Here is a 72,089-nt window from a genome sequence, read left to right as displayed (position 1 = left end):
TTCCTAACCTTTGAAATGTCTGAGAGCTACATTTTTCTCAGATTGGAGAAAGGGCTAAAGAGTAACTCCGTGCTATACAAAATGAAAGAAGAAAGATGTGCTGCCTTTTCACCTGTGTTATCTCTTTATGCTGATTCTAGTTCCACTCAAATATAAGCTGGGATGAAATACCAAGTTATAAAAAGTATTACTGTCACTGGAAACAGAAAAGTAGACAATGCAGAATTTTTGAGGACATTCCCTTGGAGATTCTGACCTATATGGAGTCAAACTTTAGCTTTTCTTTTTGAGGAGTTGGTGCAGCAACTTTTGGTGTATTTCTATTACCTGATGATTATCCTCCCAAAATGTCTGGTACTTATTTATCAAAAATCTGCCTGGCTTAGGTGAAGGGTGAGCAGTACTTGTAGGATTTCAAAGTACTGAATCTACATCAGGCTTCTGAAAAGATTTTGACACGGACCATGTGCCACTGTACCTAAAACCTTATAGATTGGCTAACATCTCAAAATTTAATGATGTACTGGAATGAACTGACATGGGATCGAAGGATTCACAGATATATCAAGCACTGAGAGTAGGAAATACTGTAACTTAAGTAGAGTGGTGGGAGAAAAATGCTTTTTTGCCAAACATTAGCTTTATCCAGAGCATTTCAGTCAAAAGTTGAACTCTCACTGGCCTCTCCCAAAACTCTTTCTCTAGCCCACAAGTTAGGAATAAAACTTAAGAATACTAGGACAAAAGAGCGCCATAAGGAATCTTCTGACCGACTGGTTCTTCAAGTATAGTCTATTGTTGATCTCAAAGAGAGAAACATGTGTCCATGGGCACGAGCTGGTCTAAAATACAAGTCACTCATGTTTATTTAAAATTTTATCTCAGCTTCAATTTGAACATACATTCAAGAGCTCCAAAATAAACATAGACAATACAGACACAATTACCGATGTAGGAGATAATATTTTGAAGGTTTTTTTTTTAATGTGTGATAAAAGAAATATTAACAGGTAGAATAATTGGTCACTGGAGTCTGATTTGAAAATGACTAGATTATCTCTAAGAAGTACTATAATTAAATTGTCTGATTAAAAGCTGATCTAATTCCCTTGTCCTGAGAGCAGCGACCAAAATCTCTAACATAATGTACAACACCTTGCAAGGTCTCAGACCTGTCCATATCTCCAGTCTCCATTTATATCACTATCTTTCTCTCTCTGCACGTGTACCCTCTAGCCTTCTTTTAGTCCTTATAATGGTCTATTCACTCTCCTATTCATTATCACAGCCAGTTTCACATTGTTTCAGCCGCAGTAAAAATTAACCATATTTCACTATCCCCCTACAATACTGTCCCGATGTTTTGCTTCTTCCCTTTCCTGTCACCTTCCATCCTACCATTTATATTAAAATATAAGAGCAAGACAAACACTGTATTAAGAAGTATAATTCATAATATTCTAGATTAAGTGAAATCAGCATTATGTGGAAATCGCAGTCTTCAGTGCAGCCCATAAAAAGATGTTAATACTGTATTCCATGACTACTGTAGCCACTTTATGAGGGATCTATCCAAGAAATACAAAGACTGAACCCAGAAAATGTAGCAATGTCTTTTCTCTATATGTTAGAGTACAGAATGAGTTGCTAGACTACAGAATGAGTTATTTCAAACTGCAAAAAGTATTTTGCATGGCAAGGAAACACAGTAGTACAGATGATACAGAGTATAGATATAATTCCCAGTATTTAGTATGTCAATCAGTTAGCTGGTCATAAAGTAGAGGCAAATCTCTGTGTGATATACATACTAATTTCAATCTGGCAACTCTTGCTGTTCTGGAAGATAATTTTAAGTCATACAGCAATGAATGTGTATATGGGTAGGTTCCTATGAGAAACTAACAGAATTTCATTGATGGGAGTGCTATAAAATTTATAAATAAATTTAAGTGAGGTATTTTCAGGAGTAAGTAAATAATGTAGCTAGTGGCAATGGATATAGCAAAACATGTAAACATGGGGTATGTGTAATTGAAAGATTAATCCTCTCATTTTTGTCTTAATCCCATGTACATGGGACTAAACCTTTGGGGTCATTGCCAACCCTTGCTCAACCACCTTGAATTTTCAGTTCAAACTGAGCTATTTCCTTTATCTCTCTTGGTAACTAGACATCTAACATTATCTTACATGGAGTATCATGTTTATTCTTGAATCCAGACTGAAATTTTGATCTTTGAGTGTAGTTTAATTTGTCCCCTTCCTCTGAGCAAGAAATCAGGCAGGAAGTGAATCAGTCTGTACTTGGGAGCAGAAGGGTCTCTTACATAAAATTTTTGAACATGGAGCAAAGGTGTGTGAGTGTGTACGTTGGGGAAGGTAGTGGATGATAACAATAGCTGTTACTTTGTGAGATTCTGGTCCAGAGGGTGATGAGATAAAGATGTAGGGAAGAAGATGGATGGAGAATAGGTAGGCAATGGCTGGAGATATACACTAGAAGCTAAAAACAGCCTGGGGATTCAGGCTAGTCAAGAGTAAGAGCCAGTGAAAGGTAATTGGACTTACATTGGAGACCAAGGTCCTGTGCTCAAAGCAGCTTTTTGTATGTTATGCAGTACCTTAGTAGAGGGGCTTTATTTACTTAAAATGAGTGGGTTAGGTGTAAAAGCTTGGATTCTAAATGATTACCACCCTATGGACTCTGACCATAGGACGTCCATGCCCTAAACTGTCTTTCCTGGTGGTTGGATCCTGAAGTCTGCCAGTCTATCGGGACTTACCATCCACATCCTTCAATCTCCATGTCCTCAAGTTGTATTGTCAGGTCTACTATGCTTTCATAAATTCAGACTTGTTACACATTCCTTCAGCTCCCTCCATATTATCCTTATATCAATGGCCATTGTTTTTAAGAAAATTCCAAACTTATTATATAGCTGTAGTAATTGACTGTGTAGTATTGGTTAAGGATTAGATGAATAGATCAATGCAATGGACTAGATAATCTAGAAATACATCCATAGAAATATACATAATTGGTTTTTGATAAAAATGTACATGAAATTCACTGGATAAAGGGTAACATTTTCATGAAATGGGGCTGGAGCTGTTAGATGTCAATAATACTAATACTAATAATAAAACAAATCCTGACCTGAGTCTCACACTGTACACAAAAATTAACTCAAAATGTATCATGGATCCAAATGTAAAACGCTAAACTATGCAATTATCAGGAAAACTCAGGAGAAAATCTCTGCACTAGGATTAGGCAGAAAGTTCTTGGAGTTCACATCATAGACACATTCCATAAAATGAAATATGGATAAATTAGATTTCATTGAAATTTAAAAGTGTTGTCTTGTGAAAGACTCTGTTGGAAGAATGAAGGAAGGAGAAACAGAATAGGAAAATGTACTTGCAAACCTCATATCCAGCAAAGGACTAATATCTAAAATATACAATGAAATCTTAAAACTCAACAGTGAAAGATCAAAGGGCAAAACAAATAAGACATTTCATTGAAAAGGAAATGCAGATGGCAAAAAAACACATGAAGAGATACTCAACATTATTAGCCATTAGGGAAATGCAAATTAAAACCACAATGAGATATCACTATATATCAAAATCACTGAAATAAAAAAAAATAACATTATGTGCTGATAAGGATGCAGAGAAACTATATCACTCTATATTGATGGTGGGATTATAAAATGACCTTGCTTTTCTTAAGAAGAGTGTTGTTAGGTTTTCGTGTAGTTTCCAAAAAAACATCATATGACACAGCATTTACACTCCTTAGGCATTTGTTTTAGAGAAATAAAAAGTTAGGTTTATACAAAAACTTGTATGTAAATTTTTATGACAGTTTGACTCAAAAATAGCCAATAACCGGAAACAACCAAGATGCCTTTCAGTAGCGAATGGTGAAACAAATTGTGGCACATCCATATCATGGAATGCTACTTGCCAACAAACGAAGATACTATTTTTACACCCAACAAATTGGATGAATCCCCAGAGAATTGAGTAAGAAATAATCCCAGAAGATTATATAGCATGAAATTCTACTTATACAGTTGTGTTGGAGCAACAAAAATTTTAGAAATGGAGAGCAGATTAGGGGTGCAATAGGGAGAAGGGAGGTAGATGTGGTTAGAAAAGGGTGAAATGAGGGAACATTGTGGTACTGTATCAATGTCATTATTGTTTGTGACATTGTACTGGGGGAGTTATCATTGGGAGATGTTACCTCTGGCAGAAATTGAGTAAATGGTACACAGGATCTCTTTGAGTTATTCCTTATAATTACCTATGAATCTATAATGTCAAAATTAAAAAAAAATTAAAGCCTCTAAATGCAGTGTGGAGTATTATTTTAGGAAAGCAGCTGCGGGTAATAGGAGGTAGTGAACTAATGGAGGAAAATAATGGATGTTTAAGTTAAGTTAGAGGCTTTGGTATTTGAGGACTATAACAGTTTGAAAAAAAATGGGGATGGTATAATCAATAAGATTTCCTGAATGTTTGGATGTAGGAGTAAAGGTAAATAAGGTGTTATGAATGAAGTCCATCTTTGGGGTTTGAATAATTGGATAGTGCTGATGGTAATCACTATTCATTTAAGAATAGGAAAAGTATGAGAAGAAGCCAAACCAAAATACGTATATGTGTGTGTATATAAAATGCCGAAATGTGTGTACGTTTGTGTGTATAGATATATGTATATATAATGTAAGTAATATATATGAAATATATATATAAACATACAATAATAACGTCAGACTTTGGAGAATATAGTGCTGTAGTCTCTCTACTATGTCAGAAAGGAGGGTGGTGCACTACATTTACCACAAACTATCTTTAACTGCTGCTATTATTCATTCAGCTTTTTGTCACAAACTGTATTATCTAAGCAGTAGATGTTTGCAGTGGTTGTAAAAACTTTTATGTATCTCATTGCTTAAAGATCTCATTTTATTTTACATGCACTAATGAAAGTGGTGAATTATAATGTACAGAAAAGATGAGATTTTTATGTGAGTAGTCATCCTCATTTTACCTTTTTTGTTAATATGCATTTTATATATTATACTTTCATTAGATACATCTGGTATTGATTGGTGCAAACATGTTATGTTTCTGACACACCATGGACAATCACACCCTACTCATACCTCCCCACCTCAGTCCCTGCTGCTGTAGGGGAAAAGGAGATCCATCTTACTTCACCACATTTTGGCTAACTGCCCTCAAACCCATGAACAGAATATCTAGTCCCTAAACATTCCAGTTGATTTCATTGGTGTGCAATGAGAGAAGGGATGAGCATCTGGAAATTGCAGCTCTCTCTGAAAGGCATAATTTTCCATTAATTTCAGATGAGAGCTTACTGGCTCTCAACTAAAATGCACTGCTGAGTTCTTCTAACCTAAAGACAAATAAGGGTGAGGCTTTAAATTTTGAGAGTAGAGATTATTTGAATAACTGCATATTCTTGGATCAAAATCATACATATTCTGACATAATTATTTTTAAAAACATGAAATCATATTATTTGTAATGGAGAGGGCTAAACACCATTGCTTGCATTTCATATTGTATTTTCTCCCTCTGCTGGCCAAGTGCTACATCAACATTGAAATAAACAAAGAAAGATGTTTTCTTCTGCATTGTATAATTAGGCTCTAAAACTGGAAACATCTATTGAAAGGAAGTGTCATAAAATGTCTTGTATATTTTTCTCACCTTCAGTGCCCTGCAGCATTCTCTGCACTCTCCCCTAAAAACAAAACAAAAACCTTCTGCCCTCAGGAAAGATTTATATTAGTAATGTCTACTTTGGTGTAATTTTAAGCCAATAGGCCCCCTGGAAGAGTCGATTCAATTTCACGAACATTTATTGGGTCTATATGTGTCAGGTGCCCTACTAGTTGCTGGGCACATAAAAGTGAATAAAGTACTGTCCTCTATGCCTCAGGAACTCACAGTCTAGCAGGGAAGGGAGATTCATAAACACTTAAAGTTCAACATAAATGCTGCAAGAGAGAATTGTACAAAGCACTGGGAAATTACAGATGAAGAAAGAATTTGTAGCCTGAAGAGTTAGGGAAAACTACAGGAAAAACAAATAAACAAAAGTCAGACAATAGTGATCTGAAGCTTAGAGGATTTTGCCTGATATATTAGGGTTGGTTTTGGGGGATAATGAAACACGATGGGCAAAGGCATGAGGGGATGAGGCTTCATTTAGAGATAGCAGTGACTAGGCATTTGGCATAGAGTTAGAATTTGTGGGTCAAATGGTTGGAACACAGGCCAGAAAGTTAGGGTTGGACAGCAATTTAATAACCTAGATACATATTCTAAGGAATCAAGACCTTGCCTTATGGGAAATAAGGGTTCACAGTTATTTATTTTTTTATGTTTATTTAGCTTTGAGACAGAGCGAGCGAGCACACGCACATGACAGGGGAGGGGCAGAGAGAGAGAGTGAGACACAGAATCCAAAGCAGGTTCCAGGCTCTGAGCTGTCAGCACAGAGCCCAACACAGGGCTCTAACTCACGAGTTGTGAGTTATGACTTGAGCTGAAGTCGGACAGTTAACTGACTGAGCCACCCAGGCACCCCTGATCACAGTTATTTTTAAAGCAGACACTTAACATGATGATATTACTGTGTTTGCAGTCTTGGCTTGATTTTGTTCATTATGAAGGAATTTGCAGCATTGGTAAATAAAGAAGGAGGGATGGAGATTTTATGACAGATGTCTTTTTGAGACATGACACATCATAGTAAGTAGAAGCTGGGACTATCGGCATTAAAGGTTGAGATTCAGGTCTTGGCTACTTTTCTCCATTTATTTACATTCAGTCTTTGAACACTTAAGGAAAGGAATTCATGTCAAGTTGACAGAAGTGCAGGAGATGGAAGGCATATTATTGCAATGTAATTCCATAAATGCCTAATGTGCAAGTAAATATTAAGAAAATATGAGAGTATGCTATTTCTAATTTTCTGAAGGACACTTTTAGATTGGTTGATGCATAAGTAACATGATTTTCTTGGGACTGCAAGATCTCAATTTGCTTCTGAAGTCGTACTTTTAATTCTATGTTGTATTAGAAAAAAATCTGTAACATGCAGATAGAAATGAAGGCCAAGCATCTGAGCTGCTGCTATGTTAGTGTTGTATCCCTGAACATGGACTCACTGTCACTTAGGGTCTTGGGAAGTTTTTTGTTTTTATTCTGTCTCTGCAGCAAGAAGACCTTGTCACATTTCCAAAAAGGAAAGATACTATTTTAGTGGCTTTTCCCCCTCTCTTCTCTCTTTCTCTTTCACAGCTAGTTGAGCACATATCCATGGTTAAATTAGTAGTATTCAGAGAACCAAACAACCTGTAAAGAAAACTAACCATGCCTTCAGGAAATATTTGATACCTAAGTTGCTTTGGAGGTCAAGTTTTGCCTCTTTTCCAAGAACCAATTTTAGGCTCAAGAAAGTCAAGTGACTTTCTTCTCTCTCAGTGATCTCACCAATGAAGAGTTTGTGTTAGATGATCACTGAAGTCCCCTCCAGTTCTAAAATTCTGTATTTTTGATATCCAAACAGAGTGTCCCTGTTTGGCTCTAAGAAATTATCCCACCCTTTGTCCGCAGGTCCTAAACTGGAAAAGAAGTGCTATAGATCTCCATCAGACAATGTCACAGCAGGTGAACCCATCCCAAACACCCTGAGTCCAGACAGCAGTATCATTGGAGACCAGCAAAATGTAAGTTCAAATATTTGAACGTTTAAGAACTGTTAAGTAAAACAGGTTTTATACTATTAACAAAAATCTTTATAATGACAAGAGTTTTAAAAAGGTATGAAGTTGTGCTTATTTTAATGTCAGAAATTTGACATTAAAATATTAAAAGTGGGTTAACTCAATTATTTTTGGACATGTCTGCATGTTTTGTTTTGAGGTGGTAATATTTGTATGAATAAAGAATTTAAAATGACTGACTCAAAGGGACGCCTGGGTGGCTCAGTCAGTTGGGCCTCCCACTTTTGCTCAGGTCATGATCTCACGGTTTGTGAGTTGGAGCTCTGCATCAGGCTCTGTGCTGACAGCCCAGAACCTGGAGCCTGCTTTGAATTCTGTCTTCCTCTCGCTCTGCCTCTTCCCCACTCACACTCTGTCTCTCTCTGCCTGAAAAATAAATGAATGTTAAAAAAATATTAAAAAAAAGATAACTCCTAAATTAGCACACCTTTTTAAAAGCAAATTTATTTATCTTGGCTTAATTTCAGCAAAATGACTGATTTTATAATCAAGATTTTCACATAGCTTGTGTTCAGGTAACACTAGTAATATAAAGGATAAAAAATAGCATATATTCAATGTGTATAAATTATGCTTACAACAATAAAGTGAAAGATTAAAAAAACGAAATTGTTTTTCATGTTTTAAGATTTTCCTCTATGATACGCACATTTTCTATTAAAATAAAAATATTACATTATAGTTGATGAATATAATTTTAATTAAACTATATCAATAAGGATAGGATATTTAACTGTTGAAGTAGTAAACTTATTAACTTTTTAAATACAAATAACAAGATTTACAATTCTAGTGTTCAAACTCCATCTAAAAACAATGGAAAATATCAGTATTAGTCTTAAACTTGTTATTTCTACCCTCCATATCTATAAATTTAAGGATAATATTTATTTAATATAAAAAATGGTTTATAGCTCTCCCCCCTGTAACTATTAGGAATACCACTTCGAGTATTCAGAGCCACCAGTTAGAATATCAAAAAAAGAAGCAAGAAAACAAACACTTGGCACTGCTGAGAAATAATAATTTGGGGGCACATGGGTTGCTCAGTCAGTTAGGGTCCAAATTCGGCTCAGGTCATGATCTCATGGCTTGTGAGTTTGAGTCCTCTGTTGGGCTCTGTGCTGACAGCTTGGAGCCTGGAGCCTGCTTCAGATTCTGTCTCCATCTCTCTGCCTCTCTCCTCCTTGTGCACACACACACACACACACTCTCTCTCTCTCCCTCTCTCAAATACAAAAAAAACATTTAAAAAAATTTAAAAGGAAATAATATTTTGTTATGGAATTTCTTATATTTATGCAGTCTCAGAGGATGTATTCAAACAGGTTTATTAATTTGATTTTTTTTTTGTTTCTTAACCTAAGCACTTGTACATTCCTGCATGGGCAGTGGCACAACCCATAAACCTTTATGGCATTTGGATGCAGTTGCCTTTTTTTTTTCCTGAATGGTGTTATTTATAAGAATTAATGTTTGGCAGAGAGGGAGGCAAACCATAAGAGACTCTTAAATACAGAGAGCAAACTGAGGGTTGATGGGGCAGGGGGGGAGGAAAAGAGGGGGAAATGGATGATGGACATTGAGGAGGATACTTGCTGAGATGAGCACCGGGTTTTGTATGTAAGTGATGAAACACAAGAATCTACTCCCAAATCCGGGAGCACACTTGATGCACTGTTAGCTAACTTGACAATAAATTATATTTGTAAAAAACTTAAAAAATTTTAATAAATCAATTAAAAAGAAAAAAAATGGGATTAGGTTCTGCCAGACTTGAGCACTCAACTCCAAGCGATAGATGCCTCCATGTGTCTTTAATACATTTTTTGTGGTCATATGTTTACAATATGTGGACCCTGTGAAGTGTGGTGCCTGAGTCAACATCTCTAGCCAGATCTAAGAGTGGGACCCCAGCATGGTACAGGACAGTCTTGTATAATACGTGTTTATATTCTAACATTATCGTCAGTCATGCTTTCCTTAATCCTCTAGTAGCTAGATGTATTTTTCAGTGCATGACTTTGAAATTACTTCTTGAGTTGATTTTTCTGGCAGAGACCCCTCCTCTCATGTCCTCAGTTGGGTGGGAAAATTAAGGGCAAAGTGGGAGATCATTGTGCAAAGTATATAATGCTATAGGGTAAAAGGTATTGAATAATGTGATGTGACTTTTGTATTTTATACACTATTAAAATATAATTTTCAAAAGAAATGCTTGTAGGGGCGCCTGGGTGGCGCAGTCGGGTAAGCGTCCGACTTCAGCCAGGTCACGATCTCGCGGTCCGTGAGTTCGAGCCCCGCGTCGGGCTCTGGGCTGACGGCTCAGAGCCTGGAGCCTGTTTCCGATTCTGTGTCTCCCTCTCTCTCTGCCCCTCCCCCATTCATGCTCTGTCTCTCTCTGTCTCAAAAATAAATAAACGTTAAAAAATTAAAAAAAAAAAGAAATGCTTGTATAGATTAGAATGACTTAAATTTGTTGTTTGAAAATGGGTCATTTTACGACTGTTGAGTCTTATGACTGAAGGCAGTCAGGAAAGATATGAAAAGTTGGATCACTACAATTAAGTGATGGATGGCCATTTAAAAAATGATTAAAAGGTTAGAGAAAATTAATCATGAGAAGAAGTAATAATTAGAGAAATTAATATTCTCTGATCTGGTTGGTCAGTCAAAGAAGAAAACCCTCCAACTTTAAGTGGGGAACTATATTTTGGGTAAAATGGAACACAAGTCAATATACCCATCATGTGTATTAGCCAGAGTAAACATGATATCCTGTTTCTCATGGCAAAAACAGCCCTCCTTAGGAGTTAGTCATGGCTATGTTTTATAGTTGAAGTTTGAGTCAGTGACTGACAGTACTGAAGTTATTAAAAAGCAGGAAAAAAACCCACGGAGTTAGAACTGGAAGGACCTTAAAGAAAACAAATAACTAGTTTCTTCAGTTTAGACATTAGGCATCTCTACTCCAATAGGCTTGAATTAATTACATTTAAGTTTATTTAATAGAGATGTATTTATATGAATTTTGTTCTAATTGGTAATTCTAAGTGAGATAGGAACCTAGTTATTTTAATTGTGCTTCTAAGTTAATGGTTTCATTTTTATAAGCTAAATGCATGAACTCCACATTTGTGGAGTTGAAAATCTTGAAATCTAATGCATCTGTTGAAGGTTGTTCTGTCTTTGTCTTTATTTTAAAGTAATTGGTACTTGCTCTCTCCTGCAGCATAAAATTTCAAAGTGCAGAAAACACTCTGCAGCTGAGATGTGAAAGGCTAGTTAAGAATTGCTCTCAACTCTTAAATATAGTAAGTGGCAGCAAGTATGTTTATGAGGAAATTAGAAGGGAAATTTTATAAAGCTCCAGAGCTGGTTGAGATTTTAGCACAGATGACTGATAACCCAAATATCAAAAGAAAAAAAATATCAAGATAAATAACATCTCAGGATATTATTTATCAAGAATTCAGTGACAGTTTGGTAAACAAAATATTAGGCACCAAAATTTGAGGAAGCAAGTTTGGCTTAGGTACACACCTCAGGAAGGGTCTTACTGCATTATACCTGTCTGAGGTGAAGCAGGAACTAACCATGGTTTATCTTCGCGTAAACTCCTCATTGTTGGTGTAAACCTTTGTGTATGGCTATGGGGCAGACAGAAGCTTGAGCATTTCAGATGAGAATATTTACCTCTGAACCTCACCAATTCCTTCTTCCCCTTTTCTTTCTAATCTCTGCATGGCACTTCCATTCGTCTAATACCCCACTTGCCCAGCAACTTTATTCTAACCCCCTCCTTTTCCTCACACTCGACCACCAAACAGTTGTTTTGGTAATTGTTAAAAGTTCCCTTATCCATCCTTCTTTATTTACCTCCCCTGTTTCTGCCTTAATTCAGATTGATTCATTAATCAACATTTATTGGGATCTACTCTGTCAAGCTTCATATTAGGTATCAAGCCTGCAAAGACCTATGAATCACAACATCAGCAATTGACAGTCCAAAATTCTCCAGCTTATTTAAAACAAAATATAAAAGAATTCACAGATGAAGTGAGGAAAGGAAGAAAGATTAAGATATTAGTGGATGGCTGTTGATTTCCTGAAGGATTATTAAGATGGTGTCCTAATTATATTCATTATCTCTGGAGTACTTCACCTCGAGACATCTACTAGAGTGCAAGTAGAATGCCTGTCCAAGATGTAGATCTTTTCATGGAAATCTTTTCAAATTCTTAATGGTTCCCTACCATCTAAATAATAAAGCACAGATTAGTAAGCAAGATTACTGAAAGCTCTCTGGGGTGTTGTAAAGCCGTGTTTCTCTGTCCCTAACTCTTGCCATCTCTACACTACACTTGAAATCTATACACTTTCTGCTCTAATAATGGGTAACTAAGGTTTCTCATAGTTTTTGTGCCTCTATACCTCTGAACACATTGTTCCCACTGTTAGAATGTCCATTCCTTGTCCCTTGTTGCAGACCTTTTGTGACCCAATTTATTGAGTCTTTTTCTTAGCCTTCCTTCTTTCTTCCCCACATGTTGAGAAAGGTGAACAATCTCTTTTTTGAGTTTACTTAAATATTTGTCACATTCAGGGCAATTAATTACTTTTTACCTGTCTCACTCACCTACTTGGCACATATCTTACTCATTCTTTAAAGCATTCCTAGGATTTAGGAATACACCTAGAATATAACAAACCCTTAATACAAATAGGTGGCAGTAATAATACTCAAATGAATGAGGAAATTTTATAACATGTCTCTGTTACTCTATTCTGATTTTATTTTTTTAATTTTTTAATTTTTTAATTTTTTTTCAATATATGAAGTTTATTGTCAAATTGGTTTCCATACAACACCCAGTGCTCATCCCAAAAGGTACCCTCCTCAATACCCATCACGCACCCTACCCTCCCTCCCAACCCCATCAACCCTCAGTTTGTTCTCAGTTTTTAACAGTCTCTTATGCTTTGGCTCTCTTCCACTCTAACCTCTTTTTTTTTTCCTTCCCCTCCCCTATGGGATTCTGTTAAGTTTCTTAGGATCCACATAAGAGTGAAACCATACGGTATCTGTCTTTCTCTGTATGGCTTATTTCACTTAGCATCACACTCTCCAGTTCCATCCATGTTGCTACAAAGGGCCATATTTCATTCTTTCTCATTGCCACGTAGTACTCCATTGTGTATATAAACCACAATTTCTTTATCCATTCATCAGTTGATGGACATTTAGGCTCTTTCCATAATTTGGCTATTGTTGAGAGTGCTGCTATAAACACTGGGGTACAAGTGCCCCTATGCATCAGTACTCCTGTACCCCTTGGGTAAATTCCTAGCAGTGCTATTGCTGGGTCATAGGGTAGGTCTATTTTTAATTTTCTGAGGAACCTCCACACTCTGTTTTCCAGAGTGGCTGCACCAATTTGCATTCCCACCAACAGTGCAAGAGGGTTCCCGTTTCTCCACACCCTCACCAGCATCTATAGTCTAGGGAATTAAAAGCAAAAATGAACTACTGGGACCTTATGAAGATAAAAAGCTTCTGCACAGCAAAGGAAACAACCAACAAAACTAAAAGGCAACCAACGGAATGGGAAAAGATATTTGCAAATGACATATCGGACAAAGGGCTAGTATCCAAAATCTATAAAGAGCTCACCAAACTCCACACCCGAAAAACAAATAACCCAGTGAAGAAATGGGCAGAAAACATGAATAGACACTTCTCTAAAGAAGACATCCAGATGGCCAACAGGCACATGAAAAGATGCTCAACGTCACTCTTCATCAGGGAAATACAAATCAAAACCACACTCAGATATCACCTCACGCCAGTCAGAGTGGCCAAAATGAACAAATCAGGAGTCTGTTCTGATTTTAAAAGAACAGTTCTTCCTATGTAATATTTTTGTTGAAAGCTATATATTAATGTGTACTATTAAGTTGAGGTATAATTTTGATATCTAACATTTTATATTGCCTATTAACTGTTGACAAGTATATCCAATTGAATTAGCCAAAACTGAAATATCATAAATTTCACTTCAAATGAGATATTAGGACATTAATGCAGTCTTATTCTGAACTATATAGCACAAGAGAGTATCAAGAAGTAATATAATGTAAGAATGCCAAACAAGGCATTCTCTCTGGTACAAGGGAACCAGAATGAATGTGAAATTTCCCAGAAGGAAAATACTAGGGCCAATATCTACATTGGTAGAGTCTTCATAAGTATTTTGAAGAGAACATCTATGGATGTATCTCTCCGACCTATTCAGCCATGTTTCTGGTAAAAGAAAAAGTTCTAGACTTAATGGTAAACAAAGAAACAGGAGCACTGTGATCCAAGCACTAGCTTCAGATCAATGGAATATTATCAGTCAGGGTCTGGTCAGGTGATAGAAAACACACTAATAATTTTAAAAGAATTTAAGATAGTTTTTATATTAAATTTTCTAACAAGGTATAAAAATATTAAGTAGGTAACACAAAAACCTCTAAGTTATCATGAAATAGCTACCACCACTAGAGAATAAAGGGAAGAACTTGGAGTAATATAAAACAAATTTTTTAGAGGAAGGTCCCCATTGGGACTGAGACCCAGAACTCTTGGCATTTACCTGCTCTTATGGAAGAAATGTTGCTTCTGAGATCAAGTATTGCTGGAGTAATTGACAAGAACAACAAGCAGGGAGGGAGTAAAAGGAAGGAGTAAGTCCTTTCCCACTCCTCCAGCCTTGCTGGTTTTCTCTCTTGCTCCCTACTGGGTTAGCCTAACAGAGAGCCAGATCTCAAAGCAAAAATGTGTTTGCAGAGTCCCAGCCTGTCATCTGAAAATGGTGTTGGAGTGTGGATTTGGAACTGAAGAGTACTAATAGCCTAATAACTAGCATGAATATCTTAATGGCAACTGATGGGAGGACAGATGGGGTATGGAATGAATACATGTTACCATACCTCAAAGCCATTGACCATGGATAGGAGTACCTCTCTTTCTGCCCACTAGTTGCCCTCACTAATCCATAGCCAGTAGTGTGTCCCTGCTCTCTGCAGCCCAAACTGGGTCTGAGAATCGGGTCTAGATTCACTACGCTGTACTGATAATCAGCTGTCTGGCACCTGGTTGCCTCATACAAACCAAGCACTTCATATTATTCTTGGACAAAGAAATAATCTTGGCTATATAGTGGTGCCAGAGGAGTGATCTGAAGAGCCAAGCGAGTCCTGAGTTATTGATTTCATGTTCAACAGTTTCTCAATGAACAACCAAAAAAGAAAAGCTAACAAAGTAATCATTATCGAACTTGTTCCTATCATGCAGAAATATTAATACTAGCAACGACTGTCATCCCCTCTTATGGGTGGGAAATGGGGTGGAGACATACACACTTAAGTCCCTAAAGAAAGATTTAAAACCCTACACCAACAAAAGTCATTAAAGGATGGATAATTCTCGAACAGGAAAGAAAGGAAGGCTTTTAAACCCCATGTTCATTGAATCATTTTGTAAAAAATTACTGTTCTTTTCCATCTTTGTGTATCTCTTGTTATTTGAGGGTTAGAAGTCACCCATCTAAGAATTGAATCAATACCTGCTTTACAAGACAACTTAACCTTGAGTACTGCTAATGCTTCTACAATCCCCCTTTAAGCTAGTTAAAACTTCCAGGTAGTCAGGAAAATTAATATAAGCTTACTATCATTGAGACATGAAGAAAGCATAACAAACCTAAACAAACCAGACAAATGATATCATACTAGTGCTTAAAAACCTACACTTAAAGTCATTAAGGCTTTTCCTATCCAACCACAACTTACCTTTCCAGGTTCATTGTACACCTTGCTTCCAAGGATTCTGATAAACCAACACTACTGTGTTATGCCATTGTGTTAAGATAAAAATGTAACATGTTATTCCTATTCCCTGGGACTGCAAGGTTTTCCTATCCCTCCTCCCTGGTGAAAATCTTTTGAACTGTCCTCAATACTCCCACTGAATCAACTCGTCTGTGAAGTTTGACATGATTTTCTCCCCTTTCTTTCTTTGTTCTCTAATAAGATCCATGTAACATTTGTATCTTTTTAATTAGAATTACACTTCTTCAATCTAGGATGCCATTGATTGCAGTGTGCCCCATTACTTTACACACCACTAAGAAATAGAAATGGTTCACATGAAACTATGGTGCTTTCAAATGCATGAAGCTTCTCAATTTCAGAGTTGATAGAGTGGAAATAAAAGGCATATTTTAGAATTAATAAAATGTGGTAGTTGTGTATAGGACTGCCTTCCTTGCTGTATTGCTAAATTGTGAGCTCTATGACAGCAGGAAAAATGACTTAATATTTTGTCCCTAATGTCAAGTGTACTGTTTGATTCTTCAGTAAATTCTTATTACAGTATGTCCCCAATTAAGATGCAAACTGTAATTGTATTGTTAGCAGTACTTTCTTAGCCTGGACTTTGTTCTGTGATCACAACCGATAATGCGTAAGGTACAAATAAGTGAGGCACTATCATAAGAACCAGACTTTCTTCTCTCATAGCTTCATGACTTTCATGCAGGGCTAGTTATATTTGCAGGGTGACTGAGCATTTATGTATGTAGTTTAATTTTAATAGACATGGGAAGGCTTCTAAATCGGCCACCTGTTGCCTGAAAACCCCACTTTCAGGTAATCCTTCTCTTGTAACAAAAGGTACAATTTCCTGAGGGGAAATCTCATTAAGCTTTATCAGGTAGAATCATTAAGGGAATTAGTTCACTAGGTCCCCCTTCAACAGCAACAAATAATAGCCAATTCAAAAATAGTTCCTGTAAAGTAGAGTCCTTCAAGTTTATTTTTAGCATTGCTCAAGAAAGGCAGATTTGGACAAGAGGTTTCAGAGCTAAGGATTACAGGAGGATACTGTGGGTGGCAGACGAGAGGCAGAAGTGGAGGCTGACCACGGAACAGCAAGGCCAAAGACATACCTTGGTAAGAGCCTGGGATCAGCTGGTATGCTACTCTGGGAGATATGTTTCTTTCTTTCCTTTAGTCCTTTTCTTTATTTCTATTAATTGCTTCTATTCTGCATTCCTGCCATTTACAACACCTATTGACCTTATTTGAATGCATATTGCTCTCTGATGTTCCTTTAGCCCTTTTCTTTCCAGTGCCTCTCTCTTCTTTCCTCTCTATATCCCCATTTCTGGAACTTCTGTGTGTTTTCTTTTCCTTCATATTAGTTTCCTAGAACAACAACTGTACTGGGGAATGAAATACATATCATCCCATGATACACATAGGTCTGGAATTTTCAGCTCCTTCCTCAGCCTGAGCCCTGTTATTTTTCCCCATGTCAGCTTCAGTGCCATTGACTCTAATTTAAGTAATATGGGGAGTAAACTCTTAAGTCAAATTAGGTTCTCTGAAATATGTGATTTTTTCTTTTTTAATTCCACATACCTTTTATTTCTTTTTTGTCTTTATAGATATGACTATTTGGACTAAATATGCCCTTCCATGTCATATAATTGGCTTGAAATATTGTTTTTGCACCTGTGTGTGTTGTTTTCCTCTCCATATTTAAAGTAGTTAAATAAAAAATACCCTGTTGCTTATCTCTGGCAGCCCTATATATCAGCCAGCACCTCTCTACTTGGGGAAAAGAGTCCTGACAGATGTCTTCTATGTGGCCAGGAGGGCATACCTGTCCACATCATGAATAATGCCTTGCATTATATGACACCTTGGACCTACTCTAAATACTTTTACTTATATATTTTTTTCATTTTTACCACTTTCTTGTTTAGTTGAAATTTCTGACATTTCTGGCACCTTTTTAGTCATTCATTTTTGTCTTTTCTAGCCATCATTTCATTTCTGAATAGCATTCATATAGGTTTTTATCGCTATAATTCTGTATAATCAAACCAGCAATTCTGAGAATTTTTTTATTCTAAACTATATTTCTTTCAAAACATACTCCATTAGCCCACCTCTAAAACTTCTATTTAATCCTTGGGAATTGAATTGCTGCTAACATGTCTTGCAGAGTTATCCCCAGTAATTTTATAATCATAGCTCTCCTAATGTGATCACTGGGTAAACACTCTGACATCTTTCCTTTAATTCTTTTCTTGACAAGGCATCATCACCGTCTGGATAATTATTATTAAGTTTCTTTTGTTCTGTCTTCCCCTCAGAGATGGCTTCTCTTCACCTTCCCCACCTCCAAGTCTGACATTTCTCTTATAGAACATTTGGGAATCAACAGCTCTTACTCTGAAATTGGGAAGCCTTTGAGCACTCGTCCTTTTCATTCCTTCTCTGGGCCCTTCATTTTCTCCCTTTCTCGTGTGCTGATTATTACTAATTATTCACTGTCTGTGGTAGGTAGAATTCTAGCATGGCCCCCAAGATTCTGACTAGCTTGTGTACTTGCCCCCACAGTCTTCTCTTCAGTGGGGAGGGTAGGCCTATGGCCATAATGGAGTGTGACCACTCCATGCTGTGGTTAGATAATGTGGCAACAGGGATTTTATAAGTGTAATTAAGTTGTAATCAAAAGGAAGATTAGTCCGGTGTGCCTGACCCAGTCAGGTAAACTCTTAAGAGAAACAAGAAAAGTACCACCAGAGGATGTCTAGCTATCTGTGAAGGGGACATAGGGGGAGAGGGCCATATGTCAGGAAACTCTGGGCTGACGTTAGAAGACAGGAGTGACCCCCAACCAATAGTCAACAAGAAAATGGGATCTCAATCTTAAAAATGCAAGGAATTGAATTCTTATAACAACCACTTGAGCTAGGAGAAGGACCCTGAGCTCCAGGTGAGACCCAGTCTGGCTACCACCTTGATTTCAGCCCTTGTAGACCCTGAGCAGAAAACCCAGCTATCTTGTTACCAGATCTCTGACCTACAGGACAGGCTAAGTTAGTTACAGTTTTATACAACAATAAAATTTTTAAAAAACAACAAAAAATATGTTATTTCTTCTCCTTTTGCTGCCCACCCTTCATTAATGATTTCCACTTGTCCTAACTGCAATTTCTTGGAGACAAAATGCCTTAAATCTACCAACACTCAACTTTTCCCTTGGGCCTGTTCGTGTTCCTCCACTTTGATCCTTACTCTGTATCTTTATTCAGCCTCTCTCTCTACACCTCTAGGAATGTGTGGATGTTTCAATTGCCAAAGTAACAGAATTAATCTGTTTCATTTTTTTGCTTTCCCTCATCAGCAACATTCCTTTGTCCTACCTCTCATTAGTAATCAGAGTTGAGTTCAAGAGTAAGCCTGTTGTGATGACATATTTAGTGATACTGTAGTGAGATTGATTGATTGATGGATTGATTTACTGATTCATTTGCTTTTTCATTCAACAGAATATCAACCTAAAATTTCAGATAATCTCCTAGGCACTGTTACAAAGATAAATGAGACACACATTTTGGTTCTAAATAATTCATGTTAGGGGTGCCTGGGTGGCTCAGTTGATTGAGCGCCCAACTTCAGCTCAGGTTGTGATCTCGCGGCCTGTGAGTTCCAGCCCTGCGTCAGGCTCTGTGCTGACAGCTCAGAGTCTGGAGCCTGCTTTGGATTCTGTGTCCCTGCCTCTCTCTGACCCTCTCCCACTTGTGCTCTGTCTTGCTCTCTCTAAAATAAATAAATGTTAAAAAATTTTTTAAACAACTCATGTAACAATAAAAATAGGGTGGTTTTGAGAATCAAAGAAAATATTACATAGAACTTTAAAATGTTGCAAATTTAAAAATCTTAATGTTCATATTTGGAATAAGATACACACATATATAAGGAACAAACATCTTAGGCATTCACAAAACAAATAGCAAATCACTTTAAGAGAAAAACTGAGGAAGAATATAAATTCAACATGTTTTATTCCTAAAAATATCAATTGGTGTTTTGTTTTTCTTTGAAGAAGTTCTTCACAATATTTTAAACAGCTGTTAAATGTAGAACAATATATCAAGTGGTCAGGAATGAGTATGGGGGGGCAGAATAAAGGGACACAGTCTTGCCCTATAAAAGCATATAGTCTATTTTCTGCCTAGTGACTCCATTGCCTGTCCTCATGGGTGATTCTATAGAGTGTTGTACCTTATCCATGTAAGTATTTTTGTGTGTACAACAGTCCAGGCACATACTGTAAGCAGGGAATTGGTTTGGTAGTAGCACATCATTGTGTCATTTTCTGTCAACAAGCATGATTTGACTTGCACCATCCTGTGTAGGCAGAGGATGTGTAAGTTATCATAGCCCTAGGATATGCAGTTAAGCATGAAGTTACCAGAATGGATATCAGTGAATTGGGATAAAAAACAGTACAGCCTCAACAGAAAACCAATATATTTCATATGAAGAGTATGAATTTTCCATGGAAATGAGAAAAAAGAATTCCTAAGAGAACTTATTTTCCTTGTCTATTTATTTCTGCCCTGTAGGAAGATGATAATGGGAAATATTTTAATAACATTGTAGGCTTTAACAAAGGCAGCACTATTTTTGAATGATAATACTTTTTCTAGAGTCATAAATATAATCAACATCTCACTTTTAGAATATGTCCATCATCTTGAAACCAGTGTGGCCGTGATGTTTAAGTGACTGAGCACTGAGTGTACAGTGAGAAGGCAATACAGCAGTGTTCAGTTATTTGTGCCCTGTAGTGTAAACCGGCTCATCTAACATCTGTGAGAACATGTGAAATCACTAAACAAGAAAAGGTCATTGTGTGCAGCGCATGTATCCTAGGTAACAGTTTTTATCTAAATCAACATTTCTTAATTGTTCCATGTTGGAATTGCTAATTGCTTATTCCCCTTCTAACCTAGTGTGTTACCAGCAAAAGTTAGCATAAACAGTTTCATTTAGGCGGTCCTAAAAGCTAAAAAATACACCTCAAGTATTGCTATAATAAAAATCCATGATAAATGTTTTAAAAGTCCTAGTTTATGAATCATTTGATATGACCAAGTTTCAGTATCAAAAAAATTTTTTTACAATTGCTTTAAATTGGATGTAATTAGGATCTGCTCCATTAAAAGTTAAGGCACTGCTGTTAGACGCTGCACAGTTGTCCTTCTAACTAGATTGTAGTTTGTTTAGTCAGTGAAGCTGGTTATTAATGTCTCATGAGCAAAAGGACTAAAAGTCTTCACAGAGATGTAATCAGAATGGGAGCCAAAAAGCCACAACCCTGTTAAAATAGTTGCAATCCAAAACAGAACATTATATGGAATAACTTCACAGATAAAAGTTAATGGTTGAGGGGCGCCTGGGTGGCTCAGTTGGTTAGGCATCCGACTTCAGCTCAGGTCATGATCTCACGGTTCGTGAGTTCGAGCCCCGCGTCGGGCTCTGTGCTGACAGCTCGGAAGCCTAGAGCCTGCTTCAGATTCTGTATCTCCCTTGCTCTCTGCCCCTCCCCCACTCACGCTTTGTCTCCCTCCATCTCTCAAAAATGAATAAACGTTAAAAAAATTTTGAAAAAAAAGTTAATGGTTGAACTGGGAAGGGGTCTTCTTATCAATTTTGATTTATACAGAATCATATCATTAGTGTGTACTTTGTTTTATTTTGTTTGGTATTGAAAGAGACCTTAGATTTTATGTTGTACAGAACACTGTAAAATATCCTCATATATAGTCCTGTGTATGCACATATGTGTCTACATATGTAATTATATATACACATATACATCCGTGGTTATACACACCTGAGGAAATTTCATTCTTCTCCCTATTCAAGTACTACCTATAATCAGTTTCCAGATTCATTTTCTAGGCCAAAACTTTTGTTGAATATCCAGACTTGTCTGTCTTGCATCTTACTAGACAGCTAGACATCCCACAAATATCTGAAAACACGTCAAGTCCAAAAACTAATGGCATCTTCAGGTTTACCTGTCTTCCAGTGTACCTTATATAATGAACGCTACCACCAACAACCATGTTTCTCATGACAGAAACTAAAGAGTGTCTTAGAAACGCTCACCATCAAAACCTCCATGCCTATCAATCACCAGATTCTGACAGTTTTCCCTCTGAATTCTTCTCAAATACATTATTTTTTATCTTTATTTTGAATTCCTTAATTTCAGCTCTTTCCATGTTTTAACAGACTATTTCTATAGATTCCCTGTAACCCTTCCTCCTTCTAGGCCAAGTTTCATTTAGATACTCTCCATGTGGATATGATCTTATTAAAAGCAAATCTTAAAAGTCAAAGTAATTTTTAATGACTCTTTAGTATCTTCACAATAAAATTTAGCCTCATTAGGAGGGCATATATAATGCTTGCTTCACTATTACTCTTTAATATTCCATGTTCAACTTCACCTGATAGCATTCCCTCTTGGAGAACATATTAAGGAACAGTGACTAAGGAACCAGAGCCAATAGGGAACAACAAAATCTGGAAAGGACAAACTAAAAACAATTAGCAAAATAGTATATGTAAACCCAACTAAATAAAAAATTGCATGAAATAAAAATACAGCAAATATTCCATCTATACAACAAAGAATTTAAGGGTGGATAAAAAATTAGGATTTGATAACATGTCATCTATAAGACATATATTACATATAAAGATGGAGAATGTTTCAAAGGAAAGAATGGAAAAAATATGTCAAACACCAAAATAATTTGCATAGAATAGCCATATTGATATACATCAATATTAATATACAATATCAGATGAAGTATATCTTTTTTTAATGTTTATTTGAGATGAAGTATATCTTTTTTTTAATGTTTATTTGAGAACGAGTGGAGAGGGACAGAGAGGGAGACACAGAATCCGAAGCAGGCTCCAGGCTCTGAACTGTCAGCACAGAGCCCACTGCGGGGCTCAAACCCATGAACTGTGAGATCATGACCTGAGCTGAAGTCAGATGCTTAACTGACTGAGCGACCCAGATGCCCCTCAAATGAAGTATATCTTAAGACTGAGTATTTCTTTTTTCTTTCTTTCTTTCTTTCTTTCTTTCTTTCTTTCTTTCTTTCTTCCTGAGAGTGTGTGCACATGTGCATAAGTGGGGGAGGGGCAGAGAGAAAGAGAGAGAGAGAATCTGAAACAGGCTCTACATCCAGTGCAAAGCCTAATAAGGGGATCTATGTCATAACCATGAGATCATGACCTGAACCGAAATCAGGAGTTGGTGCTTACTAGAGCCACCCAGGCATCCCAAGACAGAGTATTTCTAAAGATAAAAAGGGGCATTGTATGATAAAAGGTACAATAAGGAAGACATAATACTCTTAAATGTGTGTGCAACTAAGTGAGCTTCAAAATACATGAAGTGAAAACAGACAAAACTAAAGAGTAATAGACAGTGATATTTTAATACCATTCTCTCAGTAATGACTAAAAAATTTAACCAAGAATAAGAAGATGGAAGATACAGGTTAGATTGCCAACTAACCTGTCATAAATGACATTTGCAGACAACTTCAACAAGAATAGGAGTATAATTTTTTTTTTAAAAGAGAGAGTGCAAGTGGTGGAAGGGGAGAGGGAGAGAGAGAATCTCAAGTAGGCTTCCACACCCAGTTTAGGGACCAACATAGAGCTTGATCTCATGACCATGAGATCATGACCTGAGCTGATATCAAGAACTGGACACTTAACAGACTGAGCCACCCAGGCACCCCAGGAATATAACATTTTTAAAGTGTCCATGGAATATTTTCCTAGACAGATCATATGCTTGATCATAAGCAAGTGTCAATGTGTTTCAAAAGATTGAAACATTGGGGCACTTGGGTGGCTCAGTCAGTTAAGAGTCTGACTCTTGACTTCAGCTCAGGTCATGATATCAGGGTTTGTGAGTTCAAGCCCCACATTGGGCTCTGTGTTGAGAACATGGACCCTGCTTGATATTCTGTCTCCCTCCCTTGGTATTCTGCCTGTTCCCCACTTGCTCTCTATATCTCTATCAAAATAAATAAAAATAAAGCTTAAAAAATTGAAATCTTAACATGTTCTCTGACCAGGATATAATTAAGTAGACATCAATTACAATCACTATAAAATAAACAAATACTGAAAAATTAATGGACTTCTAAATAAGCAAAAGAAGTATCAAGGGAAATTTAAAAATATTTAAAACTCAATAACAAGATAACCAATAGATCCAAATTTGTGGGCATGCTTCTAAACAAGCAACTTGGGGGAAATTGAGAGATTTAAATGCTTAGAGGATAAAAGAGGAGAGAAATAAACCCATGATCTGAGTTTTCACCTTAACAGGTATTTTAGTCTGCTTGGGTTGCCATAACAAAATACAATAGACAACCCCAGAATAAAGGGAAGAAAACTGACAAATAAGTTGAAAAAATATTTTAACTCTTGACTACATCAACAAAAATATTTTGTCTCTAGATTTAAATAATCCTGTCAATTGATGGTATTCATAGTTCAGTATATAGAATAAATTACTGTTCATAATAGATTCTTTCCCCCAGGTTAATCACTGATGGCATATTTATAAATTATTGATTATTGTGTGTTGTACTTTAATAGAGAATTCAACCTTTTCCCCTCCTAATCATGCTGCTTAATATAAGGAATTGACAAGCACTCAGTTTTATCATTAATAGGTGTTGACCACATTTCCTCAAAACTATGTAATCAGCCTCTATATCATCTTACCAAGAGAATGGGTATTTTTAGAAACAATATCAGAGAAAGACTAAATTTGAATCTTCTTAAAGAGGAACTTAAAAGTACTCTTAACAGTTAACAAAAGCTCCAAAAGATTGATCATTGGGCAGATATTTCTCAGCTAACCCAATATTATTTATTGTACAATAACAAAACCAAACCCACAAAAACTGTATTCGTTGGAGATGATCTATAGGGAATCTCCACAAGATGTTCCAAACCAATAGGCTGCCAGGCCACAAGCCATGACTGCATAAGATGTACCATAAAAAAGAGACCCCTGCCCCATCCCCCTCAAGAACAAGATCACTGATGGTCCCATGATCCTTTCTATGGTTTTATTCTCTAATTGTACTTTTAAAAGATACTCGTATCATTCAGTCATGGTTCTCCCCAAATCTTTATGCTTGATAATTACCAGATATTTGATTCTTCAGGTACTGGCAGTGTTGAATAATACAAATCCAAATTAAAATTACAAAATCACTGGTTATCCAAGGCAGATATTAGCATATATCTCTGGTTTAGTTTCCAAATGTTTAGTTTACCAAGTGTGATATCTCCTCAATGTCTAGAATCTTAAATTCTGCTCTTTGGGTACCATTAAACTACATATTTTAAAAATGTGATCATTCAGCAGTAAGAACAAGAAGGTCCAGCAATTCTTGAAATAAAGACTATCATATTAATATTTGACATACAATCATAAAACATGGAGATTCAGTGAAGATCTGGAATGATCTTATTCTCTTAAAATAATGGACTGTCCTCCATCCTAAGCTAAAGCATAACCAGAAGTAGGACTGGGACTAAGAAATACAATCAAAACTACATCTTGCAAAATGTATTATGATTTGCAAATAAATAAATAAATAAATAAATAAATAAATAAATAAATAAACTGTACCAAGCCATACTGTGCAACACAAAGGATCTAAGCATTTACAACTACATGGATGGAGCTAAGCTGTATTATGCTGAGCCAAATAAGTCACTCAGGGAAAGACAAATACCATATGATTTCACTCATGTGTGGAATTTAAAAAGCAAAAGACATAAACATAGAGCAAGGGAAGGAAAAATAAGAGCAACAGAGAGGGAGGCAGACCATAAGAGACTCAAATACAGAGGACAAACTGAGGGTTGCTGGAAGGGTATTGGGTAGGAGGATGGGTTAAATGGGTGATGGGCATTAAGGAGGGCACTTTTCCGGATGAGCACTGGGTATTATATGTAAGTAATGAATCCCTAAATGCTACTACTGAAACCATTATTTCACTCTACGTTCACTAACTTGGATTTAAATAATAATAATAAAAAGAAACAAAACAGATGTACACAAGGGGAGAAAAAAAGAGAGATAAGCTCAAGTTACTTTTAAAACTGATTTTCAGGATCATTCTATTACAAGAAGCCTAGAGCAACACTAACTCTCCATGTTAGTGTTTTAGGTTTCAAAATTTGCAGGTTTTAAAGAGAAGTTAACTGTTTCACAAACTTGAATAGGTTACAAATCTTGACCAATCTCTTCCCAATACTATGCTTAATAATTTCAACCTAAAATCAGCCTGATGATTTAAGTAGCCTTAACATCTCTTCCTTTTTGAGACCCTACACAGACTCTGTGATGATAGTGTTCTCTTCTGTTCAGCAAATTTACTAAATTCAGCTTAATACGACCAAAATGTTTCCTTGGTGGTCTTTGCATGGTAATTCTAACATTGAGTAAATTTAGAATGGATTTAATAATAAAAGTAATGGGAGGAATTTTTTTGCTTAAAGATTAAGTAAATGTATAACCTCATCACAGCTTAATTGATACTCTGATCTTCATGCTGTATTGAAGAAATGGGGGGGGGATTAAACTCCCAAAATATATTGAAGTGGAATTTACCTGTATCCCTAATTGTCCACACATGAATGGTCATTGATTTTGTCTGAAAAATTGACTGTCCCTGACAGTCTATAAAAATATTTAAGTAATAAACATTCACAAAAGTTTTCCAGTTTTTCCAAGAACTTCTTAAAGTAGTTATCATGGTACCAACTATAGTAATAAGATATCTTAATATAGATTATAAATGGACTCTAGTGTTGGTAAGTCTTTAAGATGGACTTTACCATTTGGGATCCAGAGATATAACCATAAGAAACATATGGAGAACTCTAAATTTTCACAGTATGTTATAATCATTATTAAGTTAGTTTGTGTCATACCCCAGTGAGACAGTAAATACTGCTACTCTTTAACAAATGAGAAAAGTGAGACATAATGGTCAAGTTTCATTTCTTATCTATTGTACAAATTAAGTTTTTTCTGTCCCTCAGCCATTTTAAGAGTAAGCACAGACTCTTGCAATATTGTTATTTGTTCAAAATCACAAGTGTCTAAACACAGACGACAGGTTCACAATGTTTAAAACATTAGTGCATCAGTGAGAATGATCTCAATGGGATTTTAATATGTTTTATTTATAGAGATCAATATAAACCCTAGTTGTCTATTTTAGTATAAAATATCATATAAATAAACTGCTCAGTACACATAATGGCTCCATTAGTAGCAAAAGAGTTCATCTTCCAAGAAAACAAAAGGTCTCTCCACTAAACTACCCCAACAATTGCCAGTTAGGCTTTATAAAATGATGGTTTTTTTATTATAACCTCACACAATAAAAAAAAAAAAAAACTTTTCTCTGATTTTCTTTTTTCCATTCTTGTAACAAAGCAGCAATCAGAGAAATTGGATTGGTATGGCATACATGCAGAGCAGAACTTATTTTTTTCTTTGATAAACTGTATTTACCATAAAAATATTTTATGCATTTTACACACATTGTCTCATGTAATACTTAAAACACTCCTGATAAAAGCTGGGTATATTCTAGTCTATGTATATACAAGTGGGGAAGCCTGAGACACAAAGTGCTTCTGCTACTTTCATGAAACAAGCAAGGAATAGTGGGGGTAAAAGTTCATGCCTTTCACTCTAAGTCAAATAACAGCTTCAACACATGATTGTGTCTCACGTCTAGAACTTTTTTTCCAAAATTCAGTGGCCATGGTTCTTAGTAAAACTTGTCTTGGCAAGAATAAGTTTGTGATCACAAAATATGAGTACTATATATTAGTTCAAAAGCAAAACTTTCAAAAAACTGTTGCCATATTAAAGATAAATGTCAAAACTTTTAGGCCACTATAATACCCTTTAGATGTATTAAATGCCATTCTGATGGTCTGTTTCTAAAGATAAAACTTTGATGCTAGGAATATATTTTTTCTTCTGGATTTTAGATTTCCAGAAAGGTAATATAATTCTCTTTAATACAGCCACATGGTTTTATATTCTAATTAAACTTCTCTGTATCAAGTTTAGAAAAATGGGTCATCCTTATCATACCCGAAGCAAGAGATTATCAGTTAGTTTATCACACTGCCTTAAAATATATTTTAGTTATATTATCATAACCCCTAGCAATATTAGAGAAACTCATGGATTCGCATTTCTAACATACATCTGAACCAGCTCTCCTTCATCAAACTACATGATTTTGAGTCATGAATGGGGTCCACTCTTCAAAGGCACTTATTTTGAGAGATTTTTTCGTAACTGGGATATAAAGCAACTAAGAGCATATCATTTAGTAACTGATGTACTTGAATTATTAAACATGCCTCTTACCTGAAGTCTCCTGTAGTGTGTTCCACATTTAAATAGGGCTATAGAATTAAGTTTATGTACAATAAAATAGAGTTTAGAAATTAAATACATGACTAAAATATTTTTAAATGTGAGAGGGAAAAGAATATTCTAATCAGGAAAATACATGGTGTTTTGTCTTAGTTAAAAGTTTAATAAATAAGAGCTATAACAGATGAGCAAAGAACACGTTACTCATTGAAAGAAACCTCAGAAGATGATAACACAAATAACATTTACTGAATGTGCTGGTCTTTGTGCTTACCATTTTACATAAACTCTCTCATTTGATTCTCACACAGAGTCTGTGAGGTAGTCAGTGTTGCTATCTCTATTTTACATGTGTGAAAATACAATTAAGTCTATATTAGTTTGCCAAGGCTGCTGTAACATAGCACCACAGATTGCATGGCCTAAACAAAAGAAATACATTGTTTCACAATTCTGAATGTTAGAGGTCCAACACCCAGGTATCCTCAGGATTCGGTCCTTCTGAAGGTTGTGAGTGAAGACTATATTTCAGATCACTCTCTTTAGCTTGTAGATGTCCATGTTCCCTGTATGTGTATTTCTGGGTCTATATTTCCCCCTTTTTAATAAGGACACCAGTCCTGTTGGGTTAGGACTCACCTTAATAATCTCAATTTAATTTGGTTACCTCTGTAAAGATCTTACCGTCCAAAGTGTTACATTGTCATATACTGGGGATTATGACTTTAACATGTGAATTTTGAGAGGACACAATTCAACCCATGACAGTTATTCTGTAGTTAAATTCAATAAGTATTTTTAAAGCCTACTATGTACTATGAAGTATATTCAGTATTTGGGAGAGAAATAAATAATACCATCGTATCTGGTAAGAGATAGGGATGTGTTATCCTCCTCTTCAAGATGATGTCAAGACTGACCTAGCTGTCTGGACTCTGACAAGGAGCCAGAATCCAAAAAAAGCTCTGTGGAACCATGATTATATCAAAGAATTCCAACCAAGAAAGATGGGTGAGCTAAGTCAAAAAGTTTAGAAAATAGGGAGTCCAATGCCTGGAAAGACAAGAGCCAGAGTAGAGGTGGGACCCTGTGAGGACCCAGGTGAATGAGGTGGAGATCAGATAAATGAAGTTTTGATCAAGCAAGATCAAAGGGTCTTTGTAAATGAGCTTAGAATTTCATTAATTGGCAATGGTTACAAAAGTTGAATGATGACATAATTTGTTCTCCAACTAGAAACATGTTTTGGAGTAAAAGAGAGTGCTATAAAGAGGTCATTGGGGGAAAACAGGCATAAATAGACTCTGTTTTAGGTAATCAAGGAAGAATGGTCACCTTTGACAACAGAAATTTTATGATTTGGGAGGGTTAGCCCAGCTTCAGGGTTTGAATTGCTTAGAAACAAGAAAACAGTGTAATGGGAGCTGAGGAAGATGGCGGCGTAGGAGGACGCTGGGCTCACCACGCTTCCTGCTGATCACTAAGATTCCACCTACACCTGCCTAAATAACCCAGAAAACTGCCAGAGGATTAGCAGAACGGAGTCATCGGACCCAAGTGCAGACGAGAGGCCCACGGAAGAGGGTAGGAAGGGCTGCGAGGGGGTGCGCGCTCCACGGACTGGCAGGAGGGAGCCGGGGCGGAAGGGCGGCTCGCCAGCCAAGCAGAGCCCCCGAGTCCAGCTTGCAAAAGCGGAGGGGCCTGACGGACTGTGTTCCGACAGCAAGCGCGACTTAGCGTCTGGGAGGTCATAAGTTAACAGCTCTGCTCGGAAAGCGGGAAGGCCGGAGGACAAAGGGAGGGTGAGCTGCGGAGCCCCCGGACGAAAGAGCTCAGTTTGGCGGGGAACAAAGGCGCTCGCCAGCGCCATCTCCCCCGCCCATCCCCCAGCCAAAATCCCAAAGGGAACCGGTTCCGGCCAGGGAAATTGCTCGCTCCGCGCAAACACCCAACTCTGTGCTTCGGCGGAGCCAAACCTCCCAAAGCGGATCTGACTCCCTCCCGCTGCCACAGGGCCCCTCCTGAAGTGGATCACCTAAGGAGAAGCGAGCTAAGCCTGCCCCCCCTGCCGCCGTGCACCTTGCCTACCCACCCCAGCTAATACGCCAGATCCCCAGCACCACAAGCCTGGCAGTGTGCAAGTAGCCCAGACGGGCCACACCACCCCACAGGGAATCCCGCCCCTAGGAGAGGGGAAGAGAAGGCACACACCAGTCTGACTGTGGCCCCAGCGGTGGGCTGGGGGCAGACATCAGGACTGACTGCGGCCCCACCCACCAACTCCAGTTATACACCACAGCACAGGGGACGTGCCCTGCAGGCCCTCACCACACCAGGGACTATCCAAAATGACCAAGCGGAAGAATTCCCCTCAGAAGAATCTCCAGGAAATAACAACAGCTAATGAGCTGATCAAAAAGGATTTAAATAATATAACAGAAAGTGAATTTAGAATAATAGTCATAAAATTAATCGCTGGGCTGGAAAACAGTATACAGGACAGCAGAGAATCTCTTGCTACAGAGATCAAGGGACTAAGGAACAGTCACGAGGAGCTGAAAAACGCTTTAAAGGAAATGCAAAACAAAATGCAAACCACCACGGTTCGGATGGAAGAGGCAGAGGAGAGAATAGGTGAACTAGAAGATAAAGTTATGGAAAAAGAGGAAGCTGAGAAAAAGAGAGATAAAAAAATCCAGGAGTATGAGGGGAAAATTAGAGAACTAAGTGATACACTAAAAAGAAATAATATACGCATAATTGGTATCCCAGAGGAGGAAGAGAGAGGGAAAGGTGCTGAAGGGGTACTTGAAGAAATAATAGCTGAGAACTTCCCTGAACTGGGGAAGGAAAAAGGCATTGAAATCCAAGAGGCACAGAGAACTCCCTTCAGACGTAACTTGAATCGCTCTTCTGCACGACATATCATAGTGAAACTGGCAAAATACAAGGATAAAGAGAAAATTCTGAAAGCAGCAAGGGGTAAACGTGCCCTCACATATAAAGGGAGACCTATAAGACTCGTGACTGATCTCTCTTTTGAAACTTGGCAGGCCAGAAAGAATTGGCACGAGATTTTCAGGGTGCTAGACAGCAAAAATATGCAGCCGAGAATCCTTTATCCAGCAAGTCTGTCATTTAGAATAGAAGGAGAGATAAAGGTCTTCCCAAACAAACAAAAACTGAAGGAATTTGTCACCACTAAACCAGCCCTACAAGAGATCCTAAGGGGGACCCTGTGAGACAAAGTACCAGAGACATCACTACAAGCATAAAACATACAGACATCACAATGACTCTAAACCCGTATCTTTCTATAATAACACTGAATGTAAACGGATTAAATGCGCCAACCAAAAGACATAGGGTATCAGAATGGATAAAAAAACAAGACCCATCTATTTGCTGTCTACAAGAGACTCATTTTAGACCTGAAGACACCTTTAGATTCAGAGTGAGGGGATGGAGAACTATTTATCATGCTACTGGAAGCCAAAAGAAAGCTGGAGTAGCCATACTTATATCAGACAAACTAGACTTTAAATTAAAGGCTGTAACAAGAGATGAAGAAGGACATTATATAATAGTTACAGGGTCTATCCATCAGGAAGAGCTGACAATTATAAATGTCTATGCGCCGAATACAGGAGCCCCCAAATATATAAAACAATTACTCATAAACAGAAGCAACCTTATTGATAAGAATGTGGTAATTGCAGGGGACTTTAACACCCCACTTACAGAAATGGATAGATCATCTAGACACACGGTCAGTAAAGAAACAAGGGCCCTGAATGAGACATTGGATCAGATGGACTTGACAGATATATTTAGAACTCTGCATCTCAAAGCAATAGAATATACTTTCTTCTCGAGTGCACATGGAACATTCTCCAAGATAGATCATATACTGGGTCACAAAACAGCCCTTCATAAGTTTACAAGAATTGAAATTATACCATGCATACTTTCAGACCACAATGCTGTGAAGCTTGAAATCAACCACAGGAAAAAGTCTGGAAAGCCTCCAAAAGCATGGAGGTTAAAGAACACCCTACTAACGAATGAGTGGGTCAACCAGGCAATTAGAGAAGAAATCAAAAAATATATGGAAACAAACGAAAATGAAAATACAACAATCCAAACGCTTTGGGACGCAGCGAAGGCAGTCCTGAGAGGAAAATACATTGCAATCCAGGCCTATCTCAAGAAACAAGAAAAATCCCAAATACAAAATCTAACAGCACACCTAAAGGAAATAGAAGCAGAACAGCAAAGGCAGCCTAAACCCAGCAGAAGAAGAGAAATAATAAAGATCAGAGCAGAAATAAACAATATAGAATCTAAAAAAACTGTAGAGCAGATCAACGAAACCAAGAGTTGGTTTTTTGAAAAAATAAACAAAATTGACAAACCTCTAGCCAGGCTTCTCAAAAAGAAAAGGGAGATGACCCAAATAGATAAAATCATGAATGAAAATGGAATTATTACAACCAATCCCTCAGAGATACAAACCATTATCAGGGAATACTATGAAAAATTATATGCCAACAAATTGGACAACCTGGAAGAAATGGACACATTCCTGAACACCCACACTCTTCCAAAACTCAATCAGGAGGAAATAGAAAGCTTGAACAGACCCATAACCAGCGAAGAAATTGAATCAGTCATCAAAAATCTCCCAACAAATAAGAGTCCAGGACCAGATGGCTTCCCAGGGGAGTTCTACCAGACGTTTAAAGCAGAGATAATACCTATCCTTCTCAAGCTATTCCAAGAAATAGAAAGGGAAGGAAAACTTCCAGACTCATTCTATGAAGCCAGTATTACTTTGATTCCTAAACCAGACAGAGACCCAGTAAAAAAAGAGAACTACAGGCCAATATCCCTGATGAATATGGATGCAAAAATTCTCAATAAGATACTAGCAAATCGAATTCAACAGCATATAAAAAGAATTATTCACCATGATCAAGTGGGATTCATTCCTCGGATGCAGGGCTGGTTCAACATTCGCAAATCAATCAACGTGATACATCACATTAACAAAAAAAAAAGAGAAGAACCATATGATCCTGTCAATCGATGCAGAAAAGGCCTTTGACAAAATCCAGCACCCTTTCTTAATAAAAACCCTTGAGAAAGTCGGGATAGAAGGAACATACTTAAAGATCATAAAAGCCATTTATGAAAAGCCCACAGCTAACATCATCCTCAACGGGGAAAAACTGAGAGCTTTTTCCCTGAGATCAGGAACACGACAGGGATGCCCACTCTCACCGCTGTTGTTTAACATAGTGCTGGAAGTTCTAGCATCAGCAATCAGACAACAAAAGGAAATCAAAGGCATCCAAATTGGCAAAGATGAAGTCAAGCTTTCGCTTTTTGCAGATGACATGATATTATACATGGAAAATCCGATAGACTCCACCAAAAGTCTGCTAGAACTGATACATGAATTCAGCAAAGTTGCAGGATACAAAATCAATGTACAGAAATCAGTTGCATTCTTATACACTAACAATGAAGCAACAGAAAGACAAATAAAGAAAATGATCCCATTCACAATTGCACCAAGAAGCATAAAATACCTAGGAATAAATCTAACCAAAGATGTAAAGGATCTGTATGCTGAAAACTATAGAAAACTTATGAAGGTAATTGAAGAAGATTTAAAGAAATGGAAAGACATTCCCTGCTCATGGATTGGAAAAATAAATATTGTCAAAATGTCAATACTACCCAAAGCTATCTACACATTCAATGCAATCCCAATCAAAATTGCACCAGCATTCTTCTCGAAATTAGAACAAGCAATCCTAAAATTCATATGGAACCACAAAAGGCCCCGAATAGCCAAAGGAATTTTGAAGAAGAAGACCAAAGCAGGAGGCATCACAATCCCAGACTTTAGCCTCTACTACAAAGCTGTCATCATCAAGACAGCATGGTATTGGCACAGAAACAGACACACAGACCAATGGAATAGAATAGAAACCCCAGAACTAGACCCACAAACGTATGGCCAACTCATCTTTGACAAAGCAGGAAAGAACATCCAATGGAAAAAAGACAGCCTCTTTAACAAATGGTGCTGGGAGAACTGGACAGCAACATGCAGAAGGTTGAAACTAGACCACTTTCTCACACCATTTACAAAAATAAACTCAAAATGGATAAAGGACCTAAATGTGAGACAGGAAACCATCAGAACCTTAGAGGAGAAAGCAGGAAAAGACCTCACTGACCTCAGCCGTAGCAATCTCTTACTCGACACATCCCCAAAGGCAAGGGAATTAAAAGCAAAAGTGAATTACTGGGACCTTATGAAGATAAAAAGCTTCTGCACAGCAAAGGAAACAACCAACAAAACTAAAAGGCAACCAACGGAATGGGAAAAGATATTTGCAAATGACATATCGGACAAAGGGCTAGTATCCAAAATCTATAAAGAGCTCACCAAACTCCACACCCGAAAAACAAATAACCCAGTGAAGAAATGGGCAGAAAACATGAATAGACACTTCTCTAAAGAAGACATCCAGATGGCCAACAGGCACATGAAAAGATGTTCAGCGTCGCTCCTTATCAGGGAAATACAAATCAAAACCACACTCAGGTATCACCTCACGCCAGTCAGAGTGGCCAAAATGAACAAATCAGGAGACTATAGATGCTGGAGAGGATGTGGAGAAACGGGAACCCTCTTGCACTGTTGTGGGAATGCAAATTGGTGCAGCCACTCTGGAAAACAGTGTGGAGGTTCCTCAGAAAATTAAAAATAGACCTACCCTATGACCCAGCAATAGCACTGTTAGGAATTTATCCAAGGGATACAGGAGTACTGATGCATAGGAGCACTTGTACCCCAATGTTCATAGCAGCACTCTCAACAATAGCCAAATTATGGAAAGAGCCTAAATGTCCATCAACTGATGAATGGATAAAGAAATTGTGGTATATATACACAATGGAATACTACGTGGCAATGAGAAAAAATGAAATATGGCCTTTTGTAGCAACGTGGATGGAACTGGAGAGTGTGATGCTAAGTGAAATAAGCCATACAGAGAAAGACAGATACCATATGGTTTCACTCTTATGTGGATCCTGAGAAACTTAACAGGAACCCATGGGGGAGGGGAAGGAAAAAAAAAAAAAAAAGAGGTTAGAGTGGGAGAGAGCCAAAGCATAAGAGACTGTTAAAAACCGAGAACAAACTGAGGGTTGATGGGGGGTGGGAGGGAGGGGAGGGTGGGTGATGGGTATTGAGGAGGGCACCTTTTGGGATGAGCACTGGGTGTTGTATGGAAACCAATTTGTCAATAAATTTCATAAAAAAAAAAAAAAAGAAAACAGTGTAATGTAACTTTATGAGCACAGTACATCCTATATATGTACAAAGAGAGCATAGAGGAGGGAATGACAAACAGTGAACATGATGACAGAAGTAACATCTGAGTTAGGGTTTGATATATTAGAATTCCATCTATGAATAAAGATGAGGAAATGTTTTCAAGAAAGAGGAACTAATATGTGGAATAGCATGGAGACAGCAAACATTACAGTGAGTTGTAGGATCTTGCTTAGGTTTAACAAATATTATGGAAATACCTATCCTGTGAAAGATTCTGGTCAAAGAGAGAGGGTCAGTGGTTAACAATATGGTACTGGTGCTGACATTCTTTTGGGGGAAGATAGACAATTTGGAAAAATGGTTCATTTTTATTAATATTCAAAGGAAGATAATACTAGTTCCTTTATTGTTATCTTTTAAAATATGCTATATTCATCTTCCATTTTCATAAATGCTTAGTAATATTAGAAGAATGCATAGTATCACATCTTTAATATATGTCTAAATCAGCTCTTTTCCAACAGACAAAATAATTTTTTAAGGTTTATTCATTCTTGAGAGACAGAGCACAAGTGGGGGAAGGGTGGGGGCAGGGAGGCTCCAGAATCTGAAGCAGGCTCCAGGCTCTGAGCTGTCAGCACAGAACCTGACGCAGGGCTCGAACTCATAAACTGTGAGATCATGACCTGAGCCAAAGTCGGTCGGCTAACTGACTGAGCCACCCAGGCGCTCCTAGACAAAATGGTTTTTAATAATAAACGACTGTATAATTCCAGGTATGTGTATGTGATACCTAGAAAATAAAGGAGAATAAATATGCATAAACTGTGAGAAGCTTGGGCTGACATTTTAAACAGGGTGGTCATGGTATTTGTCTAACTTTAGATTGGCTCCCTTCTCTATACTGTAACTGTTTTGATCTTTTCATCACAATGATCTGATAATTTCAGGATATCAAGAAATATGAACAAATTAAATGATTTCAAGTGCCATTGTTTCCATACAAAGTACAAAACACATCAATGTGTAGTTTTTCCTAGTCTGCCTTATGTGTTCTCCCTGGAGGTGTGTGATTTCAATTGTCCACATTTTCCTATCAGAACTGATATTCCTCATTCATATTTGATGGCAGATGACAGATTTTACTTGTTTGTTTGTTAGTAGCAGAAAACATAATTTTTCAGTAGGAAAAATGACTCATTTAGAAAATGGAAGGCATCCTTTGGCCTTTGATCAAAAATTTTTAGGGGCACAATTTATAGACTCATATCAGAATCAAGCCAATAGCCTAATCCCATGGCAAAAACTCTATTCAATTAGTTCATCTAAGTTCCTTGCTTTTTCCTTACCTTCCTCCCTTCTTTCTTTTTTCTTTCTTTTCTCTTAAGCTTCCTTTCCCTCTTTTGCTGTCTCCTTTTCAGTTGGTCAGTGTATTGGAGAGAGCAGCCGATAATAGCAAATCTAAGAAGAGATCTAAGAGAATACACAAAGTATTCATTCCACCTTGAGACAGATGTAGTCATGTTTGATACTATTTTGTACTTTTCTTCTGCTTTAAATAAAGAAGGCCCAGTGATATCAGATGAAGAAGGGCTACAATTTCTCAACATCTCTCTTTAAGAAGGGGATATGGTAGTTGGAGCTGAGGTGGTCAGGCTTCCTGTGGAGATTCTCTACATGATCTCTATGAGTGGTTTCAGGGGATTCTAAACCAATTGATGGTGCCATTGTAATTCTGAGGCAGACTCTGGCAGGAGACTGGTGGTACTCAAATCCTGAAGGGTCCTGAATGGCAGGTGGAAACCTGAATGCTAGAAAAGATGGGAAAACAAGGCAAAGTTAAAGCTCCAAAGAAATAATAACAGATTTTGATTTTAGACAAGTTCCCTTTGGTAAGAGTATGAAGAATGCATTAGAGGTATAGTAGTGTATTTAGGAAAAGATTACCTCTGGCTGAGTAATGGAATATAGTGACCCGCACTGAGACAATGGTGGTGGGAGAGAAGAGGAAGAGATAGATATAAGAATTAGGTCTTCTTTCCACAGTATCTTACAGAATGTCTGGCAATAAATGTCCCTGAATAAGTGCAATAGAATTTCTAGGATTTGGATTAAAACTCTTGGGGAAAATGGTAGTGAAATGTTTTAAATATGGCCCTCTTTAAGCTCTTTTTACTGACGAGTAAGATTTAGGTTTTATTATTTAGTTATGGAGTTACATGGCCATTTCCCACAAATGCCATTCTCTTACATACAGATGAACAGTTGTCTTCCTTGCTCTTTAACTCAGTCATATAAATAATTTCACAATTCAAGCAGGAATTATTAAGACCAAAATCCTAACATGAGTCTTAGATCTACATAGTTTCTCTCCTCTTGTTCTTGCCATACTATAGATGTGACCTAGTAAAGTGCAACCATCTATTCCTGATTCAAAACAAGTGTTTTTAGATGGCTCTTCCAACTCAGCCAACTAGATCAGAAATTTTAATTCCTTCTGGAACCAGGCAAATAGACTGTGGCTATGTCCTGACCAGTGTGCTTCTTTTCCTTATTTTTTTTTCCTTTCCTTTTCTTTAAGATATGATATTGATTTAATAAAAGAAAGTACACCTTTAATTTTGTTACTGACCATCTGAATAGACCTTCATGTGTGTTCAGTTCCTGTTTAACTGCAAACAAGAGCTTCATTCAGTACTGGCTCTACAATCAGAGCCATGATAATGTGACCACCGCACACTGCTTTATGTTTTCATTATTTTCTCAGCACCTAAATAAAGTGTCAAGAGTTTTAATACTTCATGAGAAGTATTCTGTAAATTATAGTAATATACTGTACTTCTTTGACCTTTTCAATATTGTGTGATTTGGTTGGCTGGCCTCTCTATTTATAGCCCTGCTGAGCAGAAGGGAAGGAATGAATATCCTGCTGCTAATGAAAATATCATATATTGAAAGAGTCAAATGATGATACTGTCTTGGTCCAGATGACCATATTTCACAAGATATACAGCATTAGGCATTGTAATTCTGATAAATCATTCTGCTGACAAAAGGTATAATGAGATTAGAAAATAGCCAAAAATTAATTCATTTACTGACAAGGTTTGTACCCAGGCTAAAAAGAGTGTGAACTTTTAACAAAATCTCATTAGAATCCCAAGTTTAAAGTCACATTCCTTTTCATACCCTGCCAATACTTAAGGTGGTACATTTGGAATTTACACTAGTAAGTCTGGTCGAGAATGATGATGGAGAATTTTCTCTTACAGCCTTAAAAAGCATTGCTCAAATTACATTTTCTCTTATTTTAATTTGGAATTTTCCAGCTTAGTTTTGCCTTTTGAGATTAAGGAAGGCATTCTTTAGCTTTTACATTAAATGGTTTTAATGGTAGAGAGAATGTAATAGAAAACATTCTGAAAGGATTGTTCATATCATTGTCTTTCTGGCTACACATGTCTGCTGATTCATGCTATGTTGCCTGCCTAAGGAATATTTAATGGCATTTCTAACACTCATAGGCTATTCACGAAACAAATCTGTATCACTGTTATTCAACTTCTTTCAGACTATGCTTTTACCTTGCGGGAAAGGGAAGGAATTCAGAAGCCATTTTTAATCCCAACAGGGGAATCTCTTCTGCGTCAATTTGTGTAACTACTTTGCCATTATTTAAAAGTAACTTTTGACCCGAGAAAGCTTAGAAGAGAAGATGGACTTCCTGGCAGTACTTGCTACTTTGTCATGATACAGTACATTAGTGTGTGCATGAGGCTGTCCCATCATATTAATTAATATGATCACCTGGCTCCTTTCACAGGCATCTGAACTCTGCCCCAAGACATCAGTGTGTCATCTACAGACCAAACTTTGAGAAATGTGGCCCTGCACACCTCTCTGTTCTCAATTGTTTTTTCTTCTTTTCTTTTTTCTTTCTTTCTTTCTTTCTTTCTTTCTTTCTTTCTTTCTTTCTTTCTTTCTTTCTTTCTTTCTTTCTTTCTTTCTTTCTTTCTCATTGTAAACGAAGAGCTTTCACTTTCAAGGAGACTTGCAACTTCCCCTTATGAGAAGTTTCAGAGATTTGCTCTGCTGTACAAGTTCATTTTCAATTAGTGTCTTGGATTTACTCATTTGAAAAGCTTATGGGAAGCCATTATGTATTAAAGGATTTTAGACAGGTTAGGTATGATTTATAACGGAAGGTGGAATTAGACAGGTTTAGTTTGATTAAACAGCACATCTGTTGGGGTGGTGGTGGAAAGATTTATGAAGTAAAATCAAGTCAAAGAGAGGAAAATGAAAAAGCTACGTGTAGCATGAAAGAGGATAAACGGAACCTATGTGATTGGAGGTACTTAATCATATCTGTGACTGGGTCTACCTGAATTCCTAGTAGATGCTCAGGTACTTTTGTAACTTTGTCTCATTTCATCCTGGCAGTAATCATCCAGGATAAACTTGCTATTCTCATTCAGAGAAGAATGAACTGAGATTCTGAGAAGTCAAATGACTGGCTCAAGGGCAAACAGCCAGGCTAGGACAGAACCATGATTCACACACAGGTTGATGTTATATTCTTCCCGCTGTTAAAGTACATGTTCTTTCCATGTCTCAATAATGCTCTGCAATTTGTGAGTTCATTTTTCTCAGACTGCTCACATGTGGCAGTGTTATGAGTCTCATCTGAAAGGCTGAAGACATTTCAATATGCTCATATACAGAGAAACCAGTGGGGATTCCTGCTTAGAGCATAGGTTGTGTCCCAACTGATAAGAGACTTATAGGGTAATATAGGTCTCTTCAGTACCTAATATCCAGGTGCCTCTCTCTTTAACTAATCATACATTGACACACATCTGACAAACAAATCCTTATTATTCATAGGTATTACTTATCGCTTGCTTTGCTGCAGAAAAGATTTCAGTTGGTTTATCCCCGGAAATGCTATCTGATAAGGGCTTAATTATCCTTCTTAGAAATAATAATACTTCCACTTGGATACAGAAGATTTTTAATCTTTACTAGTTACCTGATTGGAAAAAAAATAACAGCACAGACTTGAAAAACTGTGAGAAAAATAAATTGATATTTTTAGTCAGCAAAGCATTCCTAACAATGCATAGAAAGCTTATCACCTCGTCTGTCTTTAAGATTGGTCTTGTACAATTAACAGTTATAGTGATTTTTCATTTATCATAAAGTACAGGCCCCAGATCAGAAGGACAACTGGACTAATCCAAATTAACTAATCCTTTTATCTCTACTGCCAACATGGTACTCTTTTGTTGAATGTGAGAGGAAACTCACAACCACTTTAAGAGAATTTACTGAATATCCGTATGATATCTGGGCAAGATGTTCATGCTTAGGAAGGTCTTGTGAAATCAACTTTGGATATCCAAGTTAAAAATATGTTTTAAAGAGAATGTATGTATACTATAATTACCATATTTGCTTCAAGTAGATAGCTTCTAAAAATGAGAGAGAAACAGAGCATCATTATTCTTTGTTTGTTTCTCTAATGCCATTGATTCCTGCACACACTTAAGGGATTATTCAAATTTTTTGGTTATTCAGGAATTTCACAGAATTAAATACTATTCAAGGTAAGTAGGCTATTAACCAAGGATTATAAAGTTGATTTAATGTTATATGAGGTAATTCCACTTTGCTGCAACAATATTTGACCTGTGTATGAGGTTGAATCAAGTTACAGTAAATAGCATAGCATAACACAGCAAAATCATTTCCTGTATTTTCTTTACAGCAATAACAGAACAGTTATTTTTCATATGATCATTTGTAAAATTTCAGCATCATGTATTGGTGCTATTTTACTTTTTTTTTTAAATGTTAATTTATTTTTGAGACAGAGACAGAGCATGAATGGGGGAGGGGCAGAGAGAGAGGGAGACACAGAATAGGAAGCAGGCTCCAGGCTCTGAGCCATCAGCCCATAGCCCGACGCGGGGCTCGAACTCACGGACCGCGAGATCGTGACCTGAGCTGAAGTCGGGTGCTTAACCGACTGAGCCACCCAGGCGCCCTGATTGGTGCTATTTTAATGCTACATGTGGGAAGTGGCTACAGAGGATGCATGGTTCCTGTCCTTAAGAATAAAGAGAAAAAACTAACAAGACTAAGAGAATATCACCTACAGGCAAAATCCCAGTAGGCTGGGCAGTCTTTTTAAACACTGTTATGTCCACTGTGAATCATGCATGGCTAAAGCATTAGAGAAAATCTGTGGGATATGAGTTCTCAGGACTTTCTGCTAGGTGTTTCTATTGGATAATATTTATCACCCCTAGGTGATGAGCCCCAAATACTGAATTATTCAATAAAACCTCAGGCAGCCCTTGCTTCAATGGTGAGCATATAGAACATTTCCCGTTACCTATCTGTGGGCTTCTTTGATTATGAGCTCCGTATAGTAAAGAAAACACATTTGACTGCTGCTAGAGCTTAGTGAAGAGATTGCACATAGTATGAGTTTTCGTTTTCTGTTTTAAGTGATTTGGTACACTTAATGGTACCCACTAACCATGTTAGAGATAGGTATCTGTCAACAGTTTTATAGTAACCAACTCCTGTCAGGATCTATAATTTCACCACAGAAAAAAGTCTCTCTGGACTGAGATTTGACATGTAAAATCTCAGTCTAAAGGGAGACAGAGTAGAGAGAAAAAAAAATACATTCAGGAGCTTAAAGTGAACTCTTTAAGTGCTAGATGATTCTAGCCACACACTTCTCCACAAGTGCCAGAGATAACTTTATGGTCCTAACCTTTATTTTAAATTAGGGAATCCATAAGAGAAGAATTCGGTTTTCTGGAAGATATATTTGATATGCAAGAAATAATTCTTGTGCATAAGTAGAGTTCAAGAAGTGGAATTTGAACTCTTTTATCAATTTCATTATTTTATCAAAAATTCTCCCACCTCAGGGTAAGCAGTTGGCAAGTTTATAGGTCAATCAGCAATATTTATGTGTTAAATAGTTGAATGCATGCTTAATGTCTAGGTTTTACTGTTTAAGAAGTTTACATCTAGAGTGGTAATATAAATCACAAAATCTAAAGAAAAATACCCCAAAGTTTGTAATATGTTATAAATCATCTCTTCTTTTCTCCTAGTTATGGCTTTATTGTTTCCTCCTGAGATTTCACAATTCTACCCTATTTCCTTCCCCAATTTCTTCACAAATTACTTTCCTCACTTCCCTGATTCCAGGCTTCAAATATTGTCAAGGCTTAGAAAAGAAAAATAGAACCATTTTAAATAAGTAAGATTGCTAATAATAAGAGCTTAAAGAATGTCTGGCCTATACAACATTCTCTATAAATGGTACATGCATATGTTTGTATTATTAGCCTTATTATCATTTTGTTACTATATATAAAAAAGTCCAATCCAAATGAAAACAAAACCCTTGAATTAGCAAGGTCCAGATCTAATGAGAGTGAGTATTTTGGTAATCAATAATGAAATCAAAAGAATTGGGCATTTGCTCTGGGCAGAAGTGCCCCTGTCATTCAGGATTTATACAGTCTTAATTATGGTGTATCTACCACAAGACTCATTCTCCTATTTTTTATGCCTGTGCTGGCCAGAACAAGAGGAATATCAGAAGCTTCTTTGTCAAAGGGTAATCTAGAACTTGCTCCATTGCTCTAATCTGCATTCTGAGAACCTAAGAAGGTACAGAACACTCACACAGTCACCAAACATGACTTTGCTGTCTCTACACTGGGATGTCCTTTCTCTCTACTGCTTAGCACATGGTATCCTCAGTGAGACTGGAGCTCTACCCTAGACCCCTAATTGGAATCTTGTGTAAATTTTGCCAGTATCTTTTCTCTCCCCTTTTTCCTGCTGACTAGGCTTTTTCCTCCAGATACTAGAGAAATACCCAAACATATTGCTACCCATCTCACATTCAGTGTTATGAAGCTGATAACTGCCTCGATTCCTTTGTAAAATAGGACCTCATGAGTATCAGCTCTAGTCTGAATAAGCTATAGTTTGCCATGCCTATTTAGACATTGAAAATTGAATAGTTTTTCATTGCACATGACATCCGATCCGATATTTGGATTGGTTATTTTAGCTCAGATTCCAGCTTCTTCTCCTTCCCTAATAGACTGGAACCAATCTTAGAATTTCATTTACTGTTGGGCAGAGACAGATCACTATTTTGAGAAATTCAAAGCTTATAAAATGTGGAAAGGGAGCTTCTTTTAGAGCAAGAATACATAATTTTAAATACAAATTTAGTTTAGGAGCCCAAGCAAGTGAGGGGATTGACCCAAAGCTTAAGCTACATTAGCTTCATGGTAAATATGCATCTGTGAATTAACAGGGTAATTAATGATGCTCATATATTTCTCCCCTAGAGAAGTGTAGCAAACAAAAAATACAGTTTATTCAGCCAAAATAACTTTTAAGCCTTTACTTTTAAATATGTAGACTTACAGGAAAGTTACAAAAATAGTACAGCTAGTTCTTACATACAATTCACTCAGTTTCCTCCAATGTTAATATCTTACATAGCATGATATAATTATAAAAAATAAGTTAACTTGGTACAGTACTATTAACTAAACTATATACTTGATTATTCAGTTTTCACCAGTTTCCCCACTAAGGTCTTTTTTCTCTTTCAAGAGTCAAACCAGAATGGCGCAGTGCAGTTCATTATGCTGTCTTAGTCTCTTTCAACCTATGATAATTCCATAGTCTTTCCTTATCTTTTGTGACATTGACACTTTCGAAGAGTACTATGCAATTATTTTGTGGAACATGTCTCAATTTGTTTTGTTTTGTTTTCTGATATTTTCTAGTGACTGGGTTGAAGGTTTGCACTTTTAGCAAAAATATTACGTGATATACCTTTCTTCTCAGTACATCATATTAAGAGGTACATGATGTTGATTTGTCTTATTACTAATAATGTTAATATTGGCCACTTTGGTTAAGATAGTGTCTTCTGAGTTTCTCTGTGATAAAGTTAATAATTTTTTTCCTTCAAAATATTGAATATCTGCAAATATTCCATTTCTCTTTAAACTTTTCCCACTAAATTTAGCGTTCATTTGTGAATCATTTTATTAGAACTGCTCTGTGGTAATAATGGTGGTTTGCTGTTTTCTTTATTCCTTCTGCATTTATTAGTTGGAATTCTTCTGTAAGACAGCAATAATACTAAAGATGAGATACACTATTTGTTCAATTACCTATTATACTACTCAGGGCTATTTATTTTCTTTTCTAGATTATAATTTAGTATTATTATCCATTCAGTTTCTCAAATTATTCTAGCTTTGGTTATTGGCAGCTCCTTCAGTCTGGCCTCTGTGTTAAAAACAATTTTTTTTTAAAATTTTTTTTTCAACGTTTATTTATTTTTGGGACAGAGAGAGACAGAGCATGAACGGGGGAGGGGCAGAGAGAGAGGGAGACACAGAATCGGAAGCAGGCTCCAGGCTCTGAGCCATCAGCCCAGAGCCTGACGCGGGGCTCGAACTCACGGACCGCGAGATCGTGACCTGGCTGAAGTCGGACGCTTAACCGACTGCGCCACCCAGGCGCCCCAAAAAAACAATTTTTGAAATAATTTATCTCTGGTGTTTTTATTAAGCACCTTGAAGAAGACACTTCACAATAAAATTTCTTAAACTTTATGTTCCCTACTATTCAATGTCTCTACGTATAATAGCTACACCTACACCTAAATCCTCAAGCTTATGCCAATCCTTATCACTCCTCCTGTACCAGTGTGCTGCCTGTAGGCCTTCTGTGTACTTGACTTTCCATTACAAAAGCCCAAGAATAGTCCCTCCTAGGAACCCTGGAACATGTGAAGAATGGAGAAGACTGGCCAGGCAAGCATTTTCTTTAGCTGCCAGACAAATGTGGAAAGAATGACTAATTTCACCCCGCCCATATACACATACCGGACCTATGACTAAGTCCTTAACAAACTTATCTTTAGCTTGCACCATTTACCTTATTGTCTATTTTAGAAATGAAGAAATTGAATTTAAGTGACTTGTCCAAAGTAGAACTGCCAGTAAGTGATCTCCATGATGACATGTTGCAGAGTTGGGCCAAGACTACTTTAGCTGTGTGAGTTGTAAAGAATGACTGTACTTGAAAAGACAGGAGTTAGGGGAGAGGAATTATCGATGAGCTACAGGATGGGCAATTTCACGAAAATAAATAAGAAATGATTATAAAGAGATTTCCCCAGTGTCCCAAGTTCAGTATCATCAGACTTGTTCATTCAATAAGAGGTTTTGTGAGGACATACTTGGGGGCATAAAAGCACAAAATGAATATGGAGATTTTTAAAAGTTAAGCAAAGCAATTCGTAAAACTATCTTCACTTGTGAGGGAAATGTTCATGTATTTCTACTTCTAAGTAGAACTGAAAGTTTGACAGATTTTGTTTTAGATCACTTTGAATGTTCTGTCACAGAAGGAGAGAGTCTGGGCTGGTGGGCCAGGGATACCTAAAGCTTCTTGAAACAGTGATAATGATGGAAGTTAAGTCCTTGATTTTTGAGATCCCTCACTCCAGATTTCACACAATGATGAATCACCTCATAATCTGTTTCTTTCAAAAGGTATGATTACAATTGTCCTATCCTTCATTACTTTACATTATCATGATTTATTTGAAAATGTTGTGAATATACAGTGATTTATGCTTATTTTTCATAATGGTTTTTGAGGCAAACCTAAATATATATATATATATATATATATATATATATATATATTATATATACACACACACACACTTATAAACATATAAAGTATATAAACATATGATGTATGTTTATATTTTATGGCATAAAATATTCAAATCTCCTTTCAATGTCCATCATATGTATATGGCTTGTCAAGGGTGGATGGTATTGAGTCTTATTTCCATAGGCTATCAATTTAGGAAGGTAGAAAATATTTAATTTTCATGAAGAGACTGTCAAAGTTCAGAGAAAATATTACAGAAATGAAGAAGAACAGGGATATGCAATGATGCTGTGTTATATAAAATTCACAAGAGAAAAGTCTGAGGCATAACATACCACATCATACGGTATACACAGATGATGCCTATATGTGTGGTAACTCTGTTATAGATTATAGAATGGGGGAAGATAATCTCTGTCTTCCTTGGCTCCCTAGAATTGCAGCTTCTCCATAGAATTGTATCACTTTCTAAAGTCTAGAGCCAGTTTTCAGAAGACTGTGATCTAAACTGGATTAAATCTGTGAGGGATTTATGTAAGAAAAGCGTTTAAAATCCATCTTAGGAACGAGATAAAGACTTGGACATTTTGAAGTGATTGTGTGGAGGTAAAGAGCAAGTAAGATTTTCAGGCAGAGGGAATGACTTAAAAAGTGAAAGTCTGGGACATATAAAAGGAGTAGAGGGTAGTATTAATGCAAAGTAAGTTTGGGAAAGTGGGATGTAATGAGATGACCAAACTTGGAATTTGCGTTTTATTCTATGAGAAGAAAAAGTCAAAGAAGTGTTTCGTTTGTTTCTTTGTTTTTTGTTTTTTGGGTTTTTGTTTCTTTGTTTCATTTTGTTTTGTTTTTTGAGAGAGCGTGAGAGATGGTTGGATAGTTTTACTTTGTGTAGTCTGAAATTTCCTCCTTGAGTTATTTATAATTTTGGAATGAGTTGGGTTTGTTTGTTTGTTTTGTTTGTTTTTGTATAGCATAAGAACATGATCAGAAGTATACTGTGAAAATTTGAATCTGATGTTAAGATGTTTGGAAAGGAAATATATTACAAGCAGGAAGAACAGGTAGGAAGTTAGTCTAGATAGGAGATAATAAATATTTTATTTGAAATGTTAGTTAAAATATGGAGTGGGTAAGATGGATGAGAAAAGTGGGGCGCCTGGGTGGCGCAGTCGGTTAAGCGTCCGACTTCAGCCAGGTCACGATCTCGCGCTCCGTGAGTTCGAGCCCCGCGTCGGGCTCTGGGCTGATGGCTCGGAACCTGGAGCCTGTTTCCGATTCTGTGTCTCCCTCTCTCTCTGCCCCTCCCCCATTCATGCTCTGTCTCTCTCTGTCCCAAAAATAAATAAACGTTGAAAAAAAAAATTAAAAAAAAAAAAAGATGGATGAGAAAAGTATCACTAAGTTAAAATCTGCAGGGATGATCTGCTTGTGAATTATTAATTTGTTTTTATTTTAAAGAAACTAGTAAAGTTATTTTTATATTAATAAGAAAAATTGAATCTATCAAGACAAAATTTTAATTTAGTTTTCACAAATCATTTTAAATGCATATTTAAGAAATATATTTTATAAATGGATAAAATCTATCATTCATTAAGAAGATACTAAAATTGACTTGTACAACCCATATTGATATTTTAATTCTGAATCTCTCACACATGATACTTCCTCTGTATTATCCATTTGCCATTTTAGCATGTATTTGAATACCACATTTTACTGAAACATTAGTTATATCACTAAACTTAATTTAATTTTATTATTTGTGTATCATATCTATAATTATGTAGTAAGGTAATTCATTCGGGATTGGAAAGAAATAATTTTTACACTTTTATTTTCCTTATGGCATCTAGAATAGTTGGTTAGCCATAGCAGATGAATTTGTATGTGCTTATTTTTTAACAGATTGCATTAAAGATTGAGTTAATATGGGTAAGTAAGAAACTGTCAGTGTAATAGATGTAGCAGCAGCAAAATATTGGGTATTTTTCTTTTTGAAATTGTCCCAAACTTTATGAACATTGATGTTGGTAAAAATGAAGGTTTATTGCAAAAGAAACCTTTATTCTCTCTTTTTTAGGGTAGAGATTGTAAATTGCATTACATTTTATCATGAAATATAATTGGCAAGTTTCAGAAACAACATAATAATTTGGTATTTGTGTATACTGTTAAAAGATCACCAGAATAAGTCTAATTAACATCCCTCATCATACAAATCTATCAATTATTTTTTCCTTGTGAAGGGTGCCTTTTAAGATTTACTCTCTAATTCTATTTTTTTTGAAAGAGAATTTATGAGGGAAACTTGAAGTATTATATTTCCATTTTTGAGTTTAATCATGTGGATCAAGAGTGATGAGTCATGGCAGGTCAAATAGAAGGCTATAACATTTTGAAACTCCTAATAGTAAAGTGAGTTTTCTAAGATTTCTGCAGGATAATGTTAGATTCCAGGATCAAACTTCCCAACATTAAGAAGCTAAAACAATATATCATTAAAATTCGAGAATATTGCTACTAAACTTTTTACATGTATATATATATATATATATGTATGTATATATACACACACACACACACACACAAACACATGTGTGTACACACACACATTCTTTAAATACACACACACATGCACATGCACACACACCTTCCTATCTCCTTGCTCTGGAGACACAAAACAACATAGATCTTATATTTTAGATGGGAGAACTTTATTAAAACACTTGGTTTGAAATAGTTGTGTGAGAAACCTCCTTGGGTACATAGTAATGTCTCAAAATCATTTCTTCATGAAAAGTGTATATATACACTCCATTCTTAGAAGAAGAAAATGAATTTTATGTTGTTGTTCCCTCTTCTCCATCAGTAGCATTCATTGAATAGTATCAGCACAAGAACCTGCCCTCAAAATGATTTTGTAGTTAGCCATTATCAATCTGACCTTCAAAATATTGTTAGGAAGTGTTCTTGGCTTCTGTGTACATATTAAACACAGTTAATAAATATTAAACACTGTATAAGCAAAACTACTCCCTTACAGACCTGGAACAAAGGAAACCTTTATTCCAAGGATTTACCATATACAAAAATTGTATGACATACTGTTGGATTTGTGTATACAAGTTGTTATTCTTAAAGAGCTTCCAAACTGGCAGAGATAAAGCACGTATATAAATCACTGTGAAGGTAGCACATGCTAATATATGAGTAGGTCATATAGTTAGAACTGATAATAAATGTTGTAAAATTTTAAAGAAGGAAAACATCAGCTCTAGTTGGGCTTATCAAAAGACTTACAAAAACTAGGAGTCATAGAAAAAATAGGGCATCAAAGTCTGTAGGATTTAGAAAGTTAAATACTAGGACATTGGGAACTAAGGGCTGAGAGAATAATAAGGCTGTCACAAATATGGAAAAATCCAATAGAATTTGGAGTCTTAGAGAAACTGGGCCTGCTTGTGCCGCATTCCAAACATTGACAGATTTAGGTTTTGAATAATTACTTTGGGCCTGAACTATACCTGGTGCCACACTTCACAATTAAAATTTGATCTTGATGATCAACCTCACTTTTTATTTCTGGTGTACATCCCTGGTTTGTCTCACCAGCTTGATGCCTATTCAGTCCCATCCATTTTTGACCTGGGCTCCTTTTTCTTTATCTATCGTAGAATACTTGGAACTACTTCTCCTTCTGCTTAGTGTCCTACTGCCCTGTGGCAATCTCATACACATGATAGAATAGCATATATCATATTCAACTAAGGCTAAATTGATTCACTTGTTGGGAAGAGAAAATTTGTATGGTTTTGTATTGAGGAAAAGTTTCAAAAGTTAAGGAAAAACACCAGAGAAGACCAAGTCCTACAGATTTCAATCAATAGGTCAAAATTACTTCATTTTTTGTCATTTTTTTACAAACTATACTACATTTTACTTATGTTTCCTTTAAATTGACTCATTTGAAGATTTTCCATTTACCTTAAGCAACATTATGCATATAATCATTGATTGAAGTAATAATTAAACTTTTTATCCTCACAAAAATATTCAAATTATTGTCTCCTCTTAAAACCAATGTTGTGTGTTTCATTCTTTGTTAAATACTGTTAAAATTAATGAACAGATATTAAAGCTTTAGCCAGAGTATTTTAGCAAGATGGATGTATATAGGATGATTAGAGGTAGGAAAATAGAAGATTAAGGTAAAGATAGAATCATGATTTAAAATCGACCTATATTAGAGTATTTGTTGAGGGAATAAAGAGAAGGAAATAATATATGAGATGTGACAGGAAGCTGATAGGTATTACTGATAATTTGAAGTGGTTGGCAAATTTAAAGTGTTAAAGAAATGTTAAATTTTGAGTCTTGGTGTCTGGAAAAAATGGTAGTACAATCAATACAAATGGAACTATCTGGAGGAAGCACTGGTTTGTGAGAATAGATATTATTTTAGTTTGGGAGTTATTAAACTAAGGATCTGGTAGACAGGAGTAGAGCTCCTGGTTAATGTTGATATGGGTGTCGGTTGTTTAGTGATGATAGATACTAACCATAGCAGTAGGTGACATCCCTGAGGGGGAGACTATGTTGAAAGGAAATAGCAGATGACTGAAGAGAGAACCTTGACTGGAGGTCTCTATCTATTGTGTGGAAGGAAGAACAAAAGGCTGCAATAGCAACAGAGAAGCAATGATCAGTCATGTAAGGGAAGAATCAATATAGTGTGCTATTATGCACACTGAAAAGAATATCATCTAAAAATGGAGTAGTGGCTAAAAATTAAACACCTTATGTTTTGGGAGCATTTGAGAATGTACAGAATGCTTTTGAACAAAGTGGGCATCAGGATGGGAAGGAAAGGTATCTGGTCGTAATGTAAAGACTTGATCAAACACCGAATGTAGGACAGTTGGTAATAGGTAAAGATACTGATAAAGATATCTGAGAGCAAATGGCCTGATAAAAGGGCTATGTTTTAGCCATAGAAGAATGGATAGTGGGATAGGATGCAGCTGGGGAGGACATCCAGTAATGGGGATGTAATCAGGGTGGGATGCTATCTTGGTGTAGGAATAGCATTATAGATTCAGTAACCAATTTTAGTGTACAAGATTGAGCTTTGGTCAAAGGAACAAGGCTGAATTACAGTTCTTAAAATTAAAAAATAAGGGCAAGATTATCAGCAAGTTTGACTTAATACTGACCCTTAGGATCCTGAACCAGGACTTTTTTTCCCCCCACTAAAGAGATTTCCCCAGAATTTGGAACAGGATTTAAAAGATAGGTAAGAATCACATGACTTTACATAGGGAATAAGATTCTGCATAAGCTGGAGGCACAATCTTAAGGTTCATTATTTTGTTTTATCCTCATAACAGCTTCAAGGTATATAGTTAGTGTCAGAACCAGAAATAAAAACTACATTTCAAAATTCTTTTTGCAGTGCTCACATGAGCAGAGTGAGGTCAAGGAAAATGAAAGACACAATTCATTAATGGTGGTAATTCCTGTTGATGGTTTCAGGGGAAAAAGATTCATGGGAGTCCAACAGGAAACAGCACAGAAGTTCAGAGAGGTGAGGGTGTGAGGGTACCCTAGTAGGGGTGAGTAAATATGCCAGTACATTAATTAATAGGAATTTCCAAAATTGTCTTGAAACCTATATAAAATGATGTTTTTGTTTTTGGTAATTCTAGTACTGTTGATTTAAAGCTTCAAATAGCACGGATAGAATAACTTCTGGAAGAAACACTAACTGAAATAGGTCCTCCCTTTCTAGACACTAGATGAACTTGGTTGGCCAATCCAAGGTATTTTTCTGTGAGGTAGAAAGTAATTTGCTGTTACAATGTTTTGTTACTACTGTTAGTACACGTTTAATTAATGAAGTGTCCACAAGATAATCTGTCAAAAGCTAACCTATGTTTCTCCAGACTTTGTTGTTTAGTGAGAGTTCTTTTCTATCCAGGAGGTGTTGACCTCCCAACCAGATCTGTGCCCTAGTGTTTTGTCTTTTGTTTGCCTTGATTTAGTGACAGAAAAGGAAGGAAATAGGCTTCCACTGAATCTTGTGTCAGGAGGTATAATATATTAGCACATGTTATATGTTTGGACTGTTCTCTGAAGAAAAGACCATGTAATGAAAAGGTCCTAATGTCCTCCAAGATCCACTTTGTCCTTGGTGAGCTCAGATCCATCTGTAGAATCCAGGTTAAATCCCCTGTTCCTACAGCACCAGCATTCCTAACCTGATCCTTTGACAAGAAGTGTGATCTCAAATTACTTGTGCTAACTGGTTAGTTTTCTCACCTATTCCAGTTTCCACCTGTCTCCACCTGTGTCATGGGACTGCTAAAAACGTTAGTGGCAAAAGAAGCTGATATAAAAATTAGAATTCCCCATTTTGACTATGAGAACAAACTGCTTTTGAGTTCTCCCTTCACTAGGATATTAGTTGTGCCTGGGTACAAGGAGTCAGTCAAAGACACAGGGAGACAAGAAGATTTTATAGAGTGCCAAAGCCGTGCTGAATTTATTTCTTTTAATTGTGTTCCATATTCCCCTTTTATGAGTATACCCTTATAAAATGGTACATAATATTTAATGAATACAGGCCTATAAGATCTTCTGGATTTAAATTCTAAGTATGCCTATGAATGGAGTTCAATAAAATTATTTTATTGGTTCAAAGGAATGCACCCACAGATGCTTTCCCACTTCTTTACAGTTTAATTTAAAAAAAAAAAAACAATCTGCTGCGGGAACAGAGTAATTAATGTTGTCTGTCTCACAAGCCAAGTCTATTCACCAAATTTACAGCTAAAAACGCAACTCCAATCAATTCTTACTGTGTCTTAACATCATGTTTTTCATCCCTATCTCATTCTTTTGTTAATTAAATAAGATTTGTTATTTTCTGGCTCACAATTCAAAGAGCTCACAGAACTTGCCTAGTTCAGAATTCAAGGGCTCAGTACTATTTTTATATTGAGAAAGAATCAATTTAGTTTAGAAGAGATTACGTGCAGAATAACAGTCTAATCAGAGACCTGAGGGCTGTGAAATATTGTTACATTTCTGTTTCAAGTTATTCCTCTTGTCTTTTTTTTCCCACTGCATTAAACTGTGATCAGAGAATGCCTTTTATAAATGGTTTAAATGTCAGGAGATGATCACTAAGAAATGCAAAGGTTGATAAACAGCATTTGTGCAGACGGGTTAAGTACCAGGTAAAAGTCCATTAATGCTTTTTAATAATACATACTCAATTATAACTCACCTGGGCCAGACCATCCAGTCATCAAATGACAACTGCAACTTGTGTACTTGCTCCTTTAATAGACAGCACATATGCCCTCTGCAACTGCTTTGTTCAAACAATGCCCTGTGGTCATGTGTCAAAGCTTGTTTTTAAGTACCCTTACTCCTTTTCATTCATTTAGGGGTCCACACTGTCTGACATTGTCTGACCTCCAGGTTCTTCTTCCAGAAGCTCTTGCCTGAATTAAAATTGACAATTCACGTACTGAAGCCCATGTTCAGTGCTGTGAATCAAGATTCCATTTTTCAAAAGAGTATCTACTAAGGAAAGAGAAGTAAAATAGAAATAAATGCCTTGAAACCAGAAGATGCAGTCCCTTGGATATTTTATGGGGAAAAAAAAATTTCCTGTATCATGCACATTTAGCTAAAAGCATTTTGCCTAAATGCCTGAAAGTATCTTGGGTGAAATAAGTATAAAAATCTTCTTAGAAACACTAGTAATACAAAACTAGCAATAAAATGAATTCTACTCTAGCTGGTTGGTTCATTGGATCAGTTGAGCACATACCTCAGTGTGGTACATAGAGGTAGAGCCATCTTGCTTCATCTGAGCAGAGGTATTTTTAGCAAAGAGAACTGGTACATGAGCCTAGAGGTGGAGTCAACCTTGCATAGGCTGGTGAGTGGAGTCAGATTTTCACACTAACTCTTGTGTAATGATGAGTTGCATTATAGGCACCTCTAAGTGAGATTAATGAAGAGGAGAAATTTGACAGTTGGTAAATTTCTTCATCCATTTCTTTGAATCACTGTAGGCTTACTACATGGTCTAATATTCTCCTTTGTCCTGCTTTTAATGAAGGAACCATAAAAATTACTCCTTTCTGTAGCCAAATAATAGTAGGGAATGGAAACATAGTATCTTCTTCTATCTCAGACCTTGTAAAGAAGACTCTATGTCCCATCCCTGTTGTTATTACTGAAAATGAACCTAGGTATTTCTTCCTGTCTCATCTATTCCTCTATTCCTCGTTAGTTCGTTCATTCCTGCATTTACTTAGTGCCTGATATATTTGCTCTTTTCCTCTGTGTTATTCCTTTTCCTTGAACCCAAAGATAGATTTATACTGAATGAACATTGTATTCACCTTTTGCTTCAAGTGATTCAACTCTCTTGCTCCAAGACCTAACCCCTCTTTAAAACTGCTTAGCTGGAAACTACAGCCAAGATACTCCAGGCTTCTTTTAGTGTAGAGGTTGGCAGACTGTAGCCTTTGGGCTAAAAGCTGGGCCATAGTCTGTTATTGTTTTTTTTTTTTTTAATTTTTTTAAGTTTATTTATTTTTGACAGAGACAGAGTGCAAGCATGAGCTGGGGAGGGGCAGAGAGAGAGGGAGACACAGAATCCAAAGCGGGCTCCAAGATCCAAGCTGTCAGCACAAAGCCTGACACGGGGCTCGAACTCAAGAACTCATGAGATCATGAGATCATGACCTGGGCCAAAGTCAGACGCTTAACCGACTGAGCCACCTAGGAGCCCCCATAGTCTGTTATTGTAATAAACATTCGTTGGAACACAGTCATGGTTGTCCATTTATATATTGTCAGTGGCTAAGTTTTTATCTGTTTTGGCAGAGTTGAGAAGTTGTAACAGAGACCACATGGCCTGGAAAACTTCTTTACAAAAAAGGGATGCCAATCCTTACTCTACAGGGTTTGGACAAGAAGATGGAGGGATAATGTTTTCATTGCCTCCATCCAGAAAATTGTGTCATGACTCCTCTTGTATAGAGGAAGCCATTCCCAGGCCAGAAATGAGTTCCATTTTTTCTTAAAATAATTATTAGATAATGCAGATAGTTCTAGGTCATGATTGCATTCCCTTTGTGTTATACTTACATATTTTGTTATTCCAACTAAATTATTTTTGCTTAATCACTAAAGAGGTATTCATCATGGTAATAAGAGGAACCAGAAAAATTTTTGTACTCAACTGGCTTATGGCAAATGAAACACAAAGGCAATTGTTTTGTCAGGAAGTTTCACAGAAAAATGCATATTTCTGCTTCCTATTAAAAGTTTGAGTAGAAGACAGCCTGGGCCTGCATTTCCACTCAACAACAGTGGATTGGGGATGAATAGATATTGCCCCCATGAGCTGGGCCCGCACCCTGTAGCATGCCCTGGTCATCCTCATTCCACATATGCATAGGCACTTATCTGTTCCATGTAATTGCTCCTGTGGACACCTAAGTGTGGGGCCCGATCTCTTCTGGTTTTCAGCACTTGTTGAACATGTACAAAGCCACACTTGCCAGGGCTATTGTTCTAAATGGATAGCTTAGAGCACTGCTCGACCTTATATCTCTTCGACTTTATGGAAACCACATTTGGATTATAAGCTTGGTGAGTTGCTTTTCATCAAATCAAGGCACTTGAGAAGAAGATATTTAATAAAGCCAGAACTCTGAAATACTAGACTTGGCTATAAAAGTCCTTTGTTCTAATGAGTCAAAGAAGAAATAGGAGCCATTAAAGCCTGACCAGCAAAGATGTGTTGTTGTTTTTATGTTTATTTATTTATTTTGAGAGGGAGAGGAGAGAGGAGGGTCAGAGAGAAGAGAGAAAGAATCCCAACTGGTCTCTGCACTGCCAGCAAGGAGCCTGAATTGGGGCTCCATCCCATGAACTGTGAGATCATGAGCTGGGCCAAAATCAAGAATTGGACACTCAATCAGCTGAACCACCCAGGTGCCCCAACATGTGTTTTATTTGCAGGACAGGGCAGTAAATGGGAAACTATGCACGTGAGTATTTATAAGTTTTAGAAGCCTAGAAAGAGTAAGAAAGCAGATGTTCTGCCTGAGGCACCCTAAAATAAAGTACTTTCAGTGTTCCTCTGAGTAACAGAGAGATTATCCAGGGAACTGATGGAGTTTTGCAATCCCTGTTCCATAGGGAATAGCTCTGTGGTCTCCAAAAGGAGACCTGACCCATTTTGCTTGGTGGCATTTTATTGCTTTTTCCAATCTCATCAGCTCATCCATGTGGTTCTTATTTCCCATCCATTGGCTTGTCTTAGGCAGAAGAATATGTATGGGGTGGGGGTAAGGGTATGAGGGAACTCTTGTACCTGCTTGAGGGAGATAGAGCTTGCATACTGTCAAACGAAGTCAAGAAAATCAGAGTCAAAAAGAACTATGGGAGCATCAGGAGAAAGGAAAACAAGAGGGAATGTTGCCTAACTCATTCTCAATGATGATGTTATTTCACTTATGGGCAATATGGCCAAATCTAGCTCTCACCCTTCCCCCCGTTTCTTTGTGTCTGTCTGTATGTCTCTCTCTCTCTCTCTCTCTCTCTCTCTCTCTCTCTCTCTCTCTCTCACACACACACACACACACACACACACACACTTATTGCAGAACAGAACTAAATGTCAGCTAGACAAGAAAAAAGAAGACTCAGCCCTCAGTGATAAGCAGACATTTAATATTCTCTGCTTGAAATCAGTAGAGAGGAAAAAGAATGTTCAGGGTGCATATTTTTATCAACATTTTCTCAGTTTTTTTTTCAGGTTAAAGATATCCTTTGTTCATTATAAGATGCTAATACATCTTTACTGTGTCAGGATGTAGATTCCTCATCTAATATGGAGGAAACCATTCCACAATTTTCAAAGGGTAGGAATTTGTCTTTTTTAAAAATAATACATATTTGTCTGCCAGTACTTAACATGTACATTCCTAGTATCTGTATACAAAACTGAGTTTTTCAAGACCTCTTGTGTGATTTTATAATTACAGTGTGCAACCATACATATTTCATGCTGCACAAGTATTTAAGAATAAATGAAATGCTATGTGTAATGAAATCTGTGTTATGAAATGTTATGAATAAAATAATTAGATCTAGATGAGACCTACATGAAAAGTTGTTCATATTCATTTCATTTCTGAATCTCTCTTCAAAAATATTTCACAAGACCTAAAGCACAGAGAAGCAAAATGAGGGAAGTGTAATGGTTCTGGGGTCATGCCCTTGATTATTCCATTATTTAAAATAGACATACAGAGGGAAACCTAGCAGGTGACACTTCTATAAGGAAGAGAACCAAGGGATTGTGGTATTATGGAAGACAAGAAGAGTTAAGTTTCCTTTGGTGCTGTGATACTAGGTAAGAAGATAGATTTGGCAAGATGGAGATTGCTGTTGGCCTTGGTAAGAACAGTGTCAGAGAACTAGTGGGGAAATGCATACTATTGAGTATTTAGGTATACTGTTAAGTATATCGGAGGCATTTTGTTGTGACATTTTGTTGGGAAGGAGAACAAGAACATAGGACACAGGTAAAGGAAAATATAGGATTAATAACTTTCCTTTTAATAGAGAAATATAAAACTACTTTTGTATACTAAAAGGAATAAACCACTAAAGATAAATAAGTAAAATAGACTGAGGGTGATAATTGAATAAGTTCTTGTGAAGGCAGGTGGGGGTGAAATCCAAGAGAAATGAAAAAATGTTGGCCTTTAATGAAGGACAAGAAAACTGTTGTAATTGGAGGGAAGTCAGAAAGAATGGTTATCAATACAAGGAAGTTGATAGATTTGATGGTGATCTGATCACTTGTATTTTTTTTTTCCAGTGATTTAAGAAGCAAGAGATCTTTCTTGGGAGTTTGACACAGATGTGAAACAATTGTTTCAGAGTAGGAGCCCTCTAGGATTGTTGCATCAATTTGAAATTAATGATCATTAATATAAAGTTAGACCCATTAGCAATTTTACCTTGAATGTGGGCTGTAGGCATCAACTAGGTTGATAATCAATTTGATCAGACTTAGGAATTTATTTTTAAGACTATATTCTTCAATTAATCTTTTCATATAAAGTTGTTTGTTGCCTGAAAATCCAGTTTCATGAAGAGTCAAAACCATAATGCTCACAGGGAAGTGAAAAACAAGAATAAGCCCAGATGCAAGTTGGTGTGATTAGGTTCCAGAGGGCCTTGCTTTTGAACATTTAAGAAGGCTCTATGACTTAAGAGGAGTTGGGTTTTTATCACAGACTTCTGTGTATTCCATCACCATGTGTGTCCACTCTAGTCCTGCAGGGAAGAGTCTCTTAGCAGGAAGACTTACTTTTAGAGTTATATTAGTCTGCTCTGGCTGCCAAAACAAAATGCCATAGACTGGAATAGAAATGTATTTTCTAACAGTACCGGAGACTACGATGACCAAGATCAGGGTCTGCCAAGGTTATGTTTCTGTTGAAAACTTTCTCTCTGGCTTGCAGAAGGCTGCTTTCTCACAGGGTAGTCCCATGGCCTTTCCTGTGAGTGTACACAGGATCAGGGTGCCACCCTCGTGACCTCATTTAATTTTAATTACTTATCTCCAGATAGTCATTGTAGGTGAGAGATTCAACACCTGCATTTTGCTGGCACACAATTCAGTCCATAGCAAGGTTTTTGCAGTGTCTTAGAATAGCAGAGTGGATGAATGCTTTGGTGACCATGGTCCATTCATCTCTGGGTCCTTCATAGAACTGAGCCTGCAGTAAAAGCTCATCATACTGGCGTTATTGAGTGAGAAGGAATAGTTTAGTGTACACAAGGTCTACGTGCCCTGTAGGTAGTTTGTTTTCTTTTCCACCTCATAGAGTGTATATCACTGTGCGTGTGTTTCGTTAGATTTGATTCACTGGGGTTTTGTTTTGAGTTTTGCATCTATGCCCATGAGGGCTATTGATCTTCATTTTGCTTGGTTTTGGTAATAAGGTAGTCTGTCTCATAAAATAAATTGGGAAGTGTTCCCTCCTCTTCAGTTCTGGAAGAGTTTGTGTAGTGTCAGTATTATTTTTTTCCTTAAATGTTTGTTAGAAGCCATCCATGAAGGCATATCATCTTGGAATTATCTTGAGGGAAAGCTTAAACCATAAATTCAGTTTAGATCATTGGCAGATCTTGGGCTGTTCACCTTCTCTATTTTTTCTTGAATGAGCTTTGGGAGTGTGTCTTGAAAGGAATTTGTTCATTTCATCTAGATTATTGGACTTGGACTAATTGTCATAAAACTGTACATAGAGTTTCCTTATCTTAATAATGTTAAATAGTTTATATATTTAATATTTATATTAAATTTTATTACATTTAATTTATATTCTATTTTTATTTTCAGTATTTAATTTAAAATATTTAATATGCTCATATTTTATTAGAATCAATAGTTATTTCCCTTTCTCAGTCCTGATAATGAGAATTCGTGTTTTTTCTTTCTTTTTTTTTTTTTTTTTTCCTGGTCAGTATGGGTTTGCCAATTAAATGCTCTTCCTAAAGAATGAAGATTTGGTTCTGTTCATTGTCTCTCCTATTTTTCTGTTTTCTGTTTTATTTATTTCTGCTCTAATATTACTTATTTTCTTCTTTTTCTAACTTTGGATACATTTTATACTTTTGTCTTTTTCTTCAGGTAGAAACGAAAAGCATCTTAATTACCATTACGTTTTTCCAATTTCTCAGGCCAAAAGTTTAAGTCCTCTTTGGCACTCCTTTTGTTGTCACACCTTTTATCCAACACACCTTGGAATTCTGTTGTCTACATTTGTAACCTAATCCAGTACTTCTCACCCATCTCCAGTGCAATACTCCTGTTCTACTTTATTGTTATGACTTGTCTGAATTATTACTGTAGTGTCTAATTATCTCCCTGCTTTTTATCCTTGCCCCTCTATATTCTCAATGCATAGCCAGAGTGATCCTTTAAAAACTATTCAGATCAGGTCACACTTCTGTTCAGAATCGTCCAATACCTTCTCATCTTCCTCAAGCCAAAGTTCTTTTTATGACCTATAAAGCTGTAGATGATGTGGCTCTCTATTAACTCTCTGGCCTGATGACTTATAGTACTCCTGTCTCTTCATCTGACAGGCTAACCTTCTCACTATTCTTCAAGCACAGCAGGCATGTTCCCTCTGCATATGTCCTTTGCACTAACAATTTCCTCTGACTAAAAAAATCTTTCCTCAGATAAGCATGTGGCAATACTAATTCATCTCTTCCAAATCTTGGCTCAATTGATCATTTTCAGTTACATTTTAAGTTTTAAACATATATTTCCCTCCCTTGGAATTCTTGTCCATGGAACTCAGGCCTAACCATGCCTGGTTCTGTTTTGTTCCATGTAACTTACTGTCTTCTCCATGCTACATTTCCTTTATACATTGTTTTTTTTTTTTGTTTGTTTTTTTCTTACTTCCCCTCTAGAATGTCAGCCCCATGTGGGTAGATGGTCTTTTCTGTTTTGTCTGATGTATTTCTAGTGCCTGAAATAAGTTAAAATCAAGAAAATACTTGTGAAATAAATTAATGACAAGTTTTAAATGTCTGCTGTGAATAAAGCCATTCATCTTTTATTTGGATTTTCAGGTCACTATAATCATCAAATTTATAAGTAAGCATGTGTATTTCTGGTTATTTCCTTGATCTATATTGTAGGCACTCTCACTCAGATCAACCTCTGATCTCTTTGTCATGTTATGTGTGCCCCTCTCCTAGCTTCAGTGGGCTTTGCTTATGCTACTCCTACCTGGGACTCTTCTCTGAACAGTCCTTGAGCTCCTGAAGCTGCTTTGCCCATGTGGAGCCAACAGCTGGAAGTGCCCTTAGCTAATGCAGGTATAGTGCTATGACAGCCTAGCTCACTGCCTCTGGTGAGAACAAACTTTGAGGTATAATTTGTACTACAAAGTTTCCCTGTGTCATCAGGCTGATATGACCATAGCGGGACTTTGTGTTTGTACTCTTGCTTGGATTCTTTTTCTTTCCTATTCTTCTTCCTGCATTTACATCCTAGTTTCTCCTGGGGCACTTTTTTTTCTTTTCTTTTCTTTTTTAATGTTTATTTATTTTTCAGAGAGAAAGAGACAGAGTGTGGGGTGGGGGAGGGGCAAAGAGAGAGGGAGACACAGAATCTGAAGCAGGCTCTAGGCTCTGAGCTGTCAGCACAGAGCCCAACGTGGGGCTTGAACTCACAAATAGCGAGATCATGACCTGAGCCAAAGTTGGACACTCAATTGACAGAGCCACCCAGACACCCTATCTCCTGGGGCACTTTCATAAAAAGTCACTTATACGTAAATTCTTATTTCAGAGGCTGCTTCTGGAGCCTGACTTAAGATAGTTTATCTAGGAGCCTCACCCTAGATAGTCTATCTATCTAGGTTATATTTCTAGAAGATTAATTGGTGGGAAAGGTGGAATTTTATTTCAAAAGTTCTTGACCCAACACTAACTTCTAATGAAGCCTCAGCCTCAAGGAAAGGAAGTAAAAGGGATTATATGATGTCTTTTTTAGTTGGTTGACAAAAGCATAATGAATGTGATCCCCAGCAGTTTCACGTATCTCAGAATTGTAACATTTTCTGACTTCTGAATCCAAAGGGTTTTTCTGTAAATGTTTCTCTGTTTTCTCATTCAACAAATATTGTTTTAACAATCACACACATGCGCACGCACACACACACACACACACACACACACACACATTTTCTGGTTTCTGTTTATGGAGATCTTTATAGTTTCGCCATGGAAATTAAATGTATACATATGAGTACACTTAGGCAAATGATAATGGGTGTATCCTTACTATAGTCTAGCCCTATTAGAGGAGGAAAATCCATATTATTTGGAACATGGTTCTTGTCCCTTCAGGTACCTGGAGGGGAGCCTAGACAAAGGATGAATAGAGTAGAAATATTTATTATTGGGCTAAGTGGCTGACCAGGAAGAGAAGTATAAAATATATTTTAAAAAATCATGACTTCCCCTTTTTGGATCCTGGAGGGGAAACGGGTATTATTATTGCTTTTCTCTGAATATTCCCTGAATGTTCAGTATTTAATTCTTTGAGCAATTATGTAGTTGAAATTATCCCTATGCAGGTAAGTGAGATCATGGGGTGGAAGAAGAGCTCTTGTGCTACCTTTCTCTTAAAAAAGGTGCTTACAACATTTTTTTATAGCTGACTTCTTCACATATACCACGTGAGAATACAGCTGTATCTGTTAAATGGAGCAAAAAAGAACACCTTAGCTGCATTAATGAGAATGTTTCCTTTAAAAAAAAGGTTGCAGAATTACTCTTCTACTCACTTTCCAAAACCAAATCTATTTAATGTTCACTAAATATTAAGGGTAATTATTTGTCTACAATTAAAGTAAGAAGCCTTTCTCTTTGTTTATATTTTAGATATCTCTGTTTGTTCTTCAATGAGAACCACAGCCTTGAAAGCTCAGAATACATGGAATATCTCTGTGTAATCTTCTTTGATTAGAACTGTTCAATCAATATGATAAGGCAATTGAGAAATACTTAAAACCACCAAAGTATTCAGCCATATATTTAAAATTCTAACTATCAATTCAATTTATTAATTCCCATTAAAAGATAGTTCTTTAAATTTATTCAAGGCTGTAATATATTAAGCAACAGTCTAATGGGGTTCTTCTGTAATGATTCAACAATGCATGGTTGGTTCTCTTCCTTTCTCTCTCTCCCTCTCCCACTTGCCCCATTCATTAATTATGTTCTTGGGAGGGTAAATTAATCTCGGTGCCTCAGTTTCCTCATCTCTACAATGGGGAAAATAATAGTATGATTGCTGTGAGGATTTTCTCTAATCCAGAATTTACACCGATCAAACTCTCCAACTGCAAACTCCAAATTGCTTATGAGTCGGATTATCTCTACAAAAACCTTAAAAGCTAATGGTCTAGAAAGGGCAAGAGAGACTAAGAAAGGAAAAAAGAGAGTAGCACTTCACATTTCCCCCAGAAACTCTTAAAGAAATCTCTAACATTTTTGTGAACTCTTATAATGTCTCCCTCATGTTCCAAAGTCTTCAGTGGCTCCCCATTTCCCACAGAGTAGAAACTTGTGGCTTGATACTTAAGTATTTTATTAATATTGTCTCCATTTTTCAGCCCTGTTTACCATCACATCCTTGTGCTTCATTCCAATGGATTACTTACTGTATTCTGAAATTTCCTAATGTTACATGCATTTCCTGTTTTAGTTTTAACCTGTTAAAATCATTTGTATTTGAAAACTCATCCCATATTCTCTCTTCACAGAGGCACAAAGACTTTTTTCAAGCATTTACACACACCCACACTCATTCCCCATCTTCTTCTTCTCAGCAAACACAGATGAATTTGTTATGCCCTCTTCATCACTGTACTTCATAGCAATCTTGTGCCTGTATCATTGTGACTATTTGTGCCTATATCTTTGTGCTAAATTGTGACTATATCTTTGCAATACAGTCATTTATATTCTTCTCTCCCCTTTATTAAGTGTAAAATTGTTTGAAACAGAGATGATGCTCACTCATCTCTGTTTCCTTGGAAATGCCTACTGCAGTGCCTTGTAATAAGTAAGACCATGATACGTATTAGGCAATTAGAATTAAATTGAGCCATTCTTCTCCTCACTGAGCAATTCAGAATCCAACATTGCTCACACCCACCATTCCTCAATAATCTACCAATTGTGCAAAGTGAAAACTTGGTCTATAGCCTCCCCCTCCTTATTAGCTCATGTACTCAGCATCAGGAGCCTATCTGTAGTATAAATTGCCAGAAGGGGAAAAAGGCTTTGATTACAGTTGTCGCTTTTTCTCTTTGTTGGCTTCCACAGGGTTTGTCTCGTTACTGAGGCATTCTCCCAGTAGTCACATACCCAGCTAATGTTTACACTTATAATTATTCATGTCATTAGCAAATTTATTTCACCTCTCATTAGAATACACTAAAACTAAAACGTTCATACTAAAATAGAACAACAAAACCAATAAGGCATCACATACAATCTACTCAGATAATCTGATAAGAGCAGAGGGGATTTAACTTCAAAGGGAGAAAGACAAGTGAAGTTAAGACAATTCTTCCAGGTTATCATGTTGCCTTTAGTAATTTGTTTGAAGAGAATGAGTGCTGGTTCTAAAGTTGACGCTATAGAAAATGAAGTGAGAATTAATCATAGGAGGGTGTCATGGTGCTGGAGAAAGTAGAAACCAAGAGGTAATTGACATTTTTCTCAAAAGGGCCTCAGATTAACTATGCCCACAGGGAGTTTGGGGAATTGTAACCAGGACCTAATAGTAATAGTGACATTTCTTTGAAAAGAAGATTTCATCATCCTTGCTATTTGGAACTCAGGAGTTGAATGCTTCCAGACCCTGTAGAAACTATGGCTCTTCAAGGCAGAAATAACTCAATTATTTTTTGAGATGCTTATGAAATCTTTCAGCAATACAGAGGGACTTTAGTCATTCATCCATTCTAAAAATATCAAATGAGAATCTACTATATGGCCTACGTGTCTTCTAGGGACTGAGGGACAAAACATTAAACAAAATAGATAAGACTCCTTGCTTGTAAGGACTTCTTTCTAATGGTAGGAGACAGATATGAAAATAATATAAGTAAAATATACAATATGTTAGATAAGGATGGACACTGTGCAGAAAAAAAAAGATTTCATATACATATTCAAACAGAATATGGTAGCTAAGCAGATATCTGAAGAAGGTAAGGGGAAACAGCATTTGCATCACTAGGATAAAAGAATTGCATGCAGAAAAAGTATAAAGGAACTCAGCAGTGAGCATGATTGGTTTGAACAAGGAAAAGCAAGGAAGCCATTCTGACTGGAACAGAATGAGTGAAAGAAGAGTAGTAGGAAATGAGGCCAAAAGTTAAGGGAGACCCAGATCTTAGAAGGTCTTATAGGTTACTGTTGGGACATTGACCTTGGTCTGATTGGTAGAAAAATAAAGTTTTGAGCAGAGGAGTGACATGTATTTATATTTTAACACAAATCACTGTGTGCTTTGTTGAAAATAGCAGGAGGGCAAGGTTAGGTTATTATAACAATCTAGGCAAGAGAGGTCATTGCTTGCACCAGCTTTGTACTAATGGAAGCGGTGAGAGTTTTTGGAATCTGTATTTGTGGATGGATCCAACAGGTTAGTGTGAAAAAGGATTCAACAATGGTTAGAAATTCTTACTTTGAACAATTAGCAGTGTTGGTAAATGGAATTTTCATAAATGAGATGAGGAACAGATGGACAGATGAGAGTAAAACAGGTTTGAGGGGAAAGAATTGCATAAGGTAGGAGTGCTTCGGGTTTGTGCAGGGAACTACAAATAGTTTAGCTGACATAAAGCATGGTGAGCATGAGTGGAAACCATAGGAAATACAGTTGGACAGGTAGCATGGGATTACATTCCATAGGCAGTGGGGCCACATTGGCGCTGGGCAAAGTCCTTAGGAGTCCTTTACAGTTTGCTAAAAGCAGGTCTTATTTTCTTCAGTATAAAACCTTGACACGTGGCTTGTCCATTCACATCTCCAAGGTCACACTTCAAATTCAAACAGAATCTTCCTGTCCACTTTAAAGGACACATTCTGTTAAAAGACCCCAGGGACTCAGCCAGCTTTGCATTAGTGCCCTTTGGATGACTCTTCCCTGAGGCCTGGAAAGGAGGAAAGGAAGGGGGTTTCCCAGCTCTCCTGCTAATTCTTTTTGTTGCTATCAGAGGAAAGAAGAGGTATCCCACATTTCAGTGTTGATCACTATAGAGAAACAGCTAAGAGGCAAAACCAAAATAAATTAAAACTCATAAAGTCAAGCTGAAGAAATCTTAGAAAAGTCTTCTAGGACTGGTATCTACTCTTTAGAATTGATTGCCTTCTTAGATAACCAGAAGTGAATTGCTGAGATAATGTACTTTATTTGATATTCCCCAGTTCCACACTGACTTGTGATGCTCAGCTATAACTATATGATATGGTACCATTTTTATTATCAGTGAAAATAATGACTCAATGTAATAGGGTGTTTTCTGAAATAACAGGGATGTGTGACAAGACCCAGAAGCCAGTGCCACATACCACCTGGTTAATTGGAGAAGAAGGGTTTCAGTGTCAGAAGCCCCTAGAGGACGGAGACAGGTTGCTCAGGTAATGTGGATGGGGTACAGATTCACTCCCTTCATTATTTTAGGCCATTGAACACTGGCCAGACTCAAAGCATTCCTTAATAACTACTCTGACAGCTAGTTGAAGTTTAACCACAAGTGAGTAGAAATTTGTGATTTTGAAAAACTCATTCAAGTAGGTAGAATAAAGTGTGCTGCTTTCAAAAGCAATTCAGTGTACTAAAACTTAAAGTCAAGGCAATGAAACATAATAGTCTCAGAACTGAAGTACCACTATTGTTGGGGGGAAAAACTGTTTACTTTTACTTTTCATTCTGTGTCTGTCTCTGCTATTGATTTAATGTATGACCTTAGTCCAGGCAATTCACCTCCCTCTGTCTCATTATCTTTTGAACTAGAATAATAGCATCAATTTTCCTTTTAAGGCATGATAGGAGGAATAGGTGCTTATTATAAAGAAGACTCAGTTACTGAAGCACTGCTTACATGAATATTTTCATGAATAATGTTGAAGAAACATTCTGAGTTACAAGCATTTGGATATGGCCTTGAAGGAATGTCTTGTCTATAGTTTAATAGGTAAATCTGGCTAAACCACATCATGAAGGATTTTTTGTTGATTCCCTTTTGCTGTTGTCACTGTGGCGAATAATAATGTGGTGAATAGTCACTCTCACTGAGTGAAAGAGTACAGGGCCAAATCTCAAGAAGGGATCTATGTTTCACCCAGAAAATCATTCCTTTTTAAAACCCTTAGTTATGAAGAGATACAATATGATCTGCAAATTTTTCTCAAAGTACTGTCTGCATTTGTGCCCATTACCATGTGATGCCTTTCAGGAAATAACAGCTAAATGAAAAAGCAGAAACAAAAGTTTAATGAGTATTTACCATGAGCCAGTGTTTTACTTGTATTAAATCCTCACAGAAATTGTACTATTTTTTTTCCCATTGTATAGTTGAGGAAACAAGCACCAATAGATTAAGTGATCTACCCAAGGTCACAGAGCAGGTAAATGACAGCGAGGAGCTAGAATGAGAGATTGGTAACGATGAGGTGGGGAGAGAGAGACAGGAGAGGGAGAGAGGGACAAGAAAAGAGTATAAAGCTGCTTAGCACATAGATGTTTAATAATGCTTGTCCCTTTCCCTCCTACCACCCGCATTCCTTTCTACATGCATATTAATTTATTTGGTAATTATTACTTATTTCATCTATTTATTTGTGGTCACATGTTCTGAGTTTGACCATGTGACCAGAATTGTGCTGATCACTTTACAGACTTTGTTTCATTGGCTCTTCACCATAGTTGTCTAAAGAGGATCTTACATTTGCCTCTACTTTCTGGATGGAGAAATAGGCTGAGCATGCAAAGTAAATTGTTCAAGGTTATAATGCTAGAAAGTTGTGTTAACATTTCATATTTACCGAGCACCATTGGTATGTTTATTTCTTTCGTAGAGTACTGTTAAATTTGTGGTGTTGGACTAAGAACACAAAGATTGCATTGGGGCACCTGGTGGCTCAGCTGGTTAGGCATCCGACTTTGGCTCAGGTCATGATCTCACGGTTTGTGAGTTTGAGCCCCGCGTTGGGCTATGTGCTGACAGCTCAGAGCCTGGAGCCTGCTTCAGATTCTGTGTCTCTGTCGCTCTCTGCCCCTCCCCCACTCATGCTCTGTCCCAGAAATAAATAAACATTAAAAAAAATTTAAAGAACACAAAGATTGCAAATTCCTTGTGAGACAGAATCATGTCATGTATACCCACAGCATTCCCTGTGTGCCTAGGTTAGCTGCATAAAAAATTCTTGCTGACTGAGCTTAGAGTGAACATTTTTCCTATTACATAACTGAGGACAGCAATTTTAAAAAATGTTTAAATAATTTCCTTAACATCTAGAAGATTAATATCCTGGATTATTCAAACCACGATCCATCTGAAAGTGAAAAGTTGTTCTATTTACATAGGGACACTAGGCTGAGCTAGGGCTGCTGTGGGCTAATCCAGATGTATCATTACTCAATGGATACCACACAACCAATACGTAGAGGAGTTTTCAGAACCTAAACATTTTACACAGGAAGAAATTGTGGGAAAATGTTATTTCAACACCTTATCATTCCTTTCTCGATAGCTCAAAGTCTTTCACTTTTTCTCTTGGCAGATACAGAAATTGGGAGTATTAAGCTCTTCCTAGGAACTTCTCAAATCTTTATAACTTAACATTTAGTAACAACTGATATACTAGCCAAATAATTTCTACAGGTTTAAAGAGTGGATGAAAATCTGCAGCCTGTCCAAGGTTTCTAAAACATCAAGCATTTGGTAAATGTATATTGCCTTTATGTAAGCCATTTTAATTAATTAGCCTTCATTTTTATATTCTGGACACACAGCCAATTAGCTATATATCTATATCTAGATATCTATATCCATTTATCTGTATCTATATCTATCCAGATATGTATCCATATATCTATATGTATCTATATATATCTATGTTTATATGTGTGTGTGCGTGTGTGTGTGTGTGTAGTACAAACGGAATGACTACAAATTAAAGCTGAAATCATTTGTAAAGTGTAATACTAAGGTCGTCTTTATCTATACTGAATAATAGGCAAAACAAAGGTCACCAGCATACACAAGATCAGTGTTCACTTGGAAAAAATAAAAAAGCAAGAGATTGTGCAAAATTTCCCTGAGCATCAGTTATGCCAAAATGATTTTATAGCATGTAGAAAACTGATCTAATTGTGGCTTAACAGCAACTAATGACTGGTAAGGGCTCCGTTTGATAACAAATGTTCCTGGCATTCTTGCTTTAGAAACTACCGTAGGCATAGCTTATTAAGGAATTAGTCCATGACTAGGTGAGGACTAAAAGCTCAGTCATTGCATAATGAAACAGTTATTTTCATGTAGCTGCAGGAAAATCCAGTAAATCTAAAAAAAATTGGGAGGTGATGTGTGGAGGCAGGCAAATGGAACATCTAGTACAGTTAAGCTACATAATTTGAGATGAATGGTGTCCACTGGGAACCTGAAAAGACTACAAAGCTCAGAACTGGGTGTATAGTTGGCATGAGAAAGAGTAATCCTCTGTTTGTACTTTGTGTTTGATAGCTGAGTTGCATTTAGGGAAAGATTTATAAAGTCCTCCTGTGACTGTTCAACTAGAATCTGTGGACTGAATGCCTCTTACAGAGGCCTGATACCACTGGCCATACACGTGCGTACACACACACACACACACACACACACACACACACACACACCTTGTGAGCCTTAGTAATGCCTCTCTGTCAATAATAGATCCTAGCAATAATTCCGGAGGTAGAAAGGCAAATGTTTCAATGTGGGTACTTTATTTATGGCCAATTTTAATGTTACCCATGTCTTCCTGGCTTGATAGACTACATGGGTTAATATAGAGAGGCTTAGGAGGCTTAATGGCCATGTAATAGAAAAATAGTTTTCCATCTTCTAAATTCTGCTTTTACAAAATAGTGGCATTTTCTTCATGAAAAGTTGTAAGGAAATGAACTAAAAATAAGATACCCCTTCTGAAGAACTGGCCAGTGAATGTGACTCTTCAAGAGAGTTCTCCAAAAGCATTTGATATCACACAACTGCTCCATAGGACATGTCCTGATTCAAATGTTTTAACACCTGAGGTGAAACGTGCCTTCTGCATTCACAGTCAGGTCCAGGTGCTTTCATTCTGAGCCTACAGAAAAATTCTTTCCAAAAATACCATTTGAAAAGAATATTGCTACCTATACCATGAAAACACAAAAGTTTCTTTATTAAATAGCTACATGGGAGACTTAACTCATCCATGATCTTTTTTTTTCTTGAGCTCTGACTGAACTAGATATAGCCACTGGGCCATAGGATGAGAAAATGAGCTTAGGTGGTTCATGGTTGGTATTTTGAAAAGTTCCATCCCTTAGTCTCCAACCCCATACCCTCCTCAACAAAAATAACAACAGCAACAAGAGCTCTACGTGTTATGTAAATTGCTTCCTTTATTTCACCAGAAGATGGTCAAATCCATGGGTTTTATTATTCACTGAATATGTAGCACATGCAGTACTAGAGCAGACTAAATACTAGATAGGCAGACTAAGACAGTGATGAAGGGATGAACAGTTCAGAGGTACCAAAAAAATAACAAAAACATTTTTTTTCCAAAATACTGATATTTTGGATTTTGAAAGAAATGATCACAGGAAAATTCAAACTTTTGTTTGATTTTCTTATATTTATTTTACAACTGCATGTTTTTTTAAGTATCAGATTTTGTCCCATAATCCTGTCAGGGTTTAGGGACTCTTAATTTCTTAATATGATCCTATTACACACCACAGTAGACTTTGTAGGTCCTTCTTTGCATTTAGATGTGAATATCAAATCTAAGCTCAACATTCTATGCTTCAATCTATTGCCTCACAAGTCCCTGTCTCCCGTTCTGTTATCTCCCCCTCCTTGATTGGCTCCATAGATCATATCATGCTTCCTTTATGGGCTTTATCACACTACATCTGCTTAAGTGAATGTAATTTTTCTCTGTAAGATATCCTTTTAATATCCTATTTAAAAATTCCAAAAAGTCATTCCCTATGAAAAAAATCTAACTGGATTGATCAGATAAAGCACAACTTTGCTGTGTCCAACTTGGCCATGAGAAGGTCAGAGCTATATTTGGTTGATGAACAACCAAATAAAGTATAACAGTATCAGTAGCAAGTATAGTATGTGCATCAACAGTGTGCTACGGGAGCCCAGAGAAAGGAGCATTTATCAGCAAGGACTTGTATGAACAGAAACTGACTCTGGCTTTGCTGTAGGGGGAAACACGTCAGAAGAGAGTGAGACAAGGTAAAGGCTGGAGAACAAACTTGAAAACTGGGCCGGACACAGACATGCAAACTGGGCCGGACATCATGCCGCAGAAGAAAATCTGGTGTGTTGGGAATTGCTACCCTGATAGTCGATCTGGTCTGCATCCCTCAGTCAAAATCCAAAGTGCTGGGAACCTAGGGAACTGGGAGCTTAATCAGTCTTTAATCATATACTAGTCCTGGTCTACAGGGGTGGGGACATGGAGAACTTGGCCTGCTAACTTCAAGTTTTAAGAGTGAGAGGTGACAGAAGCAGGCCTTTGGGATCCCTCTCCCCAAAATACTATGCATGATGGTGAATTATCCTAAAAGGAGAACAATATGCTGGTAGAAAGGTTAGGATTTTGGATGTTGATCAAAAAATTAACTGACATCTGTCTTCTCAGTTAGAGAATAATAGAAGTAGAGAATACAAGAAGTATTATTTAAACTGCCAAGTCAGGGTTTGCAAATGGAAGGAAATGAAGAACATTTTAAGTGGAAAATGTAATATATGCAGAGACATAGAAAGCCCAGTGCTTTCAGTAACAGGAATATATTTGCTATGGT

This window comes from Lynx canadensis, chromosome A3 (genome assembly GCF_007474595.2).
Source record: "Lynx canadensis isolate LIC74 chromosome A3, mLynCan4.pri.v2, whole genome shotgun sequence".
Classification (NCBI taxonomy): domain Eukaryota; kingdom Metazoa; phylum Chordata; class Mammalia; order Carnivora; family Felidae; genus Lynx; species Lynx canadensis.
The sequence above is the reverse complement of the archived record's forward strand: the minus strand, read 5'-3'. Positions refer to the sequence as shown.